Raw genomic sequence first — 69837 nt, 5'->3', positions numbered from 1 at the left:
ACTTACAATCATAGCATGAAAAAATGCATAGTCACCATTACAGTATGTCAGTGTTGAGCACTTTCACTGTCATTTGGATAACATCCTATCTGAGAGAAATTCTCGTATCTTAAACACATCGGAACCTCACACCTGAGGCTCAAAACTTTTATTTTAACCAACAGCAACTCTGCTTTCATGTTGCTCTTTTATTTTTCCTTTTTCACCAAAACTGGAAGTTTTTTGTATATGTAAGAAACTATGAACTAGGGTATTGTTTATTGAAATTTATGTTAAGCTCAATGTAAAGGTTAGGCGGCAAAAGACAGAAAAACTGCTTATGCAAACAGCTGCCAGACACCGCTTGTGTGAGACAAGATAACCTGTGAGACAAGATAACCGCAATTGCTTACACAAACCAGATACCGCTTGTGCAAGCAGAAGAGGTACTGCTCAAAGATAACCACGGATGTAAAGATGTATAAAAAGGGACTGTTTGAACTGATCAGTGCGGCAGTTGGCGGAGCGCAGACTCCCCTGCCGTCCAGCGCTGTCTTTGCTCATATTCTACTTGCTATAATTAATAAAATTATAATTGGATTATGATCCACTGTGGTCTCAATTTATAACAGTATACACAGTTAAAACATATATATTTATATTTGGAAATTATACCAGACTGTCTTGCCATCAAGACCATTTTCTTGCAATGGAAAATCTCCCCAAAAAGTATGTTTTCAAACAACTGCCATGCAAGACAAATCTGCCAGTATCTGGCAAGCTAATGGCAAGCAAAGGGAGCAGTACTAGTCAGACAGGGCAACATGACTCGGCCAGAAAACCAAACGTGTACAGAGCATGCCAGGTAAAGCCTCTCTGGAGACCATGGAGGCTGAAAAAAACCACAGTTGTTATGCTAAAATCCTGCTATCAGAACTCTCCGATGGAGAAAACAAAGCTAATCTATCTGCTACTGATGGTGGAGGATGTTCTAACAAAATTCACATGCTTCAGTTGACCACAACATTTCAACATAGATCATGCCAACCTTGGAAGGATAACGGTAATTAAAACATTTAAGTATTTTTGTATTTTCTTTTCTTAACTGTCCTCTAAAAAAAAAAAAAACCAAACCAACACACACAAACACAGAGAAGAGTAACAAAACATCACAGAAAAGGAAGTCCTTAAAAAAGCCAGAGACCTCCGAAATTTACCTTGGTTAATACTAGGACTTTTCTGGAAAGTACTTTGTAACTTTGTACTTCATTTGTTTCCAAAGACAACAGCTCTTTTCATCAAATCAAACTAGAAAAATCAAAACCAAGTATGGAAATGCACAGTTTGCTAAAACTATTAAATCTGTTCTACTTGAGTGTATTCTATTTTCTGTGGGTTTATTTTCCAGAAACTCCTTTTCTTAACTAATATACTTTATATAGAAGTAAAGGCCTATTTTTCAAGTCTGTTCACGATGTATTAAAAGAAGGTATTTGATTATCATAAATGAGTTGCAAAAAACACCTATCAGATCATATTCATGAAGAGACAAAACAAAGATTCAGTTTTATTGTGTATATCTATCACAGTAAGTCTGAAAAACCTGTAAGATTGTTTGTCTCTATATATTTTCAATGTTTGCTTCGTCTCTGAAGCTAGGGGCATCCCAAAGTGTTTTCAAAGCCAGAACTCAGGCTTCACTTATGCCTATCATGGAGTTACTGATTTGAAAGGTTAAAAAAAGTAACCATGAAAAAGTGCACAGCAAAACAGTGATTTCTTTGCTGTGTATTTATCAGGTAGTGGAAGAAAGTAGCTGAGCAAAATCTTTGTAAATGATACAGATTAAAAAAAAAAAAAAAAAAAAACAAACCCAAAACAACAAAAAAAACAACCAACCAACCAAAAAAACCCCAAAACCAAACTACCAGCTAGTACACGAAAAAGGAAGGAATACAAAAGTTTAGAGGAGAATTGTGTCAAAAAGCAATGAATTAAAAAAAAAAAAAAGAGAAACTCTGGGTATGAACTGATAAAACATGCAATGATTTAAAATTTCATAAATGCTAGGCAGAAAAACAGCAAAATCAAACCCCTCCACTAGATGAGGTAATTCCATTCTGGGGTATGCTTCCAAAGGATACTTCTACCTCTCACAGAAGTACATGTGGTTCCCCCCAGTCCCAGTGCAGAATAAACTAGAAGCAAACTGGCCTTTGAGAGTGTACCATTTAACATATCCCAAAGTCTCCGAAGCTGTTCATAGGTCAAAATATTCTTTTTTAAGACACTGAAAAAGCCTGTTTAAACACAACCGTGTAAAAAGACCATTGCATTCTTTGCCTTTGAGGCAATCTTAATTCCAGAATCCTACTTGTGGTTTCATTGGTTAAACAAAGAAGTAAATTGTTTGCAGAAACAGACTGCTTACCTAAGTAAATTTATACTTTTTGGAATAGGCCCCCTGTTCAAAATTCAGGATGAGCAGCAACATGTGACAGCAAGAGTCACTGCCTCAGTACTAACAAGCAAAGCACCCAGACTGCTTGTAGAGAGCGGGTCAACACTGGGATAACCAGCATCCTAAATACGGCAAACCCCCACGATAGAATTGACTGAAGGCCAATTTCATAATAAGCATGCAATTTCATTTGGGTTCAGTCAATTTAGGGTGAGGAGCAATAAGCAAAGCAGCGCGGGGAGTCTCAGCTCTGCCACACACACCCCGAGTTCTAACAGCAGTGGCTTTTGTACTCCTGTACCTGCGTCTTGACCAATCCCCCGTTACCAGACAGTCGTCCTGCTCCTCCTCCATGGGACCATTTGAGTTGCTGGGGTGCACGGCCGTCCCTTCTTGGGTCCTTTGAAAGTCTGGAGGCCTCTGCCTCTCGGCGCGCTGTTCTCCTCTTGGATCTTTTGAAAGTGGCGGGGTTTTGTCTTTCGGGGGGCTGTTCTCAGCAGAGGTTGCATCAGCTCAAGGCAGAGTTTCTCTCCTCTTGGATCTTTTGAAAGTGGCGGGGTTTCTAAAAAGCGGTTCCGTTGTTCCCAGCAAGAAGCACGCTCGTCTATATTTTATGCTTGCATACTCTCGATTTGATCCCAACATTCATCCCAATTATTATACAGCTTATAGTGATCACACATCATTTCAGACCCACACAGGGTACAACAGTTACACTTATCACACCATATCCTATTTTGACACCAACCATGCCTATGTTTTCCACACCCACAAATATCCCTGCCCAGTATGGAAAACTGAAGCATGTTACTTGAGATTACATCTGAAACATTCCCTGAGACAGCACAGTGCTCTTCCTTTGGCAGCAGTTAAGAACTGACCACTGCTATTAACACAGTGGTGCTGCCTCCACCATCTCATCCTCTTGTACCATAAGGAGGACTGTCCCTTTGCAAAGGGCTTAGAAATTATACCCTAAAGAACCTCTTTGGCCATTTAATAATTTACTCATTCACATAGGACATATATTTTCCTAATTCAGTACCCCAAGTGACAACTTCCACAAATATTTTTTGAAAAACTGTTTTGACAGAGAATACTTCTATTTTAAAGCCATACAAACTAGCAAAGTTAATGGAGGTGAACAACTTCCTTAATAAAAACATGAGCTCTAATGCTAGATGAAAACTCTCACAGACTGTTTTGAGTTGCCACAGTTACTTGTACAAACTTCTTTGTATCCTGAAAGCTCCATCCACGGTGCTATACATGAAGGTTTTGGTTATCTATAATCCAGCTTAAAACTAGTGATTGAAAACCTAGGGAAATCCTTCAAGCTCCACAACTAAATTGTAAGATGGCAATTCCTACCTCGTACTCAACCACAATTTAGTAAACAGAACCCATACATGTAAAGAGTTATGACTAGTGTGGTACTGAAAATCTGTTTTCTGAAATGGCCTATTCCTAGTCCAGTTCCTGAACCTTCTTCTACAAGCACTGGGAAACAAAAACAGACTTCCCACCCCATCCCCAGTCTTACTTTGTGGAAGTCTCATAAGAATTAAAGTCCTAGTCAATAGAGCAGAGAGAGACAATTTTCAGGACTAGCTGTTTCCTAAATTAAATTAAATTGTAAATTAGGACAGATAGCTTCAAGTCAAAAACAAAAAAATCAGCTGATTAGTTTACCCATTGCTGCATTATAGCAAAGTGCTGACTTTTGACATGATGAGATAAACTGCAGTACATAATCAGACATTCAAAATGACATACATAAAGCTTCACAGAAGACTGAAGCACCAAAGCCCTGTTACAGCAGCTTGCCAACTAGGTCATGCAGTGGACTACCAGCAGTCCACTTCACTGTAAAAACAAAGTCTGATACACGTAGCAAAAAAAAGCTGTAAATATCTACACAGTGATTTCCTTTAAATGTTTGTTTTTCTACCTCTTAAAAAAAAAAAAAAAATCAGGAAAAGAGCAAATTAAGAAAATCGTATTTCATTCCTTGCCTGGAAAGAAGCTCCTAGAAAGTTACTGGCATGGCAAGCAGAAGGTTACTCCTGAAGACATGACAAACTTGCCATCCCCAGGCTTATAGAGCATCACATTCACAGCCGGCATGACTTAAATTGACAGAAATACTGCAAAAGTCAGCTACTTCCTGCCCAGCTGGTATAACCCGCTTATCAGGTAGAAGGTGAATGGCACAGGGAGGGAGAGGGGGTGGCAATAAAAATAGCCAGGAGGAAAAGGACCATGATAGCAGAAACCAAGCACTTCCTTACACCAAAGAGGGAAGAAGAACTGGAGACCCAGTAACTTTCCCCAGCTCTTGGAAATGCTTCATTGATTCAGTGCTAAATGTCAGAGGTGCTTTCCAGCACCTAACCCAGGGACTGCTCCCTTGGCTCACACTGCCTTGATGGCTAAGGTCAGTCTGTAAAGAAGTCAACCAAACATTTAAACTTGCTAGTTCACCAGCTGAGTTTAAGCAAACCCTCAAGCCTGGGTTTTAATCTAGGGGGAAAAAAAAAAAAAAAAAAAAGTCTGCGGCTCCCTGTTGCTCATTTCTCTACTTAAATATACTTCCAGCCCTTCAACCTCATTCATACACAGAAACACAATCATCTCACAAGCCATAAAACCCTCAGCAACCATTCTTACCGTCAAAACCTTGATTTGTACCATTCTAGCTTATGAATTATACTTGAAGCAATTAAAACAGTATTACCTACCTCCAGTACACAAAACCCCAGACACCCTGCTTTTCATGAACTGTAAGGTTTTTCAAAGATGTAGTAAAAACTTATATGTGCCTTTTAATACGCTCAGCTTTTAGGATGACAGTTGCAGGACTGTCACTTCTGCAGCTGTTGCAAAACAAAGGATGTTTGGGTGCTCCCCTCCTCCCCACACCCCCTTCCAGTCTTTATATGTTGAACTGTTACAAAACTGTATTTCCAAATGTGACCACGCTGAATCACCTATGTATCCAGGACACAGGCTGAACAGTTCACAACCTTCTTATATCCTGCTTAACACAGGATATAAGGGACAGTTAAGCTGTGGGTAGTGGCAGGGCTTGAAAACATCGCCGGAGATACACTGTCATTCTAAATCCCCCCTAAGCACTCAACACAGGCAGCTGCCTTGTTCAGCACTCACACTCACTCCAAGAAACCTGACTTCCCCTCTCAGTTGTTTAAAGAGTTCAAACGCTTCAATTACTGCAGTTACACTCCAGGGCCAGGGTGACTTGAGCAGCATTCAGTTCTTTTGGACATTAGCAATTCCTATCACAGGAGCAACCTCTTCAGAGCAAGCAGCTTGCAGACACTGGAATTCAAGGAGAAGTTTCAAGTAACATACTGAGAGCCAAAAAACAGGTGGTTCCCAGATACGTCCAGCAAAGTATCACCATGAATTTTAAAGACTGCAAAGTCTCTAGTCATAAGACACATTGCTGACAAGTTGTTGAGTGACAAGCTGAACGCCCTTCCTAGACTAAAACCTAAACAGGAGGTGAAATAGCAAGCTCCTCCTGTATACCAAGAGGATTTCAGAGAGCTTTCTCCCAGGTTTCCCCCTCTCTAATTGTACCTTCTCACACATAATCACACATAATTTCAGGGAAATTGCTCCCAGCAGCAGCAAACTAGCTCATATACATCAGCTGATTATGCATAACCATCCAGTACATAATTATTTAACCCAACAGGATGAGGGTGGTAATCACTAGGGGTGTCAGGAGCTCTACCTCCTGGGGGGTATACCAACAGAAGAGCCCTTGATAAATTTGAAATTAAGTCCCCAGGAGGAAGATTATGTAAAAGATACAGCCTGGGCTGTATGGGCCAAAGGCAAAGGGTTTTCAGTCCCAGTTATAAAGAATGGGTTAATACAAGGGGAAGATCAATATGCTGTTAATGATCTGTTGTTAATGCCAGGGGTAGGATGTAATTTGCTAGGTAGAGATTTACAAGTGCAATTAGGAATAGGTGTAGTGCTGGATGAAGGAAAACTGGTGGTTAAATTACTAGAATTATGGGAAGAGAATCAGGGAGGATATTCAGGAACGAGAGCATCACTGTGTGGATTTTATAAGTTATCAAACAAAAATAAGAGAAGATCTGTTAGATGAACCTTTGTCCTCTAGGGAAAAACTGTTTATTGATGGGTCCTCTCGATGCCTAGAAGGGAAAAGAATATTGGGTTATGCAATTGTCGAGGGGCAGAAGATGGAAGTGTTTGAAAAGGGGAAATTACCTGCGGGGTGGTCAGCACAAGCCTGTGAACTCTATGCCCTAAAACAGGCATTGGTATATTTGAGAGATAAGGAAGGGACAGTGTACACAGACTCAAAGTATGCATTTGGAGTGGTCCACACATTTGGAAAAATATGGGAAGGAAGAGGGCTTATAAATACAAAAGGGAAGGAGCTAGTACACGAGCAGCTGATCAGAGAAGTTTTAGAAGCCCTGAAGCTCTCTACAGAAATTGCAGTTGTGCATGTGAAAGGACATCAGAGGGGAGCATCGATGGAAATAAGGGGGAATAATTTAGCAGATTAAGTAGCCAGAGAAGCAGCTACAGAATTATCATCAGTAGTTTTATTGGTAATAACAACGGGGGATTATGAGAATTTAACCCCAAATTTCACAGAACAAGAGAAGGTTATACTTAGAAATAGTGGGGGAAAAGATCCAGAAGGAAAATGGACTTTACCAGATGGAAAGTAGATGTTAAATAAAACATTATCATGAGAAATTCTGTCATTAATACATCAGAAAATACATTGGGGAACGCAATCACTTTGTGATCATTTTCTTAGACAATATGGGTGTATAGGAATATATACGGAGGCTAAACAACTAGTTGATCGATGTCTGATTTGTCAAAAAGTGAACAAAAAGGTAATGAGAAAAAGGTGGCTGGGGAACAGGAGCTAGCCATACAAAGCCTCCAGGTAGACTTAACAGAGCTACCTCGAATACAAGGGTGGAAGTATTTGTTGGTATTAGTGGCTCACTTAACTCACTGGGTGGAAGCAATCCCCACACCAAGGGCAATGGCAACCATGGTATCCAAGGTGTTATTGGAAAACATTATCCCCAGATATGCATTCATAGAAAGAACAGACTTGGACAGAGGAACACATTTCATTTCAAAAATTATGCAACAACTACCTGAAGCCTTACGGATCGCCTGGCCGTGGCACCCCCGGTGGCACCCTCGGAGCTCTGGGAGAGTTCTGCCCGGTGTCCCGGCAGGGGGAGAGCGCAGGGCGAGCTGCCTCCCGGGGCATGCCGGGAGCTGTAGTCTGCCGGCACTGGACGGCGGGCGCCATGCTGTGCTTGCCCCAGGGCATGCCGGGAGCTGTAGTCTGCCGGCACTGGACGGCGGGCGCCATGCTGTGCTTGCCCCAGGGCATGCCGGGAGCTGTAGTCTGCCGGCACTGGGCGGCGGGCGCCATGCTGTGCTTGCCCCAGGGCATGCCGGGAGCTGTAGTTTTCGCGGGCCCGGCCGCCGGACAGCTGCGCTGCTCTCTGCGGTGCGTGGACCGGCGCAGCCCTCTCTACCGCCGCGGCCCCCGCAGCGCGGCTCGAGGTGCAGTTTCGGTGCCGGTTTTGTGTGTTTTCCTGCGGGCTCCCGGCTGCTCCCCGAATATGCGGTCCTGCAGCCCCGGGGCCGCGCAGGCGCGGTGGGGGCGCCCTCTGCAGCGATCGCGGCTCCCTCCGCGGTTACCGGCACCGTGACGCGGCGGTGCTTGCGGAGCGGCGCCGCCTCGCCCGTCGCTTCCTCCCGGTCAGGAGCCGCCGCCGCCGCCGCCGCCGCCGCCGCCGCCCCCCGCGCGCGGTGCCGCCGGGCGCTCTGCGCGCCGATCGCGGTCCTGCAGCCCGGCGGTCGCGCGCCGGCTCTGGCCCCTCCGGCGCAGGCGCGGTGCGCGGGAGAGAGAGGGGCGGGGCGGGGCGGGGCGGGGCGGGGCGGGGCGGGGCGGGGCGGGGCGGGGCGGGGCGGGGCGGCGGGTGGCGGTGAGGGGAGCGAGCCCCTTGGGCGGGGGGGGGGGGTGTCTCCTGGGGGCGGGGGGGGCGGGAAGCGGCAAATTGGGCTGTTAGCGGGAACATTTTTGTTTCACTTTGGATGATAGTGCTAGATGAGCAGTTCTTTTTTTCTTTTATGCTCTTTGAATTGTTTTTTTGCCAGTTTCTTTTATGATATATTAAAATTGCTAAGTGTTTCTAAAAGCTGTGGGACTTTTAGATAATTATTTTCTGGTGGCTTTATCTGTGCAGGGCTTTTTTTACTTTATTCTGTTTTTCTTGTGTCAACTTTTCTGTTCTTCTGGTGGATGTGCATACTGTTTTCAGCTCCACAGGATTTCAGAAAAGGGAGGGAGCAGGGGAAAGCCAATGCATGATGTAGTGTAGATGTTTGCCCCAGCTCTTTGTGACTTTCTTTAACCATGTGTCTTCCTTCACCTTCCTTCCTCCCGTGTACTACTTTTCTAGGATACTGCTTTGATATGTCTCAATGTTTTTTGAGAAACAATGATGACCAGCATAAACTAAAGATCTTGGCACTCTTGGCTTGCCCAAAGGCTTTCTTATACTCTGAATTGCAATGGCATAGCTATCGTAAAGAACAAACATTGCAGAAGTTGCTAGTGGGACTGTGAACAGTAAATGGGACAGACCCGTGACACTAGCAGTGTGCTGCAGCTGGATTAGGCTTCATACCTCGCCACCACTGAAGGAACCAGGCCTGTGTGAACTCAAACCGTGAAAGGAGATGTCCAGATACAATTTCCAAGTGGGTACAAAATGCTGATCACATACATACACCCTGAAACACTGTAAATATTATCCGACAAGGAAATTGTGACAAATTCACATTTCTGCTGACTCACACTGCTACTGTAATGCTTTAATAACAAAAGACTACAGCACCCACAGTTTCCTTCCCACTGGAAATGGAATAGACTGCAGCATATGCTTTCACTGATAGAAATTAAAAGTATTCTGACATTAATTATTAACATTTAAATCACGTTTCAAATACTAAAAGCAAGAGAAGTCATTTTATTTCCCTGGGAAAGCTAACTGCTTTCAGGGTCTAATGACAGGGAAATGAGCCTTCAGTGCTGCCAGCCTTTTCGGCTTCTTGCCCTCCCAGGGCCGCAGAGACCCTCAGCAGATGGTGAGGTGTCCTGCCTGCAGTGGCACTGAATGTGTTTGAGCCATTCAAACATGTTCATGTCACCTAAAACATTCTGCCGGTGGTGATTAGGCAAAGGATACAAAATGTTCTCCTTTTTCAGAAAGTCGGTATTCAAGATACTCCTGTGGGATATGGAAGTATTTTTTGGTGAGTGTGCTCTCCCACCGTGTGTTCTGTGGGTCTGCGTGTGCCTTTCACCACACAAGTGAAAAGGCTGCTGAGTAAAGGGCTGCAGGGTGGGGAACATCGACAGGATTTGGTTTACACAGCTTTTTGTTGAATTGTTTTGCTTAGTTTCAATTTTTTTTTAGCAGTGAAACGAGAACACAAGCTGAACCCGTACCGTTTCTTTCAAGATAACTAGAATTCAGTAATTCAGTTACTGTGGAGGAACGCCTAGTGATTCCTTGTACAAGTAAAAGTCATTAGACTAAACATTTGGCATTTTAGTGCACCAAAATCAGAGGCCTTAGGTGAACAGGATTTTAGATACTAGAGAATCTGCCAACCAGGATGGCCCTGCCCAGTCAAACCTTCTACGTACTGTAGATGGAGATAAAGTCCCCATAGGGCACATTAAAATTATGCGGGGGAAGACAGTCTGGGTTATTCCTGCCTCTGGTAAAGGTAAACTCATGCGTGGGATTATTTTTGCCCAAGGACCCGGGTGCAGTTGGTGGGTAATGCAGAAGGATGGGGAATTCAAATGTGTGCCTGAAGGGGATTTGGTTTTGGGTAAAAATAGCTGATGAATTGAACTGTATGATGTTAATTGCTAAATAACCCTGTTATTGAAGATGGTCATCACTACGGTTGGTACATATTATACTAACGACATCAGATTAGGGATCACCCAGGTTAACGAGAAATGAACTTTGATAGATTCAGGACTGAATTGGTGCCCAGCAACTTCCTTGAGATCAACATCTTCAGCCCGCAATCTGTGAGCATGGACCACACCAGATACAGCTGCTAGGAGCTCCAGATGTAGCAGAGGCTACGTGCCCTCCTCCTGCTGTGCCCAAGACCACCCGCTCCACCCACCGAACCAACGCCACATCACCCCGCCTGACTTAAAAGACTGTCATGACAGTGGACCCCAAACTTATGGACTATGTGAACTCACTATACATGTTGGAGGGATGGCCTAGAGCCTAAGGGAATGATATCTGTGTGTATACCTCAAAAACCAGGAAATGGGATGGTGATTCCTTAGAACGTACTGGGAAACATGGAACCTGAGCATAACATAAATGGTATGGAATCAGGGGTGGATACTGTCCTGGTTTTGGCTGGGATAGAGTTAATTTTCCTTCTTAGCAGCTGGAGTAGTGCTGTGCTGTGGATTCAGTAATGGGTGTGGTAGGAGAAGAATCTTGCTAATACACTGATGTTTTTCAGTTGTTGCTGAGAGCTCAAAGACTCTCCAACTCCCCATGTCCTGCCTGTGCGTGGGTGCACAAGAAGCTGGGAGGGAGCAGAGCAAGAGCGCTGGACACAAATTAGCCAGTGAAATAATCCCCATCATGTAATGTCGTGCTCGGTGTATAGAGGAGGGGTGGTTGGGAAGGGAGGGCTCTCGCTTCTGGGATTGCAGTTTTGGGATCTTCACTTCTCAGGGATCACTGGCCAGGAATGGGCTGGGCATCAGTGGGCAGGTGGTGAGCAATCACATTGTGCATTACCCCTTTGTATTTTACTGAAAAAAAAAAAAAAAAAAAAATTACACTGTTTTTATCTCAACCTACGAGTCTCTCTACCTTTACCCTGCCATTTCTCTCCCTCACCCCCGAGGGAGGGGAGGGTGAGTGAGCAGCTGTGTGGTGCTTGGCTGCCGGCCAGGCTTAAACTACATCAATCACTATCTCAAAAATCATTATTGGATTAATTAAGATACGCCCACTCACAACTTGAAAAGCAGTCAGAAAAAGGAAAAAAAATAATAATCTTGGTTCTGCAGTTACCATAAGGCAGTATATTTAGACATCTGTGAGGTTCCAGTTTCCAACAATGCTAGCTGCCTTTTGATTTTTTGAGATAAGTACTGTTAGCAGTAAAATCAAATGTTTCTATTGGAGTTGCGTTCAGGGCAAGCATTCAGTATTCAAGTAGTTTGTATTTACCGTAACAAGACATTCACTCATTCATTCATTTGGGTAAGGGCTTTGCTATTCTCTATATATTACGAACTGCCTTGGCTTTCTTTCCAGTTTTATAAAGGACTCTTGTGAGAGGTTTCAGTGATAGCAGATAGCACAGCCTGCAAGGGAGCCGTTCCTTGTGTTGCCCTCACTGCAGATGAAAGCCCTTCGTAACAGAGAAGGACAGAAGCAGGTAAAGTGCGGAGCCGCGGACGAACGACACACCGAGACGGGTTCAGTGTGGGTGATAGAGCATCAATCTACGTGTGTGTGTTTATTGGTCAGGGTACATATATTTATACTTACAACACTAATTATTATGCCTACTAGTCACTAGCTGATTGGCTTAAGCTCTAAAGGTTGTATTCGCACGGTCCACCTACTTGCAGTTAGCTTACAGCACAAGCTGCTCATAACACTAAGTTTCTCAGGCCACTATTTCTAATTCCTCTTGACTTGTTTTCGATACACAACAGTACCATAACACAATGTTTCTCAGACCACCGTTATCATAACACAATGTTTCTCAGACCACCGTTACCATAACACTAGGTTTCTCAGACCACTATTCCTAATTCCCTTTAACCTGTTTTCGACACACCACAGTACACAAGGCCGAAGCGTCCTTGACATTCCTCCTGTAGCAGCAGCTGCGAGCAGCTGCAGGCAAACCCTAGTGAGGCCCAGCATCAGCCCCTAGAACAGGCTCTGATCATACAATTGCTCGGTGGGCTCAGGACCCTTGTCTCTGAGCCATTCAACAATTCCCCCTCTTTCTTTTTGTACGAGCAGAGCCTGCCCCAACGTATGTTCAAAGATTTTCTTAATACATGAGAAGGCACAACTTAAGCATGCAGGCTTACAGTCTATTGACTAAAGACACTCATCACGCACCCGGGAGTGCTGTGATAGGTCTGCATCGTTAGCACACGTGAACAAACTAAATCTACTTTGTGGTTAGTGCATCCAGGCATTCAAACAGGGAGGAAGCACTAGATTGACTTCCTCCTTCTTGCCCTTCCAGGTGACCTCAAGGGCAGGATTACCACGGGGCAGTTTTCTGATCAGAGACCCAGCCTGGATTGTCCAAACCCTGTAGGATCAGTGCATAACCCTGATCCCCCTGCAAAAAAAATTCCTACCAGGTTTTCCCCCTTTTTATTTTTTGGACAATCCAGACTCCTTTTAATGTTTGAATCATAGCATTCATAAAGCATTTCCACACAGACCCCAATACCATCATGACAATCATAATGACAATCAGCATTGCCAGTCTGTGCATCAACAAAGCTTTCAGACAGCCAGTAATTTCCAAGTTTTGTAGATTTATAACCATTCTGTCAGTCCATTTTTCAAATTCCCAAGTTTTGTAACCATTCTGTCAGTCCATGTTCCAATCTTATGCAGTCTTATGTAGCAAGAAAACCACCCTTACAGTTTTAAAAGTGTCAGCAATTGTAACAACAGAGTATGCAATACAGAATTTAATACAGGTTTCAGCATGCTATGTTCTAAACATTGCACTGAACCCACAACATACAATGAATCTGATACTACATGAACAAGTTCTTGATACCAGTGTTGATGTTGAAACACCCAGATGGCAGTTCAGAGTTCTAAAGTTCGTAAGGAGTCTCCAGACCCCCCGAGGAGAATCTTGTGGGGTTGTGTTCCCGGGTGTCCCCCATCCGTTGTCACTACCGGGCAGGCCAACGCCCCAGCAGCATGCCAGTCCCCTTCTAACAAGGCACCCCGAATCCCCCCACTCCATCGGGGCTGAGCTAAAAGCGGAGCTGGTTCTGGTGAGGGTGACGGGAGTGGGTGTGGGGGGGCTGCCGGCAGCGCTTCCTCTTCTTGTCATTGTAAATGCAGAGTTCTGCTCTGTAGCTCAACTTCTGTAATTTTCTGTCAAGCTCTCGGACTCTGTCCCTGTCCCTTACCGGTGTGTGACCCTGCTGCTTTAATTCGGACACAGCCGCCGTTTTTCTCTCCGACTCAGACGCTGACGCGCCGTCAGGGGCGGAACCATCCGAAGGGGGGGGGGGGGGGCAGAGGTTCGGGCGGCAGCCGCTCCCCCCTGTCCCCCCGCGCCGCCTGATTTCTCTGCCGCTTCTTGCGCGGTGGAGCAAACAGGAACACTTGGTGCCGTGCCCTTAATAGAGCGGAGCTGCTGATTAACCCCGAAGAAGGTGGCTAATCGTGACGGACGGTTGGTTTCGGCAGGGACCGGCGGGGATGGTACAGCGCCGACAGCCGCCATGGCAGCAGCAGCTACTTTCTGTTCTGCTGGCATCTCCCTCAGGGCTTTTACGGGCGTTCGCCAGACCAGCCCTTGCTGTCGTGCTTCACTGCCTTTATTGCCTCCAGTGATGGTCTCGTCCCACAATAAATCACCTACTGTGCGCCTACGGTATTCAGTCGAAGCAGGAGTTTGGGGGATAAGAAGCGTGCTGATTTTGTGTTAGCATTTGCAACTTAAATCATAAACTACTGTTTATTCTCTTAACTCTTCAGAGTTAATGCATCATTGTTAGTACAACAGGCAGCACGTGCCTGCGCAGCGTTTGAGGTTTTACTTGAAAATTACAGCTTTGGTTGCTTCGTGCACAGTGTAGCTCTTGCTCCTTGAATTTCACCAGCAGCCATGCAGGTTCCCCCAGGTTTCTTGGTATTTTGCTCTTCTTCAACCTTCAGTTTCAGAAATCAAGAAAATGGTTTTTTTGTTTGAATAGTGTTTGGTTGCTGTAATGACAGCAACAGGCTTCAGAGATGAACCTCAGCAATTCAGTAGTCCCAAGCTTTCCACTTTGTGCCTTTAGTACAGAAATAATTTGAACAGTGATGAAAACTAAAGGGTGTTTGAGCATTGCAGAGTTTTTCTTTGTATGGGTGAACAGATTTTGGTTTTCTCAGATTAGTTACTGTCCATGGAGGCAAGGAAGGAGAAGCCAAGCGGCAGCGATGTATTTTCTTTCTATTTAAGACACGCATAGTGATTAGAAGGGTAGCCTAAAGAGGGGAAAAAATGCACCAAGTTCTCCAGGAGGCCCTTTCAAAGCCGCAGCTGTGACTCAAGTGTGAGACGTGGCTGGGGTTTTATTGCTTTGAACACAGTAATCCTGCTCATCCCCTTCCCCAGCCCAGGTGTCAAGGGGTAAAGAGCAGCAAAAAGAGTTATTTCTGTTTGCTCCTGTAGTTCTCCTTTGGCTTTTAAGACACAGCTGCTCTTCAGGCAGTGAGAGCAGTGGTATTTCAGGCGAGGAGAGCATTGGCTGTCAGTCTTTGGCTTTTGCAAGGATAAAACCCGTGGTTTTGGTGGAAAGTGCACTCGCAGCAAGGGAATCCTGAGCCTCGTTGGGCTGAAGATGAAGCTTCACCCTTGCAGGTTCCTCAGGGCCTGTGGAGGTTGTTGGTGGCCATGTCCTGGGGCCAAGTGCCATCTGGTGATTCCTGCAGCTATTGCCTTTCAATAAAGGCTGTGAGAAAAAGTGCAGGGTTTGGGGGGGGTTCGCCCACTTTGGAAATCCCTTTGGTTTTTTGTTTGTTTGTTTGTTTTTTAAACTGCAAGAACGAGGCAGGAGGTTTGTTTTTCTAGTGTGAAACCCTTAGGCCTCTCCCCCTGTAGTAAGTAACTTCCCAACTCACATTGTATACAATCTAGGTGATGCCACGAGCTGTTTTATTTGGGTATAGGAAGAAACAGCTCCTCCAAGTCTGTGTTTTTAGGGCCGTGCCTGGAGGAGGAGGCACCCAGAGGCCTTGTGGACTGACGTGGAGGCAGGGGTGGGTGATGGCTGGGGGGACGTAAGGGAGCTCTACACACCCATCTCCAACTTTTCCCTTCTTCTCCTTGCTGAACAGAGACATGACGAAGAGGCGGTAATTGACCGGGGAGGAGTGAGCAGTGTTGTCAGGATTCACTATGAGATGGAGGAGTTGGAAGGTGAGTCTCTGCTGAGATGCTCAGAGAGGGGCCACCAGCCCAGCGCCTCTTCCCACTGCACAAAGACCCTACAACGTCCCTTGCTCAGTGTCCCCTCACATGCAGGAAAACGTGCTGTGCTTCTTAATGAAGCAGCACAGTTATTTGCACATTGTTTACTATTACAGTTTCTCAAATGGAGGGGAAAAGCCCCTGCAGAGGCCACGGTGTGAGTTTTAGCCACAGGGCTGGATAATCCGTGGTTTGTTTTCCCACAGCAGCTGCTCCTGGGCTTGGAGAGGTCAGGAGACTGATTTGACAGCTGCAGGCATGGGGCTGTGATTTATCATGGGACTGATTTGATCTTCTCACCTTCTGCCATACAAAGATTTTATAAATAAATACCTTCTGTCACTGCTCAATGAGCACGTCTGAGTGTTGTCAAGCCAAATCTGGAATTTGGGAAGAGGTTCGATAATTCAGGGCACTTTCCGATGACCAGGAGCCATCACTTGTTATTTCTCTGTTGTTGCAAAGCTCGAGTAAAACAGGCTTGGAAAAAAAGGAGAGGTCTGTGATGATCCAGTGAAAACAAAATTAAGAGAAATTGGTGTTTCCTTCTGGGACTGCTGCACTGATTTAGCCGTGGCCTCTGCATGAACCATACCCACAATACCAAGAATGCTGCAAATGCTGCTTTTCCACAGGCCACCGGAACCTGTCTGTGGGCATGTGGATGCCACCAGTGAGGCAGAGCCACTGGCACCACCGACCCCGCAGCCAGAAGCATCAGGAAGGTGACCAGGAGAAGGACTCTGCCCCAGTGGAGCAGGGCTACCACTGTAAGTCCCACCACAGTTTTCACTAAACTCCTCAGGGCTATGTAGGCAATGGGGTCTTCTGCACACAGGTCCACGTGACTAGCTGGAGTGACTTGCTGCTCTTCCGAGGAAAAGTGACATTATTTAGCAAGACCTCCTTTTTCCAAACTTTTCCGAGTTTTTTTTTTTGTTTGTTTGTTTGTTTGTTTGTTTGTTTTTTCTTTAAGGTAGTTAAATGCATAATGGTTTTAGGGTCACCTTCCTTCGAGGGATCCTGCCTTTAAAAATGGAAATGTGGGGAAGAAAAGCTGCCCATCCTTTTGCAGAGGTGGAACTGATGCTTTTTCTACTTGGTGGCTCTGCGCAAGCCTGGACAGAGCTGGGGGAGAGGGGACAGCTGGATATTTATGGCTGAACCCATGTCCACTTTGCATGTGAGCGTGACGGGCCATATTCAAGCACGGTAACAGGATGGGGCTTTTTCTTCTGCCCCCAGACACCCCATCCCAGCGGGTGCAGTTCATCCTCGGGACCGAGGAAGATGAGCAGCACATCCCCCATGATGTGTTCACTGAGCTGGATGAGATCTGCGTGAAAGAGGGTGAAGATGCTGAGTGGAAGGAAAGGGCAAGGTAAATCTCTGCTGCCGACTGCGGTAGGAGAGGAGACCCTGTGCCAACAGCACCCGCGGGCTCTGCTGTCTGCTCCCTGGCAGGCGAGGCTTTTGCAGCTGCAGGTGCTGCTGCGTGGAGCCTTCTCCTCTTGCCATCCCACAGCTCTACCCAAGGGGCTGTGGAGCTGGGGCTGTTTTCTCGCAATGGGGCTGATGGTGCCCGATGCCCACAGGTGGCTGAAGTTTGAGGAGGACGTGGAAGACGGTGGCGAGCGCTGGAGCAAGCCCTACGTGGCCACGCTGTCCCTGCACAGCCTCTTTGAGCTGAGGAGCTGCATCCTCAACAGCACAGTGCTGCTGGACGTTTCTGCCAACAACATTGAAGAGATTGCAGGTATTGTGGGCGCTGGCAAATGGCAGTTGATCAGCCAAGGAAACTCTGGGAAACTCTGCGCTGTAGATTGCTTCCAGTTTGGTTAAATGTGTAGAGTCAGACCGAAAGGCCACATTGGGCAAGAAAATTACATTATTTAGAATGGGAAATAATTACCTGAGAGTAATAAATGAGCACTTAGATGGTGTTCATTAGCAAAAGAAAATTCTTGCTTTCCCTCCAAAGGCTGAATTGTGATAAAGCATCTTGCTAAGCAAGGCTGAGCCTGCGTTAGGGTGGCCTGTGTGGCCACAGCCTTCCCCAGGGGCTCTGGGGGTCGGGACTTGATGGGGTTTCTGCTCCAATGGCTTAATTTCCCTTTGCCATCCCCAGATATGATCCTGGGCCAGCAAGAACAGTCCAAGGAGTTTGATGAGTGCACACGGGTGAAAATTCGAGAAGTCCTCTTGAAGAAGCATCACCATCAGAATGAGAAGGAAAGAAGCAACATTTTCCCCATTCTTCACTTGTTTGGTGATGGGAGTGAGAAGCAACCAGACCTGCACCCCCTTGACAAGCCAGGTGAGGGGTTTTGCAGGGCTTTGGGCCCAGGTGAGGGTTTTTCCTGGGATTTGGCCACAGGTGAGGGGTTTTACAGGGCTTTGGCCACAGGTGAGGGGTTTTTGTTGGGCTTTGGCCACAGGTGAGGGGTTTTTGTTGGGCTTTGTTCTCATTAGGCTATTCCTGGCAAAAGAGAGGCATCCCAATTGCTCTTTTTCCATTCTTCTGTGTGTCTTTCTTTTTCCCACCAGCCCAAACACTCACCTCTCATCCTGCCACCACTGCAAGAGATAAAAATGGGGTGAACCGTGAGACCAGCTCAATGGATTTAAGCAAGGTGAGACACTCATAGCTTTCTTACGCCTTTAGGGCCAGATTTGCTCTTGCAAACTTGGCTGGAGAGCATGCTGCAGAGTGCTGTGGGCTTTTCTTTTGGAGTAATTGTCTGAAAATCACTTGTCGTGCCCAGGCGGAGCTGCACTTCATGAAGAAAATTCCCACCGGGGCTGAAGCATCTGACGTGCTCGTAGGAGAGCTGGATTTCCTTCAGCAGCCCTTCGTGGCATTTGTCCGCCTGACCCCAGCTGCCCTCCTCTCGGGCATGATGGAAGTTCCCATCCCGATAAGCTCCAAATAAGAAGCACAAACTTTTCATTTAAAAGAAAACCCAACTAAACAACACCAAATTGCATGCATCGGTTTGGCATCCCAAGGGAATGCAGCCAGCGAGAGCAAGCACGTTTCTCCCACTCACATACCCTTGCCATCGTTTCTCCCTTCCCTGCTCTATCTTTTAAACCCGTTGGCCAATTTTAATGAAAGTTGGCCCAAAAATTCAATTCGTGGTTGGTTTTGATGAGTTTCAAATTCACCACAGAGTTCAGTAAGCCTATGTGTCCCCGCTAGAGCTGTGTTCTGGGCTGGGAGCTCCCGGGGATTTCCTTGGGTGCCCTTTGAGCAAGGGCATGTTTTTCTCTCTCATTTTGTTTTCCTTGCCCAGGTTCCTATTTATTTTGCTTGGACCAGAAGGAAAAGGCCAGCAGTACCATGAGATTGGCAGGTCAATGGCTACTATCATGACAGATGAGGTGTGACAAGATCAGAGATATCTCTGGGACCTTTTTGGCTTTTTTCACCTCTCCCTGTCTCTGTAATAGTGAGGAAGAGGATTTGCGTGACCTGCAGCCCGTGGGAGGGACTCACGTCAGAGACACTTTGTGGAGGACTGTCTCCTGTGAGAGGGGGACCACGCTGGAGCAGGGGGAAGAAGTTCCAGAAGTTCAACCCCCACCCCCGAAGACAGAAGAAGTGGCAGCCCTGACTGAACCCCCCATTCCCTGCCCCTGTGTCGCTGCGGGGAGGACGTACAGATATCCGGAGTGGAGCTGAGCCCGGGAAGAAGGGAGGGGTGGGTGGGTGGGGCGAAGGTGTTTTTCTACATATGGTGATGCTTCTCACTCTCCTACTCGGTTTAGTGTGGTTGTTGCTAGTGTCTGTAATAAATCTATGTTCTATTTTTCTTCCCTTAATGAGTCTTGCCTTTGGCCTGTGATTATAATGGGTGATTTACCCCTGCCTGTCCTATCTCGAATCCCAAGCCTGGCTTATTTCCTCCTTCTCAGTGCCTTGGGGGGGTGGGGGAGGCAGAGGGGGAGTGAGAGCAGCTGCTCAGTTGTGCCCTCTGAGCTCAAACCACGACACAACCAAAGGCTTCCTTCTTGCAGCAGAAGACAAGAAAGCCTTTTGCGTAGAGGTTGCCAACACCAGGCAAGGAACTGACACCGCAAGGCTCAGGGGAGACAGAGCAGCGCTTGTTACTCAGGCCTCGAGCCCCGTCACGCGCCCTTGAGAGCAAAAAAGTCACACGTGCTCTACGGGAATGTAATACTGGGCCTGGGCTGCGTCCGTCATCCAACAGGAAGGATTTCCCTCCTGCTGGAGACCAGCAAGCCCCTCTCTCTCTAGTGCAGGGAGGAGAAAGGGCTGTGAATCGATGAATGAATGAAAAGCAAATGGTAATCAAACGGTCATGAAGCAATCACAGAAGGGTCACGAGAATCACAGAATCCCTTAGGTTGGAAAAGACCCTTACGATCACGGAGCCCAGCCGTTGACATGGACGACGCTGCCAAGGGCACCGCTAAACCATGTCCCCGGGTGCCACGGCTACACGTCTCTTAAATTCCTCCAGGGATGGTGACTCAAGCCCTTCCCTGGGCAGCCCGTTGCGGTGCTTGGCAAAACTCGCCCCATCGACCCGGCCTGGGCAGATGCCTCTGTAGAGCCTCCCGACCCTCAAACGGACCAAACCGCTGCCGAAGCTGCCCCGCAGCCATTTGCACTTTCCCTGCCCACCAAGGACGGGCTCACACTGTCTCTGAAAGGCAGTTTATTGCCACGGAGGAAGGCAGGCCCTTTGCGCCGTGAGTCCCCAGCTCGCGCTGCCGCTGCTTTTCCTTCTGGAGGCAGCACGTCACCAAAGCGCTAAGGACGACTTCGGGAGATGACGACGTTGGGCCACCTGCGACACTGAGGTGCCGTCCTGAGGCCCCGTGCTGTGCCCCGGCCACGCGCCGCGTCGGAGCGGATGGGCTGTGCGAGCCCAGGCCGGGCTCCAAGGTGGCTTCTGTCCCCTGGAGCCGGGAGCCCAGGGCCGGCGGCAGCCCTGCAGGTGCAGAGGGGAAGGATCCCCTTCCCCGACCTGCCGGCAGCGCTCCCCATGCCGAGGGCAGGAGCAGAGCCGCAGCCTGGGCCAGGGCTGGAGCCCTGGGCTCGCACGGCCTGACCAGCACCGTTGGGCCAACAGTGCCACCCTCGACGGCTGCCCCGCGGGACCTGCCTTTCGGCTCTGCGCTGGCTGCGGGAGCAGCCGCCCCGCTCCCGGGGGTGCCGAGGGCTCGGGCCCCCGCCTCGGCACTTCGCACCCACCCCTGTGAGGCGGCGGCCGGCTCCGAGGGGCTGGCACGTTCCTGAGGGCGTCCCTGCCCGTCGTTGGGGTGCATCCAGGCCAACGGTGCTGATGTCACTGTGGCCACTGTGACCCGCGGGGGACAAGCCTACATAAAGCATCGCTGGGCTCAGGCTGTGCCTCAGTGCGACCTGGTGAGGTGAGGGGAGGGCAGGGGTGGACGGGGCTCGTGCGGGGCTGCCGAGGGAGGAGGGCGGCCCCGTGCCTGGGGGCGCTGGGCCTCTGCTGCAAGCTGACCCGCGCCCTGCTTCTCCCCCAGAGTCAGCTGAGGAGCACTTGGGAGAGACACCCCAGCACTGCGGGGACAGCGACTCTCCCAGCACTCACTGTTGATGGGTGAGATGACTGCGAGGAAGCAGGAGGCCGCCGACTTGATGGAGCCAGGTGAGAGCAAAGCATCCCTCCCGCAGCATAGCAGAGGGGCTGTCGGGGCGCTCAGCGTGGGGCCGAGAGAGGTGGCAGGGGCAGGCAGGAGCTTCCCAAGCGCCCCAGGGCAGGGCCCCTCGGTGCCGCAGCCAGCGGGGCCCAGGCTGGGCCGTGGGCACCTGCTGCTGGGACACCCGTGCCTGCAAGGCCAGCCCTCAGGGACGCTTGTCCCCGGCCCTGCAGAGGTGAGCTGCTCATTCCCGCTGTCGTTTGCTCTCTCCCCTCCAGCATGCATGCTGTGTGGCCGGGCAGAGGCTGACCCGGACATCTACGGGGAGAAACTGCAGAATCAAGGGATCTGCGCCCACGTCTTTTGCCTGGTGAGTGCCCCCGGGGCTCCCTCCAGCTTGCCGACAGGCAGCCCCGGCCACGCTCTCCTTCTCATCACCTCCTCGTCTCCTCTCTCCTGCGCAGTTTTTTGCCAACGGCCTCGTCCGGCAACAGGTCAACAACGTGGGCCTGATGGGATTCCCCTTGGAAGATATTCGCTGTACAGTCGAGCATGCAGCGCAGAAGGTGAGACCTGGACAAGCTCAGGGAGATCTGTGGTGCCACGGGAGCAGTGTGGGAGCTTAGCCCAGACCCTAAGAAAGAAATCCCAGCCCTTCCAAGCAGCTCTGGGACAAAAGTCTCGCACCCAGCAGCTCCACAGAGCCTCCACCCAGACCCAGCACAGGAGCCTCGTACGCCGGGCGCATCCGCGGGCTCTGACCCAGCAGTGGGGCCGCATCCTGCGCCCTGCCCGGAGGCGTGGGGCTGGCTGTGGAGGCCCTGAGGCTGCCGCTGATGGGGGCTGCTCTGCTCTTTCCAGCTCTGCTTCGTCTGTGGCGAGAGCGGGGCCGCCATCACCTGCTGCCAGGAGGGCTGCGACCGCAGCTTCCACCTCCCCTGCGCCGTGGAGGGGGAATGCGTCACGCAGTTCCGTGCTCAGTACAGGTACCTCCTCTCCCCTTCTTGCCACCACCGGGGAAGGACCCAGCCATTCCCACCTCCTCACCCTTCCTTTTCCTCTTGCCTCCCCAGGTCCTTCTGCTGGCAGCACCGCCCAGAGCAGGCAGTGGAGGCGGCTCCGGGGGAGAACACCCCCTGCCTCATCTGCCTGGACCCTGTGGAGGACAGGAAGTCCTACGGCACCATGGTGTGCCCAGCGTGCAAACACGCCTGGTTCCACAGGGCCTGCATCCAGGTAGGAGCCCTTCCCTCGCCCACGGGGAGGGCACGGTGGGCGCCCAGCAGCACCAAGGCCTCACGCCTGCTCCTCATGTTTCCCCTACAGGGACAGGCTGCGCACACCGGCATTTGCTTCCAGTGCCCTCTCTGTAGAGATAGGCATGCATTTCTCACGGAGATGCTCACCATGGGCATCCGAATCATCTACAGGTTGGTGTCCTGCCCGCCGCACCAGACAGGAGCGTTGTGCCGTGCCAGGGACTGCCCCTGCGCTCCCGGCCCTCCGCGCTCTCCCCTCAGCCTGGGCTTCAGCTTCACGCAGGAGTCAGAAAGCGGGCAGGGGGAGGAGAGCAGGGACGCCCTGCATCTGCCTTATGCCGGGGCAGCAGGGGCTCAGCAATTTTCCCTTGTGTTTCAGATCCCCAGCATGGGAGAAGGAGCCTGCAGATGCAGCACCAAATGAGAGGCACAGCCGCTGCGATGCCCGTGAGTGCCTTTGCCCAGGAGGCAGGCAGCACGCAGAGCAACAGGGGTAAGTTGCCCGAGCGGCACGCCGAGCTCTGCCCAGGATCTCTGTCTCGCCAAGGGCTCGAAGCGGAGGGACAGAGAACAAGAGCTCTGCCGGACAATCCCGTGCTGTGGTCACTTTGTCCTCACAGCCACGTACCCGTTTGTTTCCCCAGGCCCTGGCAACTGCTCCTGTGCTGCTCCTGCGCTGCCGAGGGCACCCACAGACGCTGCTCCCACTTGGGGACCGACACGGCCATATGGGAGTGTGACAGCTGTGCTGGCCTGGGCACCGGTAAGAGGCAAAGCACCCGGGTGCCCCCGGGCGAGGCCTGGCAGCGGGTGCCCATTCTGGGCTTGGCAGAGCCCTCTGCTCCAGGGGGGCTGGGGGCACCGCTCTGGCCTCTCCTGCCGTGGGCCTGGGGGGCCGTGCCCGTGACCTTCCTGCTTCCCCTTACAGCCTCCAGTGGCAGCTCGGAGGTCGTGGGTCCCATCACGGAGAGCCAGTCAGGATCGGGGCCGTCCCACAGCTCTCCAGCACCAGAGACCAGCAGCCCCAGCAGCACTGGTCTCCAGGCAACATCGGGGCTGTCCCAAGGCTCCCCAGTGCCTGAGAGCAGCAGCTGCTCCAGCCCACCTGGGCCCGACCGCGTGCGAGACCGCTCTCGCTCGCGGCGTCGGGCCCAAAAGCCCTACAGCCGGCGCACAAGACGCCGTGGCAGCAGCCGCGCACCAGCACCGAGGGCTGAGAGCAGCAGCCCTGCACAGTCGGTGCCGGGATGCTCCCGTGGCTCCCCGGTACCCGAGACCGGCAGCCCCAGCACCGCCAGCCAGCTGCCAGCGGGGTCCTCCCCCAGCTCTGCAGGGCTCCAGAGCAGCCGCCAACCCAGCCACCCCGGGCCCGTGCGGGGACGAGACCGTTCCCACTTACGACGTCGGGCCCAGAACCCTTACAGCCGGCCCGGACGCTGACGCGCGACCAGCCCTGCGCCGGCCCTGCCTGCTGGCCCTGATCCCCCTCCACCGCTCCAATAAAGTTGGCCGTTAATCTCTGCCCTGGGAGATTCCACGCTCCTTTGTTGGCTTCCGCCTCCCCTCCCTTTCCCGCGGGGCAGCGTTAGGGGCTGGGCCCACAGGGTTGTCTTCTCCCCGGGGCTCGGCAGCACCTTCCCCAGACCTCCCTCCTGGCGGGCTGGCCTTGGCCGGCTGCCCAGCGCCATGGCCGTGGGCTTCGGGCCTCGCTGGCCCCGCAGCCTGCTCCGCTTCCCCGGGGAAAGTTCGAACGCACAAGCGGCAAAGCGCCTCTGCTTTAAAAGTTCCCCTCAGAGTCACCTCTGGAGGTGTGACATGAAGGTTGCTGCAGATGGTGCTGCTACAGTCGTAGCCAAAGGGCATTGCCCTTCCCCAGTTCCAGCTCCTGTTGCCCACCGTGGGTGCTGCTGTACCAGCTTGTCCTGGCTTTGAGGGAGCGGTGGGGTTTTTTGGTAGCAGGGGAGGGGGCGACAGCGCTGGCCCTCTCTGAGAAGCTTCTCGAAGCTCCCCCGGCTCCAAGCAGGCCCTACCTCTGCAGCAGGGCCGAGCCAGGCAGCTCCACCTCTGCGATAACGCATTTAAGAAGGGACCTGGTGAGGAGGAGTGGGACTCGTGAGGAGGACTTGCCGCAGCTGCGTGAACACCAAGGTCAGTGGGGGAACGGAGGAAGAAAGGAGGGGGGAGGTGTGCCGGAGCAGAGTCTGCCCCCCTGTATCCTGTGGGGAGACGGTGTCGTGGTTTAGGCCTGGTTGGCAGCCAACCGCAATGCAGCAGCTCTCTCTCCCTTCCCCTCCGGCAATGAGAAGGGACAGAGAGCCAGGCTTGGGGTTCGAGATAGGACTGGGATGGGGGAAAAAATCCCCCTTTTATGATCATGAGCAAAAGGCAGACTCGTTAGGGGAAGAAAAAAAGAACATACATTTATTACAGACACTCACAACACATAACAGAGTAAGACAGTGAGAATCATTGCCACATCTTGAGAACACCTTCCCACCACCCCTCCCTTCTTCCCGGGCTCAGCTCTGCTCCCAATATCTCTACCTCCTCCCCCAGTGGCGCAGGGGCAGGGAATGGGGGGTGCAGTCAGCGCTTCCACTTCTCTTCGGTGAGGGGACTGTCTGGAACTTGTTCCTCCTGCTCCATCGTGGTCCCCCTCTCACAGGAGACAGTCCTCCACAAACTTTCTCCAACGTGAGCTACTCCCATGGGCCGCAGCGTTCCCCACACTGCTCCTTCATGGGTCTCTAACCTTCTCCGACTGGATTCCCTCCCACGGCTGCAGCCCTTCCCAAGCTGCTCCGGCGTGGGACTCCCCCGCATGCTGCAATCCTCCCAGCGCTGAATTACAGCAGTGGGGCTGCCTTTTCCCAGGAGACCCCGGCCTTCTTCAGGCACCGTCACCTTGATCATATGAGCAGAAGCCACAGGCCATAAATCAATGTCTGCTCCACCGTAGGTCTTCATGGGTGGCAGGGGGGGCCGCCCTGCCGTTTCACCACAGGATACAGGGGGGTCTCTGCTCCGGCACACCTCCCCCCTCCTTTCTTCCTCCATTCCTCCACTGACCTTGGTGTTCATGCAGCTGCAGCAACTCCTCCTCACAAGTCCCACTGCCCGTCACCACGTCCCTTCTTAAATACGTTATCGCAGAGGCGCAGCCGATTGGCTCAATTTCCCAAACAGAAGTGGAGCTGGCTTGGAGCTGGGGGAGCTTCGAGAAGCTTCTCCCAGGGGACCGCCCCAATAGCCCCTCCCCTGCCACCAAAAAAACTCCACCACTCACTCAACCCAGGACACCCAGATGAGCCCCCGTTGTGAGAAACAAGCCCACGTATATTTCAAAATATGTTTTATTGGGGACAGAGTCAGTGGAGCAAAGAATACAGCACTGGGCACAATGGCGCAACCTGCCCCAGCAGGGGCTTCTTTTTATAGTTCCAGTCCTCCTTTTTGCACCCACGCAGTTCCTTTTCCTTGGTTTCTCCGAGGCTGTCTCTCTCTCTCTGTACTTTTCCACTGCTTCAGTACTTCTTATCACAAAACAGGCAGCTGCTGAGCGGGGGAGGCATCCACAGTGTTATATGTAACTATTCAGTTTAAATATGAAATCAAACAAAGAACAATGCAACACAACCAAGCCAAGCAACAAGTCCACTCGCTTTCCTTCCCACCCACCCACCCCCCCCCCCACCTCTTCTTTGGCATTTATAGTTGGTGTCGGTGGTCCTCTAGGTGGGGGGGATTGGTGGAGGGGGTGAAGTCCAGGTTCCTCTTCATCAGGAGTTCTTCGCTTAACCCTTTTCTGCTGGCTTTCATTCCTCTTTACATGATACCTAACCACAGACACACCCCCCATCCTCCTGCTTGCCCAACTCCCCACAATGCCCAACCCTATGCCTGACCTCTGATCAAAAAAGGCTTGCTCAACTGTTATAATTTTAGCAACACTAATTTAATAACAGCTTTAGCCTAACTCAATAAAAGTAATTCATTCATTACTGTTAGCGAAAGCAAAATTCTACCGTTACTTCTCACATAGCGAATCCTTCAAGGTGGGGTGGTTCCCTGTTGGTTTGTGACATCACTGGAGTGGGGGGGTCCCTGCCTGGGCAGTGACATCACGGGCAACTCTCTGAGATGGGGGTTCCCTGTGGGGCTGTGACATCACTGAGGACCACGTGGGGTGTGGGGGTGTCCCCACCAGGGTGCTGGCATCACACAACACCCACGTAGGGTGGGGGGTGTCCTGCTGGGTTGTGATGTCATCAGGCAGCCACGTGGGGTGGGGTTTTCTCTGACGGTTGTGATGTCACAGAAAACTCAGTGGGTTTGCTCACCGGAGTTCTGATATCATAGTGCACCTTCGGGGTTCCCCACCATGTTTGTGATGTCACAGAGGACCCTCTGGTGTTTCCAACCACAATTGTGACATCATAGAGGACCCTTGGGGTTCCCCACCAGGGCTGTGACATCATAAAGGACCTTTGCTGTTCTGCATCAGAATTGTGATGTCATAGCAAGCTCTTGGGGCTCCCTACCAGTGTTGTGACATCATAGTGGACCCCTGTGTGGTGGGAGTGGGATTATGACATCACAGGGGAGCTCATGGGGTTGAGGTGGGGATCCACAATGGAATTGCAGTATCAGAGTTTCACTTAGTTCTGATGGGGATTCCCCAACCCTGGGTTGTGATGTCACTGGTGGGTTATGACATCCCTGAGGGGGTGGCTCCCCTGCCCTATGATGTCACTCATGACCCCGCCTCCCAGGCATGGTGGCATGAGGAGAATGACAGACTCCGACAACTCTATAAGAGTCACAAATCAAAATCGTTTATTGCCGATACAAGTGTGCTTATATGTCTGCCTAGCAACTGATCAGACATGAACGGAAGGCTGGATTGGTTACATGCATTCCTCACACACTGTTCACACACCTAAGACTAACGTTTGATTGGTCACTGCCCTCTGTCCATAATACACCAGACAATTCATTGGCTACAAGTTAGTTACTGGTATCCTAAAGCCTATTGGTTAATTAAATCTTACAAGCACAAACGCAATGTTCTATACACTTTTAGCTCAAGCTAGAAAACTTTCCACTGTTTAAGAAATGACCAGAGGTTTCCCATCAACCGTAGCCTGGCATGTTTTCTTCAGACAAAGCTCAGCATCCTTATCTTGTTTTTCTACATTCCTGTTCACTACTCCCAAGGCTTCTGGCTGACGAAGGTCAAGGTGTTCTCATCATTCACCAGCCATAGAGCTCTCTCAGTTCTCCTCCCTCTTTTCACGTCCCTTTTGCGATGTAGCCAAAGTCTTGCTCCTGTCCAATGTGGCCATTGTCCTCCAAAAATGATCCCACAGTGGCAGAGGAGAGGAAGCTCTTTGACATGGATGAGCACTCTGGGGGGCCCTGAGACCCCTGAATCCTCATTTTGGGAGGGGCCACAGGGTCCCCTGACACTGCCCCCCCAAATATTTTGAGGGGGGGTTGTGTAGTTTGAACCACAAGCCCCCATTTGCGGGGCGCTACAGTGGTTCCTTCCAACCCCCCCCAGTTATTTTGGGGCTGATCCCTGAGCCCCTCCAAACCCCCATTTTGAAAGGGTTGGGTGGACAGTTAAGGATCCCCTTAAATCAGTTTTGCTTTCCCCCCCTACTCTGTCTTCCATTTTGGCGGGTTGTTGGCATCTCTGACCCCCCCTCAACCCTCCATTTTGGTTTGCCTGCCCCTCCCCCCCCAATTATATTGAAGGTGGTTTGGGTTTTCTCCCCCCATATCCTCCATTTTTGGGGGTGGTGACAGTCTGAATCCCCCAAAATCCCGATTTTTGGGGGGCTAAATCATGCCCTGGCCCCCCTGAAATTATTTGGGGGAAGTTCCAATGTTCCAGCGCCGGCCTATATCGAGGGCCATTCACTGAACCAACTCCAGTTTGCCAACATCCTTCCTGTACTGGATATCTAAAATCCAGATGCAGTAACCCTCTCTTGATCTCCTGGCCGTCCTGCTGGCCACAAAGGCCTGGGTGCAGCTGGCCTCCCTTGCTGCCAGGGCACACGGCTGCCTCCTCTCCAACCCACCCAGACCTTTCCCACGGGGCTTCTCCCAGCCAGGCAGCTCCCAGCCTGGGCCATTGCCAGGGGGATGTCCTGCAGGGTCACACACGGGCACTTGGCCTTGCTGGGTTGCCTGAGGTTCCTGCCAATGCGTGCTCTCCTGCTCGTGGAGCCTTTTCCCTCAGCACACAGACCTGGAGACCTTTTCAGAAAAGACTCAGGCAAAGAGGGTTTTGAGTGCCCCAGCCCCACCTGCCTCTGCTGTTATTAAATCAGCCTTCCCATTCAGCAGTAGCCCTGCCTGTTCCTTCTTCAGCCTTGGTCTCTAATGAGCGATTGAAGCTCTTCCTTTTGCTTTTGACTGTCCTTGCAACCACTGGCTCCTGGCAAGCTTTTCCTTCCTAAGGAGAGTAAAGTCAAGACATAGAAATTTGTCCTTTGTAAACTGTCCTTGCTGTCACCTCCTGGCAGCTGCTTCATGGTCCCTGTCAGAGCCAGCCCTGTCCCTGTGCTGACCCAGCCTCCCTGCCCCATAAATGCATTATCGTCAGGGGAAGACCTGTGGTGCAAGGAAGGGTGTCTGCCAAGCAAAACCATGGTCACTGGAGAAAGGGAAGCAAGGGCAGGCTGTTGCTCTGCTAGGCTCTGTTACTGCAAGATCTCTGTAGAAAGACAAAGTATCTCCCTCCAGGAGTTGGTTTTACACCTTCTGTCTGTTCAGGGTTGCTCCTTGGGAAGAGCACCTGGGATAACATTCCAAGGTTTGGACAAGCTTCAGCTGACTCTCAGCAATGCACCCTTTGATGAAGGGCAGGTGACGGAGCTCCTTGGAACCTGCTACAGCAACCAAGGCAGCAATGATGGAGAGATGTCAGTAAAGGAGGGGAGATGCTGAGTGGAGAGAGAGGTGAGTTAGTTGTGTTGACGCCTCCAGCCTGGTGTGGAACAGAGGTGCAAGATGCTGTAGGACAGCTTGTGGTGGAGACAGCCATGTGCTCTAAGAAGCAACATCTCTGTGCATAATTTTTATTAATTCTTCAATTCTTGCAAATAGAGGAATTTCCAGAATGTAGCCTAAAAAAGGAATATTTTAATGTTAAATAGTTTGGTTTTGTTTTTTTTGTTTGTTTGTTTGGTTTTTTTTTGTTGTTGTTGTTTTTTTGTTTTTTGTTTGTTTTTTTTTTTTTTTTAAAAAACCTTGTTTTTTCAATTTTCTTCAGTTTTCATCTTCTAGATCAAGGAATATCTACATTCTCCAATTTATATTGACCCTGGGTGTGCCCTGATGGAGTCTGACAAAGCATGTAGGAAAAGCAAGCTCAGTGAGGTCACACACTATATGGCCAATCTTGATCACTATGTCCCCAACACTGACTGACATGTGTCCTATCAGCCACCGGGGTTTTTTCAGCTCTAGTCTTTCTGTCACAGGAAGTTGTTTCTTTATTGCCAACATATAATAATAAAGGTTCATAGTTCAACAGAAAAAAACCTAAAGAAGCCTTTTGAACCTCCACTTCCCACAGTGGATGACTGTGGGGGGTGTACGTGACAAGGGGTTGGTGGCCGGAGGGGCTGCAAGGGTGGCCTCTGTGGGAGGAGGCCAGGGATTGCCCTGTGCCAGACAGAGCTGTTTCCAGCTCCACAATAGACTCAGTGCAGGACACTGAGAAGCCCATCAGCAAATCTGGTCATGCCCCTGTGAAAACTTCTTCAGGAACTGGCAGCAAACACCAGACTGGTAAAGGTGGAGAGAACAAACATATTGAGAAACAATGGAGGGAACACCAAGGTAGGAGAAAGAGGAGGAGGCGCTCCATGGTGGAGCAGATCTTCCCTGTAGCCCATGGAGGACCAGTGCCAGAGCAGAGCAAAACTGAGGAAAAGAAGGAATAACAGACAAAACCTGTTATGTGCTGGTTGTGACCCCCCATCCCAAACACCCCTGTGCTGCTCGGGATGGGGGAGAGGAGCCTAGAGTGAAGGAGTGAAGCTGAGCCTGGGACAGGGAAGAGGAAAGGTGTTGTTTTAACATTTGTTTTTTTTCCCTATGACCTGTATTCATAGTTAAATCTCTGTTTTAACTGACAACAAAATGAATTCATTTCCCCCAAATCAAGTCTTCAAGTCTTGCCCACAATGCAAACTGGGAAGTGATGTCCCTGTCATTGTCTCCCCCCAGGAGCCTTCTCATTCCCATTCTTCCTATTTTCTTCCCCATCCCACTGGGGTGGGAGAGGGAGTGAGCGAGCGGCTGGGTGGGAGTTTGGTTATTAGCCATGGTTAGCCCACCACAGCAGTAAGATGACTCAGCTGGTGGATGAGAGGAGAGCAGTGAACGTCTTTCAGCTCAATATTAACAAGGCTTTTCTCAGTGAATCCCATCACAGCCTCACAGGCATGAGTGAGGTGGACTGGAAACAGGATGAAAGGCCGGGTCCAGAAGGCCATGACCCATAGCACAAAGGCCCCTCGGGAGCTGATCACCAGCGATGTACCCCAGGGGTCCATACTGAGTCCAGCTCTGTTAAACGTCTTCACTGATGAACTGGAAAAATAGGACAGAGCGCAACCTCACAGCAAGTGCAGACAGCCCTTCTCTGGGGTCTGGCGGGGACAGCACCAGAAGAGAGGCCGGGCAGGGCTGGCTGGTGCCCCCATACAGGCACTGAGACCAGCAGGAGGATGGAGATGGTTTAGCAGCAACTCTCACCCATAAACCTGGGTGAGCAGCCAGTGCTGGAAATGACCAGCGAGATAGGCTGGGGGGTGCTGCAGAGCTCTGGGCACTCACCCCACAGCCCCAGCCCCTCGGAAGGTCACAGCAGCTCCTGGGGCACAGAGGGCTCTCAGCCTCCCCATCAGCCCCAGGGCTGGGGCCAGCCATGCCATGAGCAGACGCAGGCCAGCGTCTCCCTCTCTCTGCTGCTCTTCTCTCCAAGAGATCCTGATTGCCCAGTGCTGGCAGCCCCTCTGTGCCCGTCCCTCTCCCCAGCACAAGACTCCTGCACTGGGGGCTCCCCAGGCAGCTCCTGCTGTGCCAGCCAGAGAAAAGCTGCCCAAACTGGTGCCTCCAGAAATAGGTCTGCTCTTGTCATGGGATGTCACCTCAGGCACGGCCCTGAGCTGGCGGTGCTGCTCTGCAGGGCAGTGGTGGCTGAAAGCCACGGGGAGATGGTCCCAGGGAGATCCTCATGGATCAGCCATCATTGCCATTGCACTGGGCACCCCCACGTGAAGGGGCAGCACAGGCCTATTCCCTAACACATCCCCCCATGCCCTCCTGCCCTGAACCCCTGGAGAACCCCAGCACAGCAGCACGCTCAGCGGGGCAATTCCTTCAGCCTGTTCCTGACCTCAGCTTTGGAAGAACAGACCAACCTCCAGACATCGACACTGAGAAAATCATTTTATTACAGATATGTGACATGGGAGGCCAGCTGTACTGTCCTACTAGATAAATGCACAAAGGCCTCTCTGTCAGAGAGGCTGGATCATGTCTCTGAGGAAGAGGAGTGTAATCAGATATTTTGGAAGAAATAAGAATTTCACAAACAAAATGCTGAATACAAATAAATATTCTAAGACAAATTGGAAATTATTTGAAGAGACATGGGAAGCTTATTCCTGCTGACAGACAACTGACTGAATTACCTTCTTGAGTGCATCCTTGATCTCCTGGTTCCTCATGCTGTAGATGAGGGGGTTCACTGCTGGAGGCACCACCGAGTACAGAAATGACACCACCAGGTCCAGGGATGGGGAGGAAATGGAAGGGGCCTTCAGGTAGGCAAACATGCCAGTGCTGATAAAAAGGGAGACCACAGTCAAGTGAGGGAGACACGTAGAAAAGGCTTTGTGCTGTCCCTGCTCAGAGGGGATCCTCAGCACAACTCTCAAGATCAGTACATAGGACAGCATGATCAAAACAAAACACCCAAATGCTACACAGATACTAACGAGAAGGAGCCCAACTTCCCTGAGGTCAGAGTCTGAGCAGGAGAGCTTGAGGATCTGGGGGATTTCACAGAAAAACTGGTTTACAACATTGCCTTGGCAGAGGGGTAGGGAAAATGTGTTGGCAGTGTGCAGGAGAGAATAAAGCAACACAGTGCCCCAGGCAGCTGCTGCCATGTGGACACAAGCTCTGCTGCCCAGGAGGGTCCCGTAGTGCAGGGGTTGGCAGATGGCAACGTACCGGTCATAGGCCATGATGGTGAGAAGAGAAAACTCTGCTGCAATGAAGAAAACAAAGAAAAAGGTCTGGGCAGCACATCCCATGTAGGAGATGTCCCTGGTGTCCCAGAGGGAATTGGCCATGGCTTTGGGGAGAATGGTGGAGATGGAGCCCACGTCAAGCAGGGAGAGGTTGAGGAGGAAGAAGTACATGGGGGTGTGGAGGTGGTGGTCGCAGGCGATGGTGGTGATGATGAGGCCGTTGCCCAGGAGGGCAGCCAGGTAGATGCCCAGGAAGAGCCAGAAGTGCAGGAGCTGCAGCTCCCGTCTGTCTGCAAATACCAGGAGGAGGAACTGGGTGATGGAGCTGTTGTTGGACATTTGTTCTCTGCAGGCAGGGAGGTTGAACTAGAAGACATTGACAAGTTAGGACAGACTTCTTTTATTCAATCTTATGCTGTTTCCCTAAAAGTCTCCTCAAAATTATTTCTCTTTCTTTGGGGGAAATATATTCAATTCCTTTTTATGAGCTCAGGTTTGTGATGTTGCTGAGGAGATATTCTTTGAAGGGACAGGTATTCTCATCTTTCACAAAAAAAGGCTCCCTGTGCCCCAGTACAGAGTCAAGAGAATGCTGGAGCAAGTCCTGGCTCTCTGCTCCCTGGAGCTCTGTTCTGCCAGGAGTCATTTCTGTGTCCCCATGTCACTACCCTGACAGTGCTGCCAGCCCCTACCCCACCCTCTGTGTGCTCAGCTCTGCCCTGCAGACCCCTCCTGGCAATAGGGCACTGCCCAGGGGCATTCCCTACTTCCAGATTCAAAGGAGAACAGCAGGCAAAAGCAGAACCCTCAAAGGTGATGCTGGTGTGTCTGTAAGTAGAGGAGTAGGTGAAGGCACTTCATAAAGTCTTTGGCAAATGTGTTGATCCCTCAGTTTAACAGTTCAGGAGTCTCAGTGACATATTAAAATTTCACAGCCCCTTGCTACGTTTTCTTAGAAGAAACATGAGATCATACACCCTACAAAGGTTCACATTATTAAGGTGGCTCCTGCTTTGAACTTCCTCTTGAAATGCCAATGTCCTAGAGGTGATCTGGAGCTGTGAGCATCCCTGATCCACACAGCAGCCTCTGGAGAGCAGAAGGAGCCTGCCCTGGCGGGGGGCTCTCCTTCCCCCCACAGCTTCTCCCCACAGCGCCGTGGGGAGCTCCCCGGGCAGGCTGAGTGCTGACCCTGGCAGGCGACAGAGTCCCTGCCCCAGCACACAGCCCCCTGGGGTGCAGGGACCCTGCTGGGAAGGACAGCCCTGGGCACCCCTGCCTGCACACCCGGCTGCACACCCCTGCAGCCGGCCCCGCCAGAAGGCAGCCCTCATGCCCTGGCCCTCGCAGGGGGCACCAGGGAAGCCCTGCTCGGGAGCAGATCCTCCTCCTCCTCCTCCTCCTCCTCCTCTAGGCAGGAGGCAGATTCCTGGCGGCTCTGCCGCCTTCCCCAGATCCCTCCCCGAGCTGCAGCTGCATTGCCCTGCACCCCCAGACTTACTGTGGCCAGGGCCCTGACGCTTTCTGCTCCTCGGAGCTCTCAGCAGCCTCCCAGCCCAGGCTGCCTTGAAGCTGTGTGTGCCTCGCTGCTCTGCCCTGGGTGCCTGCAGGCAGTGCCCCCAGCCCTGCTGCGCTTTGCAGAGGAGCTGCTCCTGGGCAGAGCTGTCTCTCTGCAGCGCTGCCCATTTGCCAGGAGCTCCCTGCGGCCCAGGAGCCCGGCCCAGCTCAGCACCACAGCAACAGCCCAAGGTGCCACTTGCTGTGGCCCCTCTGTGCTCCCTCCAGCTGTCCCTGGAGCTCCAGGGAACCTGCTGTGACACAGCCTCATGCAATCAGTGGTTTTCCTTTCATCATCTCTGGAGAGACTCTTAGTTTCAGTAGTAGCATTTCCCCTATCAGGGAAAGAGTTGGCTCGAATAATCACCTTTTCTTGACTCATCTTTAGGCAGGACAGCCAGACAGGGACAGATAGGGTTCTCCTTTACCCCTGCTGAGGGAAGGGATTCAGCTGAGTCCAGTCAAGGCATCTCTTCCTGTGTTTGATGTCCTGAGACTCAAAGTAGACTCAGCTCACTGCCATTACTGCCACAATGATTTCAAGAGGTGGGATTCCTCTTACCTGTCTTCATATTATCATTAAACGTGCTCCTGCAGGTGAGCTCCTTGGCTCAGATCCCATGGTAATTAATGAAGGGGGAGGCCAGGAGTGAGCTGTTCAAATACAAATGTCTGGTGACAGCTGAGGTGTCAGGGGTGGCTGAAGTCATGGGCAGGTACCTGCAAACTCAGATGGAGCAGTTCACAGAGACAGCAGGGCAGCATCTGTGGGCATCCTCTTGGAGGCTGCTGGGAATTGTCTTTGGCCAACTGAAATGACAGCTGATGCCCAAAATAAGGGCAACTGAACCTGTCCCTTCTCATTAAGTTCAAGGCATTTTGCAAAGTTATTCCTCTGAGCAGCTGGAGTCATGTGTTATAGGGACGGCTCAGTCTCTCTCTTCTCCTTCTGCTGTATTTACTAGATGGCCACTGACGACGTTGGCAGCGGTTTCATGTTCATCCCCACATTGCCTTACCAAATCCAGGGAATCTACTCAATCTCATGTCCAAATCCAGGCCCACAGAGCTTCATGAGAGGTCAGGGCTGGCAGGGACAGCACAGGAACTACAGGAAAGCAATTCCCATTCAGGGTTGGTGTAAGACAAACACCCCTGACACCATCACAGACAGAGTGATTTGAGGCATCAGCCATCAGATGCCACCAGAGAAGCAAGATCTATCTCTCCTCTACCCAACAGCTGCAGGCATTGCATGAACACAAATGCCCCCACACGAGGTCTTCACCCACTCTCTTGATGATTCAATCAAGGAACAGACCAATCATTTTCACAGTATGCTTGGGTAAATCTTGTCATCAGGGATAACTTCACTTCCAACAAAGGCCCTCACAGGCAAAAGGGATATCACTGAAGTAAAAGTATTTCTTTCCAGGGATGCACTTCTCTGGCACTGGGGACATCACGGTTTGCTCACTCTCTTGGCATCCAATTTCAGCTTTATGTTTCCATCACCACAAACTCTGGCCTGTATCTGCTCTGAAGCAAAGCCTCTGAACACATGGGGACTGGGACACTTGGTACCACGTTTCCCTGAGACAAGTCAGAGCTTGGCCTGGTGCTACCCCTGAAGTGCTACGACCCAAATGTGCACTGATGCCCTCAGCCAGGAGAAGAGGGCGCCTGTGGGTTTTGACATGAATGGAGAAACTGCCATAATCTTTCCAAAGCCCCCCAAGGAAGTCTCTGGCTGGAGAAGCCTGGGCCTCACTGGGGACTTTAATGGCCCCGGCATTTTCTGGAAGAGGAACACAGCAGCATGCAAACAGTCCGGGCGGTTTGGGGACAGCTTGTTTTCATAGCTGCCAGATGGGCCAACAAGGGCAATGCAAACCTGGAGCTGATAATTGCAAGCAAGGAAGAGCTGGTCAGGGCTGTGAAGACTGACTGTTGGGACAGTGACAGCGGAATCCGAGCTCCTGAGGGCAGTGAGGAAGGGGAATAGAAGACTGCAGATGCCAATACTCAGTGGAGCAGATTTGGCCGAATCTGGGGAGTTTTATTGGGGATCCCACTGTCAGTAGCACTGATGGGCAGCAAAACCAAGTGTACGTGATCTTCAAGGACAGCATCCTCCAAGCACCGCATTCTTCTGTATCAAAAATCATCTGAAACTTGAAAGAGAATTCAAGGGCAACAAAAAAAGATTTTACAATTTTAGGAACAGTCCAAAAAGAAATAAGGGTAATATGTGGTCACAGTTGAATATAGTATGAGTAGGTGGCAATAAGGCTGAGATACTTCGTGTCCTCTTTGCCTCATATTTCACCAAGAGGTTCTCCTATGGCATTGTGCCTCAAGGCAGGACTCTAGAGGAAAACAGCCAATAGTGGAGGGGAATCAAATCAGGGGCTACTTGACCAAACTCAAATGTTACCCATCAAATGGAACCAGATGTATCAATCTGTCTTTACACTGGGGGAGAGAAAGTGTCATCAGCTTGCTCATCCTTGTCCATGGCCCATGAAAAAATGTATGAGAATGTACAGAATGGTTTAAAAATTCTAAAAATGAAATCTTCTTTACACACTGATTACAACGATGACTTTTCTGCATATGTTTCAGATTTTGCCAAACATCCTCATTCATGGGTTGATTCAGTTGCCCACGAAGTGGTGGCTATGGCCTCCAAGTTACACTGGGGTAGCTGAAGCCCTCACATTTGACTGGAAAATGTGACCCCGAGCTGATGGGAGACTTTCCTGAGCAGGAGTTGGTTACAGACACGGTGAGCCAAAGCAACTCAGTTGAGACAAGTCATTTTTCTCACTTGAGTAGAAGAGGAGGCCTGGAAAATTGCACCCAAGGTGTCCCCTCTTGGAAGTGAATGAGAAATGAGTGGGTCTAGATGCTGCAGAGCCTACTTGCAGACCCACCTGTAGCCCAGGTATACTGGGATGGGTGCAGATTTGGAAATCCAGAAGACAGCATATTTTATCTTCGTCTCTTTGCTTCCCTCTGTGAACTGATGGAGCTCGTGACTTGAGTTTGTGAGTGACTGTGAGTGAATATGGACAGAGTCTGGGCCAGGGCATGCCCTGGGGATTCTTGGTATCTCTGCTTGACAGAAAATATATTTTCCATTGCTCTAAAGCCACCTGCAGTGTGGAAAGTGGACTTTGGAGGATATAAGGTAGAATTAATATAGAGCAAAGGACTGTATTTTCTTTTTTATTGAACCGTGCCTTCATTTGGTTTTGGTTTTTGGCAATTAAGAATCATCCTTCTGTGTCTGTGTGCACCTCGATTCCCAAGTACAGTAGGAGGGAGTTGGTGTGAATGGGCTGAAACGTGCAGCTACAGACCTGCGTGGAGAAAACTCAGATTGAAACAAAGGTGCTGTAAGTCCCATGAGAGAAATGTGGGATTGGACATAGGGACAAACACTGTCCAGAGGGTGTCTGACATACAGGGTCTAGACTTCCCTCCATATTCAGACTTAATCAGGAGATGCTCTAGAATCAGTATCAATTGCAGTTGGGTCATATCCCTTAGTGTGTAAGCAGAAAAATAAAGATTAGTGGAAAAAGAAGAGATTTTTTTCTTATTGACATTTAGTACTGAAAAATTATCACTGTGATTACAATCCTCAAACCTCAGAAGAATTCAACCCAGAAGAATTGAGGAATTCAGTTCTGCTAAGAGACTTGACTTGTGCAGGCTTTTTGCATGTTAATGAGCCCTCTGGTGCCAAGTTGCTGAACTGCAGATCCTGGAAAGGGATTGAACTGGCCTCTAGAGAAGTCGGAGTCAGCAGGAACCCTCCAAGTTCCAGAGGGTGTCAGTGATTGCCACCGAGGGCCATCACTGAAGAGCCCATGGAGGGAATGAGGAGACAAGGTCCCTGTCCCTGGGGGTGGTGAAGCAGGAAGGCAGAGGCACTGCTGCCAGCCTGAAAATCAAATGTTCATGTGGCTGTGAAAGCCCTTGATGTGTTTCCTCAAGCAGGCTGTTCAAGCCCTGACCCCCATAGCCTGGGAATGGGGATCCTTCCCCTCAGGGGATGCTGAGGGCTCTTCCCGGGGGCAGTGAGATGTAGGGGGGTGTGATGCCGAGTGCAGGACAGCGGGAGGACTCCTCCCAGGCTGTGAGGAGGGTAGAGGAGGAGGCAACAAAACGCTGTGGCTGTAAGGAACTGGTGTTCTCTCAGGGACCTCAGTGGAAGAGACAGCAGCCATCGTCAGAAGGACAAGGCTTTCCGTTGTGTTGGGGGGTCCCAGCCCCGTCGGAGGGGACATTCCCACCATAGGCTTTCCTACACTTGCCCATGCCTGGGCCTGTTTCTGTGAAGATTTTAACCCACACCCCTGCTTCCCCAATTCACTCTGATCCCATGGCATTCCAAGATTTACTGGTGACACTCTGTCCTCAGTCACTATTTGTTCAAACACAAAACTGTCATTTTCTCTTTTTTTTTTGCAAATTGCTGTGAGTTCCCTATAACCTGTGGAACTTCTTCCAAAGGCCTGCTATTGCTCCTCAATTGTCAAAGTTATCCCTGAACCCAGCCTCACTTCAATCTTCTATATAGCTCCATGTCTCAGCACTGAACTGCACACCCTCCTTCTTCTGATGCCTCCAAATCAAAACTCTACCTCTTTCACTTCTCTACGATACACTCCCACACCTCCCTCTGCCACACACCTCGCATCTTCCTTTCTGTTACACACACACTGCCACCCCCCCACACACACACACTCTCTCCCTGCACTCCCATCTGTCTCACACACCCTTCCTCTTCCCCTGCAGCGATGGGACCTCAGCCCAGGAGGTTTGTGCATCCTCCAGGCTCCTGGATGTTTCCTGAGGCCCATCCAAGTGTGGGGAGTGAAGGAAGGAAAGAGAGGTGTCTCAGCCTCCCCATCAGCCCCAGGGCTGAGGGCCAGCCATGGCATGAGGAGGCGGAGGCCAGTGTCTCCCTGTGTCCCTTGCTCTGGTCTCCCAGGCATCCTTATTGTCCCCTGCCAGCAAGCCCCTCTGCGCCAGCCCCTCTCCCAGGAAAAGACTCCTGGCCCAGGGGCTCCTCAGGCTTCTCCACTTACCCCAGCAATAGAGAATCTTGCTCCAATCTGGTGCATTCAGAAATAGGTTTGTCCTGAGTGGAACAGGTGAGAAGGTAAAGAAAATGCAAAAAGACATCCAGAAATTGAAGTAGGGGATATTTCCCAAATTAAGTGAACTGTCTTAATCAAAACAACATAAGATCTTAGGGTCCACAGACACAGACTCTGGTTACAAATTAAATAACTGCAGCTAGATATTGGCCAACCACAAGATTTAGAAAGAGAACTAAAGATTTTTGAAAATGAGCTAGAGAAAGATGGAACAGCATCTCAGTTTCTAGCAGAGGAAAATATTTTCACTAACATAAGTGGCAATAAATGCAATGCCTTCACTGGAGTCTGGGAATTCAAACCTAAGTCTTCTTCAAGTCCCACTGGTTCTTCTGGGAAGGCCCAGGTTCCTGTGGGCTGCCACCATGGATCCTGGTACCCTTGCCAGCACATTCTTGGGGATGACCCATAGTTAAAGTAACTTAGAATGTTCAGGTAGAATCTAATTAATCTCATCCATGAGCTAAGGCAAACCCTCTGTGCAGAGTGAAGGACAGTGAGTGCTGGCCTAACAGGAAGCAGGATGTAGATCTCTGGTATAGGAGCTGTCTTTCTCCTGCCATGACCAGTGCAGATTACGCTGGAGTTAAAGCCCCAGTCCAGCACCAACGGAGTGAAGACCCACGGGCACTACTGCAGATTGATTTCGTGGGTCTTCTGCCAGTGACAGCTTGAAACACCAAATGCATCTTGGTAGTAGCACATCCTATTAGTAATTGGACAGAAGCCCCTCTTGCATGGTTGCCACCACTGAAAATCTACTGTTTAACAGCGTCATTTCTTGATGGGGTGTGCTGCACAGCACAGACTCTGATCTCGGCTTTGTCGCAGTCATTATGCACAAGCCCTGCAAAGCCTGAAGGCACCACGTCCCAGGCTGGTTCTGTCCAGCCGTGGGGCAGGGGAGAGGGAAAGGCCAGGAAAGGGGCTGGGTTTGGCTGTTGAACGTGGGCTGCAGCAGAGATGAGGAGTCAAGGGATTGGGTGGGGAGAGATGGGCAAAGGCAACACCAATGGTGGTGGTGATTGCGAGGCCACCACTGCTACAGGAGCCTGATTGGCCAGCAGCTGGCCCCAGAAATTTGGGGCCAACAAGTGCATCACAAAACCACTCATCCCAGCAGAAACAAGCTAGGGACAGAGAGGACGGGGAGAGGCAGGCCAAGGGCAGGTGGCAGGAATGGTGATGATGATGAGGTGGCTTCCACTGCAGCAGCCTGACTGGCCCTCAGGAGACATGCTGGCCAGCAGGCATTCTGAGGTCATCCAGGGCATCTGAGAAGCCACCCAACAGAAATGACCTCCTGGGGGAGGGGAGGGCTGAGGCAGGTGGAAGAGGCCCACCTGCGTTCTGATTCTGGGGGCACCTCTGTTCTTGTGACCTGAGCAGCCATGGCAGGCAGGAGGGCAGGCAGGGCTCATGGCCTCCCTGCTCAGGACTAGCCCTGAGACTGCTGGAAAATCTTTCCTTATCTCCAGGGTGAACATCCCCTGTTTCACCCAACCCTCCTCTTTCAGCCTCTTAACATGCTCCATGGTGGAAAACCCCGTTCTGTATTCTTGCAGACCTCCTCATTGGTGTGGAGAGGCTGCAGGGAGCTGCCCCTCAGCCTTCCCTTCTCCAGGCTGCACAAGCCCAGCTCCCTCAGCCTCTCCTCACAGGCAAAGTGTTCCAGCTCGGCCTGTCTTGGGGGCCATTCACTAAACCCCCTCCAGCTTGCCAACATCCTTCCTGTACTGGGGATCTGCAATCCGGACACAGTAACCTGGACAAGCCCCTCTCGTGATCTCCTGGCCGTGCTGCTGGCCACAAAGGCCTGGGTGCAGCTGGCCTCCCTTGCTGCCAGGGCACACGGCTGCCTCCTCTCCAACCCACCCAGACCTTTCCCACGGGGCTTCTCCCAGCCAGGCAGCTCCCAGCCTGGGCCATTGCCAGGGGGATGTCCTGCAGGGTCACACACGGGCACTTGGCCTTGCTGGGTTGCCTGAGGTTCCTGCCAATGTGTGCTCTCCTGCTCGTTGAGTCCTTTCCCTCAGCACAGAGGACTGGAGACATTTTCAGTTCAGAATTAGGCAAAGAGGGCACTGAGTGCCCCATCCTCACCTGTCTCTGCTGTTATTAAATCACCCTCACCATTCATCAGCAGCCCTGTATTTTCCTTCTTCTGCCTTGGTCTCTAATGTGCAATTGAAGCTCTTCCTTTTGCTCTTGACTTTTCCTTTCAACCACCAGCTCCAGGCAAGCTTTGCCTTCCTAAAAACAATGAGGTCAATACATATTAATTTGTTCTTTGTAAACTGTCCTTGCTGTCACCTCCCAGCAGCTACTTCATGGTCCCTGTCAGAGGAGCCCTGTCCCTACATTGACTCAACCTCCCTGCCCCATAAGTACATTATTGTCAAGGGAAGACCCGTGGTGGAAGGAAGGTGTCTAGGGCAATCCAAACCATGGGCAGTGGAGAAAGAGAAACAAGGGTGGGCTGTTGCTATGCTAGGCTATTGTACTGTAACATCTGTACCTAAATAGATAGACAAAATGGATCCCTCCAAGAGTTGGACTTGAACCTTCCATCTATCCAGCACCTGGCCCTGGGATCCTCTCATTCCCCTGCTCTACCATGCACAAATTCTGGGTCCGTGCAAACCTCCTGAATTCCAACAAGGCCAGGTTCAAGGTCCTGGCCATGCATCGGGGCAATCCTAAGCACAGGTACAGGCTGGGCAAGGAGTGGATTAAGATCAGACCTGCAGAAAAATACTTGGGGGTAAGAGTGGATGGAAAACTGACTATGAGCCAGCAACGTGAGCTCGCAGCCCAGAAAGCCAACCGTGTCCTGGGCTGCATGAAGAGAAGAGTGGCTAGCAGGTCGAGAGAAGTTTTTCTCCCCCTCTACTCCGCTCTTATGAGACTCTACTTGCAGTGCTGTGTCCAGATCTGGGACCACCAGCATAAGAAGGACACAGACCTGCTCCAGCTGGGCCAGAGGAATCCATGAAGATGATCAGAGGGCTGGAGCACCTCCCTTGTGAGGACAGGCTGAGAGAGCTGGGGGTGTTCAGCCTCAAGAAGAGAAGACTCCAGGGAGACCGTCTTGCTGTCTTCCATTAATTAAGGGGGTCCTGCAGGAAGCATAGCAGGAGACTCTTGATCAGGGATTGTAGGGAGAGGTCAAACGTTAAGGTTTAATGCTAGAAGAAGGTTAGATTGAGATCTAAGGAAGATATTCTTTACTGTGAGGGTGATGAGACACTGGAACAGGTTGCCCAAAGAGGTGATGGATGTGTCCTCCCTGGAACTTCTCTAGGCAACCTGTTCCACTGTCTCCACAATCTCATGGTAAAACATTTCTTCTTTAAATCAAATCTAAATCTAAAAACGTTGTCCCTTGTCCTGCCAATACAGGCCCTGATAAAAACCCTCACTTGGTCTTTCTTGGCCTATGACCACACTATTTTAATACAAACAACTTGGCGAGTGCCCAGACATCTCCCAAGATGGGGTTTGGAGGCCTCAAGCGCATGAGCAGTATAGGGAGTTTGAATGTAGTAGCATAGTGGAGTGGAGACACTGGACAGTCTAGGAGTAGACTGACTGTGCTTGAAGAGAGGTTTCAGAGCTGTTGATTTTATTCATAGTGGAAAACAGCATGAGAAAGAAATAATGTCATACTGTGCAGCTGGGGAAGGCCAGAGTGGACACAAGCAGCAAAGCAACACATCACTCAGAAGGATTCAGGATCAGCCCAAGGCTTTGTGTTTCAAGCAAGAGCCAGGGAGGATGGTGAGAGATCAGGAAAGGAATGAAAAGGCTCAGGTGGGAGCGAGGTGAGACAGCTGGGGGGATGAGGACAGCCTCCAGGGAAAGAGGCACAGGGGATGCAACCCCTAGAGGACAGCCTGTGGTGGAGATGACAGAGGGCTGTGGGAAAGCTGAAAGCCCCAACAAAGTCAACCCCTTCAAGACTCTTGACTATGGCTGATGTCTCTGCCACTAATGCCTGTGAGGAGGCACTAGTCCCTTGCAGCACAGGGAGCCTCATGGCCTCCTTGTGCATCCTCAGGAGCCTGGGAGGTGCACATCTCCATAGCCCCTACCCCAGGCAGAGCCCTGAGGAATGTGGGAGGGACAGGATCTCCCTTCCCAGGGGCTGGGGGTCATGGCTTGGCCATTTGGTTAATGGGCTTAGGGCTTGGAACTTTGGCTTAATGCAACACATTCAGGTTTACTCAGCATTTGCACCACCTTTCACTTTTAGTTTCTGACTTGTCATCACTGCCTCCAGATTTCTACTCTAACAGGACCCTGAGGAAGCTTTGTCAATAGTGTCCTCAGTGGGAGCCATTAACAGTGCAGGAAACTTTGGAGTTTGTATCTGATACTGACTCCTTGAGAGGTTTCATCACCTACCTCTCAGTGCCTGAGGTTCATGGATTTGGCACCAAACCCTCCTGAGGGGTCATTAAAGTGCCTTGGGCTGTTGCTGTGGTGCTGAGCTGGGCCGGGCTCCTGGGCCGCAGGGAGCTCCTGGCAAGTGGGCAGCGCTGCAGAGAGACAGCTGCTGCCCAGGAGCAGCTCCTCTGCAAAGCGCAGCAGGGCTGGGGGCACTGCCTGCAGGCACCCAGGGCAGAGCAGCGAGGCACACACAGCTTCAAGGCAGCCTGGGCTGGGAGGCTGCTGAGAGCTCCGAGGAGGAGAAAGCGTCAGGGCCCTGGCCACAGTAAGTCTGGGGGTGCAGGGCAATGCAGCTGCAGCTCGGGGAGGGATCTGGGGAAGGCGGCAGAGCCGCCAGGAATCTGCCTCCTGCCTAGAGGAGGAGGAGGAGGAGGAGGAGGAGGAGGAGGAGGAGGAGGAGGAGGAGGAGGAGGAGGAGGAGGAGCTGCTCCCGAGCAGGGCTTCCCTGGTGCCCCCTGCGAGGGCCAGGGCATGAGGGCTGCCTTCTGGCGGGGCCGGCTGCAGGGGTGTGCAGCCGGGTGTGCAGGCAGGGGTGCCCAGGGCTGTCCTTCCCAGCAGGGTCCCTGCACCCCAGGGGGCTGTGTGCTGGGGCAGGGACTCTGCCGCCTGCCAGGGTCAGCACTCAGCCTGCCCGGGGAGCTCCCCACGGCGCTGTGGGGAGAAGCTGTGGGGGGAAGGAGCAAGCCACTGTAGGGCAGGGTGGTTCTGCTCTCCAGAGGTAGCTGCATGGGTCAGGGCTGATTGCAGCTCCACATCACCCCTGGGACATTTCACAGGGCACTTTTCAAGAAGGACATCAAGGCGGGGGCTACTGGGCAGTAAAGGAACTTTCCAGGATTGGTGCTTTCACTCTCCAGCTGTGATGGTAGGTAGAAATGGTCATGGATCTGTTCAGGTTTGCACAAGAGACAAACAATCCTACAGCATTACAGTGAGTGAGGAACGGGTTTATCAGGAAACCTGCTGAAGTCCCTTCACTCACCTCAGCCTACAGAAAGCATTAACATCACCTTTGTGGTCTCTTCAGGGTTTATCTGAAATTCTCTTCAAGACTTGCCAGCACAGAGATCCCCCTGGTCAGTATCCTGCTGCCAGGAGGTGTCTTCTGGGCAGAGCTGGGGACATGGTGGGTGGGATGGGATCCGTGAGCACGGACAGGGAGGAGATGTGGGGACAGAGAAACAGTTCCTGGCAAATAGAGCTCCCAAGCAGGATCCCAGGGAGTGCTGAGCCATCCCTTGGGTGTTGTCAGTCTCCTCGCAGATTCCTTTCCTTCTCTCTGCCAGTGCCCATGTCCTGCCCTCTCCATCATAACTGCACCTCTGTGGTGGTAAAATGATTTTTCAGACCTTTCCATGCAGATTGGAGAAATAAGACTCCCCTGCTTTCATTAGAGTCCATTACTTTTTTTTTTTTTTTTTTTTTTTTTTGAGAACAATTTTTCTGTGCAGTCATCCTCCAGATAGCAGAAATGAAAGCACAGGGCAGCTGGGAACAAGCTTTATTGATGCTGCTGCTCTCCTGACTCTGCACTGAGCAAGAGACAGCTGAGCCCTTTTGCCTGTCTTGTCTTAAGACTCCACACTTTCAGTCATAAAGTTGAGGATTTCTAGAAGTAGTACTCACTAGATGTGATGATGGTAGAAAATAAAAGGCACAGAGAAAGTTATCATAACACATGCTAAACCTCTCTTCTGCATCCCACTCTCTTGGGAGTCATAAGTGCAGATATTAAACATTTCTATTAAGGGTGAATTGCATCTGACAACCCTTGTGAACACTGGAGGAGACAAGAACCAGCTCCCATGTCCTCACGGCAGCAGGGCAGAGCTGGCTCCTTGGCAGCACATGGGCAGAGGTCCTGATCCTCAGAGCAAACAAAGGAATTGTGTTGGAATTGGGAGTTGGAGGGAGGGATTTTGAAGAGAAATGCAGTGGCTTTGCTTGCAGGCTGTCACAATTGTCCCATCTTTTCCTTCTTAGGCCGCTGTACCCATGTCAAGAACCAGCTGATGTCCAACAGCAGCTCCATCACCGATTTCCTCCTCCTGGCATTTGCAGACAGACGGGAGCTGCAGCTCCTGCACTTCTGGCTCTTCCTGGGCATCTACCTGGCTGCCCTCCTGGGCAACGGCCTCATCATCACCACCATCGCCTGCGACCACCACCTCCACACCCCCATGTACTTCTTCCTCCTCAACCTCTCCCTGCTCGACCTGGGCTCCATCTCCACCACTCTCCCTAAAGCCATGGCCAACTTGCTCTGGGACACCAGGGACATCTCCTACCAAGGCTGTGCTTCTCAGGTCTTTTTCTTTTTTCTAATGATCTCAGCAGAGTTTTATCTCCTCACCATCATGGCCTATGACCGGTACGTTGCCATCTGCCAACCCCTGCACTACGGGACCCTCCTGGGCAGCAGAGCTTGTGTCCACATGGCAGCAGCTGCCTGGGGCGGTGGGATTCTCACTGGTCTGCTTCACACAGCCAACACATTTTCAATACCTTTCTGCAAGGGCAATGCCCTAGACCAGTTCTTCTGTGAAGTTCCCCAGATCCTCAAGCTCTCCTGCTCAGGCATGTACCTCAGGGAGGCCGGGTTTATTGTGATTAGTGTCTGTGTAGCATTTGGGTGTTTCATTTTCATTGTGCTGTCCTATGTGAAGATCTTCAGGGCCGTGCTGAGGATCCCCTCTGAGCAGGGACAGCACAAAGCCTTCTCCACGTCCCTCCCTCATCTGGCTGTGGTCTCCGTGTTTATCAGCACTTCATTTTTTGCCTACCTGAAGCCCCCCTCTATCTCCTCTCCACTCCAGGACCTGGTGGTGGCTGTTCTGTACTCAGTGGTGCCTCCTGCAGTGAACCCCCTCATTTATAGTATAAGGAACCAGAACCTTAAGGATGCAATTCAGAAACTGGTGACCAGATGTTTTTTTAGAAGGAATATACTGCCTATCTTCTCCATATCACTTTTAATATAACTCATTACAGTCTCAACCTGTCTTTTATATATTTTGTAGTTGTTGATGTTATTGTTGATTTTTTTTTTTTTCGCTTCTGATTAAGTTGTCCATAAAGTGTTTTCACTATTCATACCATTTCAAATTCATTAGCTATCTGTCTGGTTTGACCCAGAGACAGTGTAAATGAACTTCCACACCCTCTGCATTTAAACACTAAAAAGGACCCTGCAGTGATTTTTTTGTCTGAGGCTTTTTTTCCAAGACCTTCTCTGGAGCTGCTGCATCAGCTCCTGCATACAGAGTCCCTGTGCAGCAGATCTGTGACAGAGCTGGCCTCTCTAACAGCATCTCCATCATGAAAGGGGATCTCCTCAGGCCAGTGCCCAAACGCTTAGGGATTTTTCTAACATGCCCAAGGAATAGACTCCAAAGAGGACTCTTTCTCTGCTTGTTTCCCCATGGGCTCAGTGTGATGGCTCCCAGTATGGTCTTGCAGGGACTGTGGAATGGCTCAGGTGTTACTTGTTGGACGGCACCCACACAGATGGTGAATGGTCTCCAGTTAAACTCCCTGGAGCTCTACAGCATGTGATAGGACTGATGGCAGATGATTTTTTTTCTGGAAGGAGTCTGGAACTGCCAGCAGAGTGCAGGTGATCTAGGTGATCTGCAGGATCAGCATGTGCCAGGAGGTCAGCAGTGAGTGGAGCCCACTGAGCACAAACGTGTCCAAGGTGGAGGGACCCAGATATAATGTGCTAAATCTGGGTGTGAAGTGTTGAGTGAGGGCTCTGCACCGCCAAGGGACACAGCAGGCACAGGGAAAGGAGCCTGGTGAGTGATTTGTTCTGCCATCACTGGACTCCTGTAGACTAGGTCCAGTACAGCACCCAAACACATCTTGTGGTGTTGGCTATAAGGCAGGGTACCTCTGAGCATCCTCCATGGCCACATAAGTGCTTCTGTGGGAGGCAGTTGGTGGCAGTGATGTCCCTGAGCTGGGTCTGCCTCCCAGCATGACCAGCACAGCCCTGTAAAATCACCATGTGACCCCAGACAAGCCCACTTGTTCCTCAGAGCAGCACCAGCAGCTCAGGGGCTGTGGAGAGCATGGAAAGCAGGTGCAGAACTGGCTGTCCAGGCCAGCACAGATGTGCCCACCTTGAGGAAAGATCCTTTGTAGAGGCGGGATGTCCTGGGAGAAGAGCAGGACACCGTGTGCACGGAGGGCAGATGTGGAAAGAGAAATTCTTTGATGTAGGTGCCAGCTGAGGGCAGCGGGAGCTGCCTGAGGAGCTCCAGAGCCAGGACTCTGCGCTGTCCTGGGGAGCGGGGCTGGCCTGGGGGCTGCAGCCTCCTGGGAGGGGATCTCCAGGCCACGACAGCAGGAGAGACACTGACAGTGACCTCCATCTCATCCTTGCTGTGGGGCCAGACCAGACTGGGCTGGGCTGCTCTGCTCAGCTGGGGAGAAGGCTGGGGAGTGGGGAGAGCTGGGAGGGGGTTGAGATGTCTGGGTGCAGCAGTGCTGGGCAAGGGATAACAGCGCTGTACCGCTGAAGTGTGTGAGTGTGCAAGGTCAGGGCACACAGCTGTGTCCTCGCACAGCCAGGCCTCTCCTGGGAGAGACATGAAGGACCATCAGAGCAGGAGCTGCTCTCTGCCCGTGTGTGCTGGACACCCCAGGAAAGCTGCCCCAGAGTGATCGTCACACACCAGCCAGTAACAACCACCATTACAGCACAGGCCTCTCACCCCAGCTCAGAGAGGTTGTTTGCCACCCCCCCACTGCAGGGTCCCGGGGGGAGCGGGGGGGCGAGTGGCCGTGACACAGTTTGGGGGCCGCCAGAGGGAAAAGCGGGGCCGGGGAATTCTGCAGGAGTTCGAGGTCAGGGGTACTGAGATCCACACGGACACGCCTGCAACAAAAATAGCCAGAAGTCTCTTCAGGGAGGGAGAATGTGGCGTAAATAAACTGAGATGACTGACAGATGAAATACTTGATAGAGGACGTGGAAACCAAAATTCTCAAATATCTGCAGGAAGAAAATTCAGTCAGCCATACAGAACAAAGCGAGTGTTTTAAAAGGAGTAATTAGCACTTTTCTGGGTTAGCCAAATCTCTGCATACAAACATCACTTCTTCAGAAATACATTACTAAATAGTAGGTTATTCTCCCAGACAAACAGTTTACATTTACATCCTGACAGGCAAAGAACAACCTTCAGCATCGGAAAGAACATGGATTAGGTTGAAAAGTCTCTCTCCAACCTTGCTGCTAGGATCATGGCTTTCATATTTAAAGCACCTAAACCACTGCTTTTGAGAAAGTGCCCAACTGGGCTGCTGAAAACAACCTAAACCAATGGCCTGGAAAATTCAAATCTATGAAAGTTGATTTCTTCTTTGATCCATTTCTTCTCAAAGCCATTTAAACAAACTTTGCAATCCTAATTTATTGCTGAAGATGTCGCAGCAGTATTACAAAAAAGCTTCTCATGGTTTAGCACCTGTCATTAGCTAAGCATCAGTTTTTAAAATTCACTTGGTAGATTACAGCTTCACACTGTACCGTGTTTCTAACTAACCTGAAACATACTTACTTCGTAATCCTTGTGATCTAGAAGACAAAAACCTTCAATAAGCTTCACAAGACCCCAAGGGACGGCAAAGGTAGTTGGGAAGCAGTTGACTGAAGTGTGTTTTATTCGGAAAGGAATGCGTGATATTTAGCAGCAAGCATGTTGCCTGGTATCAAGTACCTAATTAAGGCTAATAAATGTGTAAGGCCAAAAATGTATCACGTGACATTTAGAAAAACATAATGAAGTAAGAATATAAAAGGGTGAGAAGCAGAAAATACTAATGTATTTAGTCTTGCCATTTGGAGCTCTTATAACCTGAAGACAGTCAGGTCCCAACCACAAAACTGCATTCTGCATAAACAGCCAGAGAGAATTACTCTTTGATTTCTGTGGAGGCGTTCAAAATGTTCACTTTAGATATTTAAATACTTCAGTTATAAACTCAGGCTCCCTCTTTAGTCAGTGGAGCTACCAGTCAGACATTCAAAACATTTGAACGTCCAATGATTCATTAGTAAAGCCAACAAAATCTACAGTTGGTTATCTTCCTCATTTCCAGAGTATATAAAATAAGGTAAACTATGGTGGTTTTGCAATACAACTTAGCGCTGAATTATTAAAATTGGATGAAAACCAGTTTTATCTTTACCATTTCTTAGTAAATGTGTTTTCTCCTATCAGAAAAGACTTTGCCACAAAACATTAAAAAAACAGACAAATCATAAAAAATACGCAGTACTAAGAAAAAAAAAATCCAATGCTTCTGTCTACAACTTAATTCTAAACTAAATGTTTTCACTCGCATTGTGTTTGAAGCATAAATTAAAAACTGTTATTAAACATGCAGGTGCCAAACATTTAAGAACGTCTGTGTGCACAAAATGAAGGTGTAATAGAAATAACCAGGAAGGATACAATTGCATGGCTGTAGCTTTCTTCAGTGCTTTCTAACAAACAGAGATCCAGCACGGCCTGAAATGAAAAATTAACAGTTTTTAATCTCCTTTTATAAATCATAAAATCTGGCGGGGTTTGGGGGCTGGTGTTGTTGCTACTGTTTTCAGTGAACATAAACACTCCCATATCAACTAGCAGGTGGGTATTTCCCAGTGCCTCCTTCATCTCTCCTCCACAACTCCTCTCCTCGGTCTCCGAACTGGGAAACCATTCCATCAATCATCAAGCAGCCAGAATCCCATTTTCCTCTGGAACAAAAGGGAGCAGGGATTTGGACACAGTAAAACACTGATTCCAGACTCTCTGTGTAACAGATTTCCTCCAGTCAAAACAAAAAAAAAAAAAAAAAAAAAAAAACTCCCATGACTCAAAGAAAGTACCAACCATACAAAGGCACGGTCATGACTTGACACGCAACTGAAACATTTCTGAGCCAGATGAAAGATGTTCATTAGTTCATACTGAATTATTAAAAGAGTTCAAAAGAGAAACCCTAAAAGCTCTCCTGTTACGGGAAAAGTTGCAATGACCTTTTAGTTTTCAGGTTTCCTTTTTTGTTGTGTTACTTGTAATAGAAAGGAAGTGTAAACAGAGATTTTTAAGTGCCAAAAATAACCACTCTCCTACTGTCTAACAGAGGAAACGTAACAGTAGCCAAATACCAGGACTAGTCTTTATCACAAATCTAGAGCCTCAAACTGGAGTGTTCCAATACACAGCTGAGAGACAACGTAATGGACATTTCAGATTTTGTTCTCAGCATCTCACTTCTGTTACTGAAAAAGAGTTCTTTTCAGAGAGCTCAGCATGCAGGTAAGTTGTATCATCTTAAGCAGCATCTCTGTTTCTATACACGTGCCATTACAATCACAGACGGCTGAACCTTTAAAAAGTACTTTCTTCAAAAGTCCATCTGTCTTCTGCTGACTGCGACGCTGCCCTTTAATTTCCCAGTGACAAAAAGCAGAAGCAGCACACTAGAGGCTGTGTGCTGCTGAGGAACACAGGAGCCTGGAGGTCAGTTACTTGAGGAGTAAGCTAAGTAAGATGAACTTGAAAGTCAGCACCTCCTACACTGCAGCTTCCACCTGAACTCCTCTTGTAGCATCTTGTTCACAGGGTCAGAGCCTAAGCTTCTTTAGGCCTTTATTTCATTTTCAGTACCATTTCCAGAGAAAAACCTATGATCACCTAACCCAAGCTATATCCCCTCTATGCTGGGAAGCCAGGCCAGGCAAGAGAGTTGACATTCGGGAGTGACTTTTAGCCAGCAGCCAGCAGAGTGCTCGCTGTGCCAACGGTGTGTAACTCTGTCTTATTAAATTGCACAGATTCACTTGTGAGGAGGAGATTTAGAGCAACAGTTATGACCATCCATTATTAGACAATGAAAGAGATTAAAAAATACCACCACATTCTTTCTTCTACGTCCAAAATAATTGTTCTGTGAACTCCGTGCTTTGCTGAACTGGAGATCACTGATCCTGTCCTAAACACATGATCTTTTTCAGTAGTAACAAATTATACAGATTAGCCAAGGAATGACGTACCCCACAAAAAAATGAGGACACCAACAAAGAATACCCAGCAGAGGTATATATAAATTTGCAGCACAGGGAAGTAACCTCTGTGCTCAAGAGAACACAGGCACCGCTGCGTTCAAGAGTACTCCTGGCAAATGCATTCAGTGTAGCAAACAAAACTGTCACTATAAAAGCCATTCCCTTCCACTTCTGAATTTGCCTTGGAAGTGTTCTAGCATTTTCCTGTAAGGCTGAACTTGATAAACGCGCAAGTTTCTGTTCAAGACCCGTACAGCAGCTCTGAATCAGAGGATAATTGTAGAAAGGTCTACACAAATGCATATGGTCATCTACAGGCAAGAAAGCAAACGCAAGTTAAAGAGGTAACATCATATTTTTAAACTAAAATCTTTGACTAGAAGGACAGAAGATCGTACAAGAGAAGCATCAAGCACAGGCAAGACTCCAACTCTGACAGAAGCCAGTCTTGTTTCTGCCTTTGCTAAAAGAGGTGTAAGACACAAGAGTCTCAAGTGCCAGTAAAGTTGATGGAGCGTTCAGAACATGCAGCGTAAACTGAAGCTCACTACCAAAAAAAAAAAAACAAAACCTCAAAGGAATGGGTTTTTAAACATGTCACATGAGCATTTATAAGACAATTAAGGCTGAGAAGAAAATTTATAATCCAGCCAAATCAAGAAGTATTTCCAAGGTGCATTTTTCCCTCAAGCAATAAATAAAAAGATCCCAACACACAGGTAATGTTTTTACTGGAAAAAGTACTTGCCGTTTAATAGCGATATGTTTAAAATCCCAACTATTTCAAGCTGTGGACACAAGCAACTCCTTGAAGTCTGAGGCATACTGCTCTTTCTAAAAAACACCCAGGAAAGAAACTGCTTGTATTATTCCACACTGTCTACCTGAAAACCCAGTAGAGTCTCCGCTTCACCAACAGAACTTCAGCACATGCTGTCACTGAGCCAACACGACTTGTTCTGGATGAAACATGTACAAACCCAGGGCTGAGCAGGTGTTCGTAGGAATCACTTACTGGAGAATCTCCCGGTTACAAATGCATTCCAGTTTAGGCTCACCTAAACCCTCTGGAAGGAGACTGGGCCGACAGAACCAGATCACCACTTGTGCAGACAAAGAAATGAGGCCAGTTACCCCTGGCTGAGTTGTCAAGTCTGTGAAACCTGATAAAAGGCACAAGATGATTTTTCTTATGCAAATCCTTTCATTTTGACAAAACTCCCTTCAACACCCTAATTAGAAATTATATAAATAAGAGGGTAGAAATCTGTCTTCCCATTTCTACTACATCACTTTCTTCTTTGATGACAAAATCTACCATCAGCACCAAAAGAAAAAGCAGCCCTACAAAGAACCAGATTCACTAAAGGATAAAATAAAAATAAAAAGAAAAGCCTGAACTATTAAATATACTCATGAATAAGACATTTCTTTTTCACATAGCAGAGATTTTTACTATAGCAAAGGCATATTGTTTTTTCCCTCAACATGCCACGGACAATTGATAATATAAAAGGCTATAGAAATTCAAGTAACTTAATTTACAAGTTACTCCTTTACTCTTCCTTTCTTTTTTATCAATTTTCAATATAATATTTGCAGGCAATTATAAATTTCTAGCCAAGAATGAGAAAGAATACTTTGCAGCATGACCCCACTCAGGTGCTGTCATTTCAACCCAGCTGCTCACAGAGCTTCTTGCTGAATGGAGCCTCCCCGACCCATCCACAGGAACTCCACAACACTTTCCCTCGACTCAGGGCACATGAAGTGTCAGCCCCAAGCTCCCAGATTCAAGCCCCTTCTCCCAGCTACAGCTGCCTGTCCTCCACTCCTCAAAAGCAACAAAAGCTCCTGTTCCACAATTCCAACCCAAGCAGAATTCCGAATCTTAATAAAACACACCAAAGATTTAGTACTGCTCTTGGCAAACCTCTTTCAGCAAGCTCTTGTGCTTCTCTTAGAAAACAGTTTCAGACTGTGCTAAGGGTGCTCAAAAGCAACTGGCAGCGCTGCAGAGACAGAAGTGTCTGTGGGTCAGCGCAGGGGCAAGAGCCATCGAACAGCAGAACACCTTTTCAAGAGTAAATATTAAATCATCAGCCCACAGAGCAATCTCAGAGTCTCAAACTACGCTCTTCAAGAACCACCTGCAATATCACATACCAGCAGGTTACTGAATAAGCTCAATTAGCAAGAATGATTTCAGGTGAGCAGAATGACTCCTGCAGGGGAGAATTCAGTCTCCACAGCGGCAGAGCCACTCAGCAGGTATTCTTTATTCGACGCGTCGGGGATCATTCCTGCTAATATGCATACCGCCGTAGTGGAGTTGATGATATTTCCACACAATTCACTTACACATGCATGGAATTCCCAAGAACTAATTACAATATTCATTACTTTTCCAAGAAATCATTATAATCCGTTGCCGCCCACTTCCACATGCACTACAGTCTCTGGGTGGTCTTCTAGGCCCCGCGGTGGTCGTTTCCTTCATCATTCTCATCTTCTTAGTCCTACCCAAAAGTGCACATCAAGTAGGTGTCACCATACCAGTGAGTAAAATTCCTCTTAAGAGGATTCAGCCATGTGCAAAAAACTCCTATTAGAATTAGCTTGGAATAAAAAAATATTCAGTCAAGCCTACCAACCAAATGACTGTTTATAAATTTGTCTATATAGGAGTAATGTGTTTTTGGCTGGGTAAGAGAGACTAAACCTGGGAAAAAATCCTGAAATGTTCGTGCTTTCAATGTCTGAAATAATGTTCAGTCAGAATAGGACTAAGTTTGCTTAATCACTTTCAACCTTTAAGACCGAACATTTGATTCAACACAAAACAATGTATCTATTCCTAATGGCATTCTAATGGAAAAATGCCTCAGCTTGGCACACGACTGATTTTTTTAACAGTTACGTAGCCATCAGTGTCTACTACACCTACAATTCTACTTCACACGTAGCAAAACCTCAGCCCGGTGGCATCAGGCAGAGCCCACACCACCGGCGTGTGCTGAGCAGAAGTGTTCCAGCAGCAGCAGTTGTTTCTCCCGGCCGTGTAACTTTAACAGCCTTTCCGTGGGGATGCTGGCAATCACTGACTGCCCTTCTCCCTCAGCTGGCTCACAACATTTGCAATGCGTTTCAGTTTTAGCAGATAATAAAACCTGAAATCACCATAATTCCCATCCTCTTTTGGTGCTCTCCTCAAACACTAACCCCCTAACACAGAAATTCCTTGCATAATAAAACTCTTTCTGTGAGAACACAGCCACCTCACTTTGGAGCACCCGGGCTCCTGCACCCAATGAATGTTCAAAACCCAGCAGGAAGGATTTCTGAGTGGTTTCTCTGCAAAATGCAGACATTAAAAATAAATTCTGGTGTGGGGAGTGTCACCATCCCAGCCCTCTCCCCACCCCCGGCTTCTTTGCTGGTTTTCACGCGAATCTGGCAACCTCTCCCATTGTGGGGGTGGACACGGGGGCACCTCTCCCATTTTGGGGGAGGATGAACATGGTAGCTCGTCTCCCGTTTTGAGGTGGGGATGAACACGGTACCTCCTCTCCTGTTTTGGGGGGGGGATGAACACAGGGGCACTTCTCCCCTTTTGTGGGGGAACGGACACGGGGGCACCTCTCACATTTTCGGGGGACAACGGGGACACCTCTCATGTTTTGGGGGGACATGGGGGCACCTCTCATGTTTTGGGGGGGGGATGAACACAGCACCTCCTCCGCCAGTTTTGGGGGGGATGAACACGGCACCTCTCCCCGTTTGGGGGGGGGGGGGGGATGACACAGCACCTCCTCTCCCGTTTTTTTTTGGGGGGGGGGATGAACACGGCACCTCTCTCCGTTTGGGGGGTATGACACAGCACCTCCTCTCCCGTTTCAGGAGGGAGATGCACACGGCACCCCCCTCCCGTTTTTTTGGGGGAGGGGGGGGATGAACACAGCACCTCCTTTCCCGTTTGGGGGGGGGGGATGAACACGGCACCTCCCCTCCCGTTTTTTTGGGGGGGGGGGATGACACAGCACCTCCTTTCCGTTTGGGGGGGGATGAACACGCACCTCCTCTCCCGTTTGGGGGGGGGGATGAACACAGCACCCCCCTCCCGTTTCAGGAGGGAGATGCACACGGCACCCCCCCTCCCGTTCCGGGGGGCAGCACCCCGCCGCCGGGCCGTTCCGCCAGCGCTGCCCACCCAGCCCCGGGCCATCCCTCCCGAGGCCGGGGCAGCGCCCGGGCCCAGCCGGCCGGACCGGCTCCGGAGCAGCCGCAGAGGCCGCGCCGCACACTCCGTGCGCCCCAGCGCCCCGCCCGCCGCGGCGGCGGCTCCAGGCTCCGGGCCCGGCCCCGCTCGCCGCCGCCTCCCCTGCGGAGCCCCGGGGGTCTCCCCCCGCGCCGCCGGGCTGCCGGCCCGCCTTCTGCCCCGGCCACGCCGAGCGGCGCGGAGGCGGCGGGCAGAGGCGAAGCCCCTCCGGCAGCCGCCGCCGCCTCGTCCCTCGCGCGCTCCCAGACCTTCCCCTCGGGCCTCCCCGCGCTTTCCCCGGCGCTTCCCGCCGCGGCGGGCAGCCGCCCACACGCACTCACCGGCCCCGGCCCCGGCCCCGGCCCCCGCCGCTCCCCCCGCGCCGGGCCGGCCTCCCCCGGAGCGGCCGGGGCACCTCACCCACCCGCCCCGCCCCCGGGCTCCGGCAGCCTCTCTCCCTGCGCCGAGGCTGTGCCCACCCCTGACCCAGCCCCGGCCCCTCCTCCGCCTCTTCTTCCCCTCCCCGCCCGGCCCCGCAGCCCACCCTGACCCCTGCCCGGCGGGGGTGCGCGGCGGCGGCGGGGCCGGCAGCGGCACCGGGACCCCGCCAGCGACGGGGGGCGCCGGCAATGCCGGCGGGGCGTCTCCTTCGAGGAGCCGCTGCCGCTCCTGCCGCGCTGCGGCTGCTGCGCCGGGTCCCCGCAGGCCCCGGGGGTGGAGACGGGGGCCCGGGGGCGGGCGAGCCGGAGGCGAGGAGGCAGCCCCCGGCCCTGGGGCCCCTGGTTTGACGGTGGGGTTCAGAAGTTCATGGTGAATGAAGTTTTCTCTCCCTGTAGACCAGTAGTTCATTGACTACAGCAAGTGTTCACCCTGGGATCTGTCCTGGCAAACATCTTTACCAAGGGCATGGTAGAACTGAAAGAGTGCACTCTCGCTAACGTTGAAGATGCCACCAAACTGTGGAATTAAGGGTCAATATGCTGGAGGGCACAGTTGCCATCCAGGGAGATCTAGAGAGGCTGAGATGTTGTGGATTAATCACAGTAGACTGCTTAGGCTCACACAGCCACTCACTCACTCCTCCCCAGTGGGAGGGGGGAGAAAATTGGAACGGTGAAAGTAAGAAAAATCATGGGTTGAGATAAAGACAGTTTAATACATAAAGCAAAGCTGTGTGCAAGTGTCAAGCACAATAAAGAAATTCATTCACTACTTCTCACCGGCAGGCAGGTGTTCAGCCATCTCCAGGAAAGGAGGGCTTCATCATGCACAGCGGTTATTTGGGAAGAACAATGCTGTCACAATAAACATCTCCCCTTCCTACTTCCCTGCAGTTCTTATTGATGACTACAATGTCATACAGTATGGACTGTCCCTTTGGTCAGCTGAGGTCAGCTGTCCCAGTGTGTCCCCTCCCAGCTTCTTATATACCCCCAGCCTACTTGCTGCCAGGGCAAGTTCCCCAATTATGATGCCAGTGAGAGCAATCAGTTAATTGTCCCCCCCATAACCCCAGCAAGACATAATCTCATAACATACAATTTGCAGCCTCCCCCAGTATCCAACTTTCCCTGCCCCAGCTGTGTCCCATGTGGGGATTCACAGACAGCCCTTCTCTGGGGTCTGCCAGGGTCTGGGCCAGAGAGAGGCCGGGCAGGGCTGGCCGGTGCCCCCATACAGGCACTGAGACCAGCAGGAGGATGGAGATGGTTTAGCAGCAACTCACCCATAAACCTGGGTGAGCAGCCAGTGCTGGAAATGACCAGCGAGATAGGCTGGGGGGTGCTGCAGAGCTCTGGGCACTCACCCCAGCCCCAGCCCCTCGGAAGGTCACAGCAGCTCCTGGGGCACAGAGGGCTCTCAGCCTCCCCATCAGCCCCAGGGCTGGGGCCAGCCATGCCATGAGCAGACGCAGGCCAGCGTCTCCCTCTCTCTGCTGCTCTTCTCTCCAAGAGATCCTGATTGCCCAGTGCTGGCAGCCCCTCTGTGCCCGTCCCTCTCCCCAGCACAAGACTCCTGCACTGGGGCTCCCCAGGCAGCTCCTGCTGTGCCAGCCAGAGAAAAGCTGCCCAAACTGGTGCCTCCAGAAATAGGTCTGCTCTTGTCGCGGGATGTCACCTCAGGCACGGCCCTGAGCTGGCGGTGCTGCTCTGCAGGGCAGTGGTGGCTGAAAGCCACGGGGAGATGGTCCCAGGGAGATCCCCATGGATCAGCCATCATTGCCATTGCACCGGGCACCCCCACGTGAAGGGGCAGCACAGGCCTATTCCCTAACACATCCCCCCATGCCCTCCTGCCCTGAACCCCTGGAGAACCCCAGCACAGCAGCACGCTCAGAGGGGCAATTCCTTCAGCCTGTTCCTGACCTCAGCTTTGGAAGAAGATACCAACCTCCAGACATGGGCACTGAGACAAGCCTCTTTTATTATAGATATGTTTAATGGAAGGCCAGCTGTACTGTCCTACCAGACACATGTAGAAAGGGCTCTGGGTCAGAGAGGCTGGTTCATGTCTGTGAGTAGAGGAGTGGATGCAGACATTTTGGAACAAACAATAGCTTTACAAATAAAATGCTTACTGCACAAAAGGTTTCAGATATGAGTTGCAAATGACTTCTGAAGAGACACAGGCAGCTTATTCCTGATGACAGACACCTGACTGAATCAGCTTCTTCAGTGCGTCCTTCATCTCCTGGTTCCTCATGCTGTAGATGAGGGGGTTCACTGCTGGAGGCACCACCGAGTACAGAAAGGACACACCAGGTCCAGGGTGGGGAAGATGGAGGGGGGCTTCAAGTGGGAAAACGTGACAGTGCTGATAAACAGGGAGACCACAGCCAGGTGAGGGAGGCATGTGGAGAAGGCTTTGTGCTGTCCCTGCTCAGAGGGGATCCTCATCACGGCCCTGAAGATCTGTACATAGGAGAGCATGATGAAAAGAAACACCCAAATACTAAACAGGCACTAAACATGATAAGTCTAATTTCCCTGAGGTAGGCATCTAAGCAGGAGAGCTTAAGAATCTGTGGAATTTCACAGAAGAACTGGTTTATGGAATTGCCTTGGCAGAGTGGTAGGGAAAATGTGTTGGCAGTGTGCAGGAGAGAACTGAGCAACCCAGTGCCCCAGGCAGCTGCTGCCATGTGGACACAAGCTCTGCTGCCCAGGAGGGTCCCGTAGTGCAGGGGTTGGCAGATGGCAACATAGCGGTCATAGGCCATGACAGTAAGAAGGAAATATTCTGATGATATCAAAAATAGAAACAGAAATAGCTGTGCAGCACATCCTGGGTAGGAAATGGCCCTGTTGTCCCAGAGGGAATTGGCCATGGCTTTGGGGAGAGTGGTGGAGATGGAGCCCAGGTCGAGGAGGGAGAGGTTGAGGAGGAAGAAGTACATGGGGGTGTGGAGGTGGTGGTCGCAGGCGATGGCGGTGATGATGAGGCCGTTGCCCAGGAGGGCAGCCAGGTAGATGCCCAGGAAGAGCCAGAAGTGCAGGAGCTGCAGCTCCCGTCTGTCTGCAAATGCCAGGAGGAGAAATTCGGTGATGGAGCTGCTGTTGGACATTTGCTCACTGCAGGCAGGGAGGTTGAACTAGAAGACATTGACAAGTTAGGACAGACTTCTTTTATTCAGTTTATGCTGTTTCCCAAAAATCTCCTCAAAATTTCCTCTTTCTTCCGGGGAAATATATTCCATTCTTTTTATTAACTCAGATTTGTGATGTTGCTGAGGAGACATTCATTGAAGGGGCAGAAATTCTCATCTTTCACAAAAAAAAGGTTCCCTGTGCCCTAGTACAGAGTCAAGAGAATGCTGGAGCAAGTCCTGGCTCTCTGCTCCCTGGAGCTGTTTTCTGCCAGGAGTCATTTCTGTGTCCCCATGTCACTGCCTGACAGTGCTGCCAGCCCCCACCCCACCCTCTGTGTGCTCAGCTCTGCCCTGCAGACCCCTCTGGCAATAGGGCACTGCCCAGGGGCATTCCCTACTTCAGATTCAAAGGAGAACAGCAGGCAAAACCAGAACCCTCAAACAAAAATCATGCTGTTGTGTCTGTAAGTAGAGGAGTAGGTGAAGGCACTTTATGAAGTTTCTGGCAATCCTGCTGATCCCTCAGTTTAACATTTCAGGAGTCTCAGTGAATTATTCAAATTTCACAGTCCATTTCTACTTTTTCTTAGAAGAAACATGAGATCATAGACCCTACAAAGGTTCACATTATTAAGGTGGCCCCTGCTTTGAACTTCCTCTTGAAATGCCAATGTCCTAGAGGTGATCTGGAGCTGTGAGCATCCCTGATCCACGCAGCAGCCTCTGGAGAGCAGAAGGAGCCTGCCCTGGCGGGGGGCTCTCCTTCCCCCACAGCTTCTCCCCACAGCGCCGTGGGGAGCTCCCCGGGCAGGCTGAGTGCTGACCCTGGCAGGCGGCAGAGTCCCTGCCCCAGCACACAGCCCCCTGGGGTGCAGGGACCCTGCTGGGAAGGACAGCCCTGGGCACCCTGCCTGCACACCCGGCTGCACACCCCTGCAGCCGGCCCCGCCAGAAGGCAGCCCTCATGCCCTGGCCCTCGCAGGGGGCACCAGGGAAGCCCTGCTCGGGAGCAGATCCTCCTCCTCCTCCTCCTCCTCCCTCCTCCTCCTCCTCCTCTCTCCTCCTCCTCCTCCTCCTCCTCCTCCTCCTCCTCCTCATCCTCCTCCTCCTCCTCTAGAGCAGGAGGCAGATTCCTGGCGGCTCTGCCGCCTTCCCCAGATCCCTCCCCGAGCTGCAGCTGCATTGCCCTGCACCCCCAGACTTACTGTGGCCAGGGCCCTGACGCTTTCTCCTCGGAGCTCTCAGCAGCCTCCCAGCCCAGGCTGCCTTGAAGCTGTGTGTGCCTCGCTGCTCTGCCCTGGGTGCCTGCAGGCAGTGCCCCCAGCCCTGCTGCGCTTTGCAGAGGAGCTGCTCCTGGGCAGAGCTGTCTCTCTGCAGCGCTGCCCACTTGCCAGGAGCTCCCTGCGGCCCAGGAGCCCGGCCCAGCTCAGCACCACAGCAACAGCCCAAGGTGCCACTTGCTGTGGCCCCTCTGGGCTCCCTCCAGCTGTCCCTGGGGCTCCAGGGAACCTGCTGTGACACAGCCTCATGCAATCAGTGGTTTTCCTTTCGTCATCTCTGGAGAGACTCTTAGTTTCAGTAGTAGCATTTCCCCTATCAGGGAAAGAGTTGGCTCGAATAATCACCTTTTCTTGACTCATCTTTAGGCAGGACAGCCAGACAGGGACAGATAGGGTCTCCTTTACCCCTGCTGAGGGAAGGGATTCAGCTGAGTCCAGTCAAGGCATCTCTTCCTGTGTTTGTGTCCTGAGACTCAAAGTAGACTCAGCTCACTGCCATTACTGCCACAATGATTTCAAGAGGTGGGATTCCTCTTACCTGTCTTCATATTATCATTAAACGTGCTCCTGCAGGTGAGCTCCTTGGCTCAGATCCCATGGTAATTAATGAAGGGGGCCAGGAGTGAGCTGTTCAAATACAAATGTCTGGTGACAGCTGAGGTGTCAGGGGTGGCTGAAGTCATGGGCAGGTACCTGCAAACTCAGATGGAGCAGTTCACAGAGACAGCAGGGCAGCATCTGTGGGCATCCTCTTGGAGGCTGCTGGGAATTGTCTTTGGCCAACTGAAATGACAGCTGATGCCAAAATAAGGGCAACTGAACCTGTCCCTTCTCATTAAGTTCAAGGCATTTTGCAAAGTTATTCCTCTGAGCAGCTGGAGTCATGTGTTATAGGGACAGCTCAGTCTCTCTCTTCTCCTTCTGCTGTATTTACTAGATGGCCACTGACGACGTTGGCAGTGGTTTCATGTTCATCCCCACATTGCCTTACCAAATCCAGGGAATCTACTCAATCTCATGTCCAAATCCAGGCCCACAGAGCTTCATGAGAGGTCAGGGCTGGCAGGGACAGCACAGGAACTACAGGAAAGCAATTCCCATTCAGGGTTGGTGTAAGACAAACACCCCTGACACCATCACGACAGAGTGATTTGAGCATCAGCCATCAGATGCCACCAGAGAAGCAAGATCTATCTCTCCTCTACCCAACAGCTGCAGGCATTGCATGAACACAAATGCCCCCACACGAGGTCTTCACCCACTCTCTTGATGATTCAATCAAGGAACAGACCAATCATTTTCACAGTATGCTTGGGTAAATCTTGTCATCAGGGATAACTTCACTTCCAACAAAGGCCCTCACAGGCAAAAGGGATATCACTGAAGTAAAAGTATTTCTTTCCAGGGATGCACTTCTCTGGCACTGGGGACATCACGGTTTGCTCACTCTCTTGGCATCCAATTTCAGCTTTATGTTTCCATCACCACAAACTCTGGCCTGTATCTGCTCTGAAGCAAAGCCTCTGAACACATGGGGACTGGGACACTTGGTACCAGGTTTCTCTAAGACAAGTCAGAGCTTGGCCTGGTGCTACCCCTGAGTGCTACGACCCAAATGTGCACTGATGCCTCAGCCAGGAGAAGAGGGCGCCTGTGGGTTTTGACATGAATGGAGAAACTGCCGTAATCTTTTCGAAGCCCCCAAGGAAGTCTCTGGCTGGAGAAGCCTGGGCCTCACTGGGGACTTTAATGGCCCCAGCATTTTCTGGCAGAGGAACACAGCAGCATGCAAACAGTCCGGGCGGTTTGGGGACAGCTTGTTTTCATAGCTGCCAGATGGGCCAACAAGGGCAACAAACCTGGAGCTGACACTGGCAAGCAAGGAAGAGCTGGTCAGGGCTGTGAAGACTGGCTGTTGGGACAGTGACAGCGGAATCCGAGCTCCTGAGGGCAGTGAGGAAGGGGAATAGAAGACTGCAGATGCCATACTCAGTGGAGCAGATTTGGCCGAATCTGGGGAGTTTTATTGGGGATCCCACTGTCAGTAGCACTGATGGGCAGCAAAACCAAGTGTACGTGATCTTCAAGGACAGCATCCTCCAAGCACCGCATCTTCTGTATCAAAAATCATCTGAAACTTGAAAGAGAATTCAAGGGCAACAAAAAAAGATTTTACAATTTTAGGAACAGTCCAAAAAGAAATAAGGGTAATATGTGGTCACAGTTGAATATAGTATGAGTAGGTGGCAATAAGCTGAGATACTTCATGTCCTCTTTGCCTCATATTTCACCAAGAGGTTCTCCTATGGCATTGTGCCTCAAGGCAGGACTCTAGAGGAAAACAGCCAATAGTGGAGGGGAATCAAATCAGGGGCTACTTGACCAAACTCAAATGTTACCCATCAAATGGAACCAGATGTATCAATCTGTCTTTACATTGGGGGAGAGAAAGTGTCATCAGCTTGCTCATCCTTGTCCATGGCCCATGAAAAAATGTATGAGAATGTACAGAATGGTTTAAAAATTCTAAAAATGAAATCTTCTTTACACACTGATTACAACGATGACTTTTCTGCATATGTTTCAGATTTTGCCAAACATCCTCATTCATGGGTTGATTCAGTTGCCCACGAAGTGGTGGCTATGGCCTCCAAGTTACACTGGGGTAGCTGAAGCCCTCACATTTGACTGGAAAATGTGACCCCGAGCTGATGGGAGACTTTCCTGAGCAGGAGTTGGTTACAGACACGGTGAGCCAAAGCAACTCAGTTGAGACAAGTCATTTTCTCACTTGAGTAGAAGAGGAGGCCTGGAAAATTGCACCCAAGGTGTCCCCTGTTGGAAGTGAATGAGAAATGAGTGGGTCTAGATGCTGCAGAGCCTACTTGCAGACCCACCTGTAGCCCAGGTATACTGGGATGGGTGCAGATTTGGAAATCCAGAAGACAGCATATTTTATCTTCTGTCTCTTTGCTTCCCTCTGAACTGATGGAGCTCGTGACTTGGTTTGTGAGTGACTGTGAGTGAATATGGACAGAGTCTGGGCCAGGGCATGCCCTGGGGTTTCTTGGTATCTCTGCTTGACAGAAAATATATTTTCCATTGCTCTAAAGCCACCTGCAGTGTGGAAAGTGGACTTTGGAGACGTAAGGTAGAATTAATATAGAGCAAAGGACTGTATTTTGTTTTTTATTGAACCGTGCCTTCATTTGGTTTTGGTTTTTGGCAATTAAGAAATCCTTCTGTGTCTGTGTGCACCTCGATTCCCAAGTACAGCAGGTGGAGTTGGTGTGAATGGGCTGAAACGTGCAGCTACAGACCTGCGTGGAGAAAACTCAGATTGAAACAAAGGTGCTGTAAGTCCCATGAGAGAAATGTGGGATTGGACATAGGGACAAACACTGTCCAGAGGGTGTCTGACATACAGGGTCTAGACTTCCCTCCATATTCAGACTTAATCAGGAGATGCTCTAGAATCAGTATCAATTGCAGTTGGGTCATATCCCTTAGTGTGTAAGCAGAAAAATAAAGATTAGTGGAAAAAGAAGAGTTTTTTTCTTATTGACATTTAGTACTGAAAAATTATCACTGTGATTACAATCCTCAAACCTCAGAAGAATTCAACCCAGAAGAATTGAGGAATTCAGTTCTGCTAAGAGACTTGACTTGTGCAGGCTTTTTGCATGTTAATGAGCCCTCTGGTGCCAAGTTGCTGAACTGCAGATCCTGGAAAGGGATTGAACTGGCTCTAGAGAAGTCGGAGTCAGCAGGAACCCTCCAAGTTCCTGAGGGTGTCAGTGATCGCCACCGAGGGCCATCACTGAAGCCCTGGAGGGAATGAGGAGACAAGGTCCCTGTCCCTGGGGGTGGTGAAGCAGGAAGGCAGAGGCACTGCTGCCAGGCTGAAAATCAAATGTTCAGTGCTGTGAAAGCCTTGATGTGTTTCCTCACAGGCTGTTCAAGCCCTGACCCCCATAGCCTGGGAATGGGGATCCTTCCCCTCAGGGGATGCTGAGGGCTCTTCCCGGGGGCAGTGAGATGTAGGGGGGTGTGATGCCAGTGCAGGACAGAGGGAGGACTCCTCCCAGGCTGTGAGGGGGGAGGAGGCAGCAGAAACGCTGTGGCTGTAAGGAACTGGTGTGCTCTCAGGGACCTCAGTGGAAGAGACAGCAGCCATCGTCAGAAGGACAAGGCTTTCAGTTGTGTTGGGGGGTCCCAGTCACATCGGAGGGGCATTCCCACCACAGGCTGCCTACACTTGCCTATGCCTGGCCTGTTTCTGTGAAGATTTTAACCCACACCCCTGCTTCCCCCTCACTCTGATCCCATGGCATCCCAAGATTTACTGGTGACACTCTGTCCTCAGTCACTATTTGTTCAAACACAAAACTGTCATTTTCTCTTTTTTTTGCAAATTGCTGTGAGTTCCCATAACCTGTGGAACTTCTTCCAAAGCCTGCTATTGCTCCTCAATTGTCAAAGTTATCCCTGAACCCAGCCTCACTTCAATCTTCTATATAGCTCCATGTCTCAGCACTGAACTGCACACCCTCCTTCTTCTGATGCCTCCAAATCAAAACTCTACCTCTTTCACTTCTCTACGATACACTCCCAACCTCCCTCTGCCACACACCTCGCATCTTCCTTTCTGTTACACACACACTGCCACCCCCCCACCACCACTCTCTCCCTGCACTCCCATCTGTCTCACACACCCTTCCTCTTCCCCTGCAGCGATGGGACCTCAGCCCAGGAGGTTTGCATCCTCCAGGCTCCTGGATGTTTCCTGAGGCCCATCCAAGTGTGGGGAGTGAAGGAAGGAAAGAGAGGTGTCTCAGCCTCCCCATCAGCCCCAGGGCTGAGGGCCAGCCATGGCATGAGGAGACGGAGGCCAGTGTCTCCCTGTGTCCCTTGCTCTGGTCTCCCAGGCATCCTTATTGTCCCCTGCCAGCAAGCCCCTCTGTGCCAGCCCCTCTCCCAGGAAAAGACTCCTGGCCCAGGGGCTCCTCAGGCTTCTCCATTGCCCCAGCAATAGAGAATCTTGCTCCAATCTGGTGCATTCAGAAATAGGTTGTCCTGAGTGGAACAGGTGAGAAGGTAAAGAAAATACAAAAAGACATCCAGAAATTGAAGTAGGGGATATTTCCCAAATTAAGTGAACTGTCTTAATCAAAACAACATAAGATCTTAGGGTCCACAGACACAGACTCTGGTTACAAATTAAATAACTGCAGCTAGATATTGGCCAACCACAAGATTTAGAAAGAGAACTAAAGATTTTTGAAAATGAGCTAGAGAAAGATGGAACAGCATCTCAGTTTCTAGCAGAGGAAATATTTTCACTAACATAAGTGGCAATAAATGCAATGCCTTCACTGGAGTCTGGGAATTCAAACGTAAGTCTTCTTCAAGTCCACTGGTTCTTCTGGAAGGCCCAGGTTCCTGTGGGCTGCCACCATGGATCCTGGTACCCTTGCCAGCACATTCTTGGGGATGACCCATAGTTAAAGTAACTTAGAATGTTCAGGTAGAATCTAATTAATCTCATCCATGAGCTAAGGCAAACCCTCTGAGCAGAGGGAAGGACAGTGAGTGCTGGCCTAACAGGAAGAGATGTAGATCTCTGGTGTAGGAGCTGTCTTTCTCCTGCCATGACCAGTGCAGATTACGCTGGAGTTAAAGCCCCAGTCCAGCACCAACGGAGTGAAGACCCACGGGCACAACTGCAGATTGATTTCGTGGGTCTTCTGCCAGTGACAGCTTGAAACACCAAATGCATCTTGGTAGTAGCACATCCTATTAGTAATTGGACAGAAGCCCCTCTTGCATGGTTGCCACCACTGAAATCTACTGTTTAACAGCGTCATTTCTTGATGGGGTGTGCTGCACAGCACAGACTCTGATCTCGGCTTTGTCAGTCATTATGCACAAGCCTGCAAAGCCTGAAGGCACCACGTCCCAGGCTCTGTCCAGCCGTGGGGCAGGGGAGAGGGAAAGGCCAGGAAAGGGGCTGGGTTTGGCTGTTGAACGTGGGCTGCAGCAGAGAGGAGTCAAGGGAGTGGGTGGGGAGAGATGGGCAAAGGCAACACAATGGTGGTGGTGATTGTGAGGCCACTGCTACAGGAGCCTGATTGGCCAGCAGCTGGCCCCAGAAATTTGGGGCCAACAAGTGCATCACAAAACCACTCATCCCAGCAGAAACAAGCTAGGGACAGAGAGGACGGGGAGAGGCAGGCCAAGGGCAGGTGGCAGGAATGGTGATGATGATGAGGTGGCTTCCACTGCAGCAGCCTGACTGGCCCTCAGGAGACATGCTGGCCAGCAGGCATTCTGAGGTCATCCAGTGCATCTGAGAACCCACCCAGAAAACCTCCTTGGGGAGGGGAGGGCTGAGGCAGGTGGAAGAGGCCCACCTGCGTTCTGATTCTGGGGGCACCTCTGTTCTTGTGACCTGAGCAGCCATGGCAGGCAGGAGGGCAGGCAGGGCTCATGGCACCCTGATCAGGACTAGCCCTGAGACTGCTGGAAAATCTTTTCCAGGGTGAACATCCCCAACCCTCCTCTTTCAGCCTCTTAACATGCTCCGTGGTGGAGAACCCCATTCTGTATTCTTGCAGACCTCCTCATAGGTGTGGAGAGGCTGCAGGGAGCTGCCCCTCAGCCTTCCCTTCTCCAGGCTGCACAAGCCCAGCTCCCTCAGCCTCTCCTCACAGGCAAAGTGTTCCAGCCGGCCTGTCTTGGGGGCCATTCACTAAACCCCCTCCAGCTTGCCAACATCCTTCCTGTACTGGGGATCTGCAATCCGGACACACCAGGACAAGCCCCTCTCGTGATCTCCTGGCCGTCCTGCTGGCCACAAAGGCCTGGGTGCAGCTGGCCTCCCTTGCTGCCAGGGCACACGGCTGCCTCCTCTCCAACCCACCCAGACCTTTCCCACGGGGCTTCTCCCAGCCAGGCAGCTCCCAGCCTGGCCATTGCCAGGGGGATGTCCTGCAGGGTCACACACGGGCACTTGGCCTTGCTGGGTTGCCTGAGGTTCCTGCCAATGCGTGCTCTCCTGCTCGTTGAGCCTTTCCCTCAGCACAGAGGACTGGAGACCTTTTCAGTACAGAATTAGGCAAAGAGGCATGAGTGCCCCTCCCACCTGTCTCTGCTGTTATTAAATCACCCTCACCATTCATCAGCAGCCCTGTATTTTCCTTCTTCCCTTGGTCTCTAATGTGCAATTGAAGCTCTTCCTTTTGCTCTTGACTTTTCCTTTCAACCACCAGCTCCAGGCAAGCTTTGCCTTCCTAAAAACAATGAGGTCAATACATATAATTTGTTCTTTGTAAACTGTCCTTGCTGTCACCTCCTGGCAGCTACTTCATGGTCCCTGTCAGAGGAGCCCTGTCCCTACATTGACTCAACCTCCCTGCCCCATAAGCATTATTGTCAAGGGAAGACCCGTGGTGGAAGGAAGGTGTCTAGGCAATCCAAACCATGGGCAGTGGAGAAAGAAACAAGGGTGGGCTGTTGCTATGCTAGGCTATGTACTGTAGCATCTGTACCTAAATAGATAGACAAAATGGATCCCTCCAAGAGTTGGACTTGAACCTTCCATTATCCAGCCTGGCCCTGGGATCCTCTCATTCCCCTGCTCTACCATGCACAAATTCTGGGCCGTGCAAACCTCCTGAATTCCAACAAGGCCAGGTTCAAGGTCCTGGCCATGCATCGGGCAATCCTAAGCACAGGTACAGGCTGGGCAAGAGTGGATTAGAGCAGACCTGCAGAAAAATACTTGGGGGTAGAGTGGATGTAAAACTGACTATGAGCCAGCAACGTAGCTCGCAGCCCAGAAAGCCAACCGTGTCCTGGGCTGCATGAAGAGAAGAGTGGCTAGCAGGTCGAGAGAAGTTTTTCTCCCCCTCTACTCCGCTCTTATGAGACTCTACTGCAGTGCGTGTCCAGATCTGGGACCACCAGCATAAGAAGGACACAGACCTGCTTGAGCTGGGCCAGAGGAATCCATGAAGATGATCAGGGGCTGGAGCACCTCCCTTGTGAGGACAGCTGAGAGAGCTGGGGTGTTCAGCCTCAAGAAGAGAAGACTCCAGGGAGACCGTCTTGCTGTTTCCATAATTAAGGGATCCTGCAGGAAGTGGCAGGAGATCTTGATCAGGATTGTAGGGAGAGGTCAAACGTTAAGGTTTAATTAGAAGAGGTTAGATTGAGATCTAAGGAAGATATTCTTTACTGTGAGGGTGATGAGACACTGGAACAGGTTGCCCAAAGAGGTGATGGATGTGTCCTCCCTGAACTTCTCTAGGCAACCTGTTCCACTGTCTCCACAATCTCATGGTAAAACATTTCTTCTTAAATCAAATCTAAATCTAAAAACGTTGTCCCTTTCCTGCCAATACAGGCCCTGATAAAAACCCTCACTTGGTCTTTCTTGGCCTATGACCACACTATTTTAATACAAACAACTTGGCA

General features: G+C 50.7%; 4 protein-coding genes across 4 annotated transcripts; 3 read left to right on the top strand and 1 right to left on the bottom strand.

Annotated features, from left to right (window-relative positions):
- The first annotated feature begins 10532 nt into the window (after window positions 1-10532).
- LOC122154264 (electroneutral sodium bicarbonate exchanger 1-like) lies at window positions 10533-19217 on the top strand. Its single transcript, XM_042801618.1, has 9 exons — window positions 10533-10607; window positions 15532-15748; window positions 16435-16555; window positions 17019-17180; window positions 17395-17555; window positions 17928-18116; window positions 18347-18432; window positions 18565-18718; window positions 19092-19217. The coding sequence occupies exons 1-9, from the start codon at window positions 10533-10535 to the stop codon at window positions 19187-19189; spliced, it is 1263 nt and encodes a 420-aa protein (XP_042657552.1). The 3' UTR covers window positions 19190-19217.
- Window positions 19218-21425: 2208 nt separating this feature from the next.
- LOC122154263 (PHD finger protein 7-like) lies at window positions 21426-24138 on the top strand. The gene is made up of 9 exons (XM_042801617.1): window positions 21426-21447; window positions 21718-21809; window positions 21904-22005; window positions 22301-22425; window positions 22513-22675; window positions 22766-22869; window positions 23078-23191; window positions 23343-23461; window positions 23627-24138. The coding sequence occupies exons 1-9, from the start codon at window positions 21438-21440 to the stop codon at window positions 24136-24138; spliced, it is 1341 nt and encodes a 446-aa protein (XP_042657551.1). The 5' UTR covers window positions 21426-21437.
- Window positions 24139-32384: 8246 nt separating this feature from the next.
- On the bottom strand, window positions 32385-33320 carry LOC122154262 (olfactory receptor 14A16-like). Its single transcript, XM_042801616.1, has one exon. It carries the CDS (start codon window positions 33318-33320, stop codon window positions 32385-32387), a length of 936 nt encoding a protein of 311 aa, XP_042657550.1.
- A 12856-nt stretch (window positions 33321-46176) lies between these two features.
- LOC122154261 (olfactory receptor 14A16-like) lies at window positions 46177-47145 on the top strand. Its single transcript, XM_042801615.1, has one exon. The coding sequence runs from the start codon at window positions 46177-46179 to the stop codon at window positions 47143-47145; it is 969 nt and encodes a 322-aa protein (XP_042657549.1).
- The last annotated feature ends 22692 nt before the right edge of the window (window positions 47146-69837 follow it).

This window comes from Tyto alba, unplaced genomic scaffold (assembly GCF_018691265.1).
Source record: "Tyto alba isolate M040663 unplaced genomic scaffold, T.alba_DEE_v4.0 Super-Scaffold_35, whole genome shotgun sequence".
NCBI lineage: Eukaryota > Metazoa > Chordata > Aves > Strigiformes > Tytonidae > Tyto > Tyto alba.
Note: the sequence above shows the minus strand (reverse complement) of the source record. Positions and strands in the feature narration are given on the sequence as shown.

Excerpts from the sequence above, each read along its gene's own strand:
- LOC122154263 (XM_042801617.1), top strand. Across the intron at positions 22,870-23,077 it reads GGCATCCGAATCATCTACAG|ATCCCCAGCATGGGAGAAGG; the intron begins GTTGGTGTCCTG and ends CTTGTGTTTCAG. Across the intron at positions 23,192-23,342 it reads CAGCACGCAGAGCAACAGGG|GCCCTGGCAACTGCTCCTGT; the intron begins GTAAGTTGCCCG and ends TTGTTTCCCCAG.
- LOC122154261 (XM_042801615.1), top strand. The coding sequence starts at position 46,177 with ATGTCCAACAGCAGCTCCATCACCGATTTCCTCCTCCTGGCATTTGCA.
- LOC122154264 (XM_042801618.1), top strand. The coding sequence starts at position 10,533 with ATGAACTTTGATAGATTCAGGACTGAATTGGTGCCCAGCAACTTCCTT. Across the intron at positions 15,749-16,434 it reads TGAGATGGAGGAGTTGGAAG|GCCACCGGAACCTGTCTGTG; the intron begins GTGAGTCTCTGC and ends GCTTTTCCACAG. Across the intron at positions 18,433-18,564 it reads GCTCAATGGATTTAAGCAAG|GCGGAGCTGCACTTCATGAA; the intron begins GTGAGACACTCA and ends TGTCGTGCCCAG.
- LOC122154262 (XM_042801616.1), bottom strand. The coding sequence starts at position 33,320 with ATGTCCAACAACAGCTCCATCACCCAGTTCCTCCTCCTGGTATTTGCA.